Source organism: Centroberyx gerrardi, chromosome 19 (assembly GCF_048128805.1).
Source record: "Centroberyx gerrardi isolate f3 chromosome 19, fCenGer3.hap1.cur.20231027, whole genome shotgun sequence".
NCBI classification, from domain to species: Eukaryota; Metazoa; Chordata; class Actinopteri; order Beryciformes; family Berycidae; genus Centroberyx; species Centroberyx gerrardi.
The window spans coordinates 10263470-10335558 of record NC_136015.1 but is presented as its reverse complement, the minus strand read 5'-3'; the positions used below and the strand labels follow the sequence as shown (position 1 = coordinate 10335558).

The window sequence follows — 72089 nt, the reverse complement described above, 5'->3', positions numbered from 1 at the left end:
GCTGCATCACCCGAGATCCGGAAAAAACACACTAAAGCTGAAATACCAAGGAGGGGAAGTGATGGACAGATAGACTGAGAGTCAGACGGAGAGATAGGCTGACAGACAGACAGGTTAGAAGTACAGAGCAGCGAGACTGAGATAGGCAGCAGCAGTCGAGGCAGCGGGGCTCTTTAAGAGATAGCCATCTCTCTTTATCTATTTCTCTCTCTCGCTCTCTGCCCCCACACCTTATCTTCCTCAGCATCTGGACTTCCTGTCTAGATTTTGGACCACACGCTTACTCACTCTCACACGCCAAGGTAAGCGTGCACACACACACACACACACACACACACACACATGCATAGGACTTGGAAGGACAAGCACGTTATCTACACACTCTAAACTTCAGGCCTATTTCTGTTCATCTTGGCTGCATGCATGCTCTGTGCAGCACAGCCCTGTGTGTGTGTGTGTGTGTGTGTGTGTGTGTGCTGTACCTGGGACAGAGGGCACTCCTTGGCCAGGGAGCTCTGGTTCATGTCCTTGAGGAGCTCCTTCAGAGCGTTCCTCACTGTGGAGTGACTCCACTGTTCTGCTGGCAAGTCCTCCAGCTTGGGACAGCTAGGCAGAGAGCAGGTGGCTTTAAAAATGACACTAAAAACACACTTTGGATCGTAGCATTTTCATTTCTTTCAGATCAGGAGGTGGATATCCTTCTAAATTTATTCATTCATTCATTTTCTTTGTCTGCTTGTTCCTATTCAGGGTCACGGTGGGACTGGAGCCTATCCCAGCATGCATTGGGCGAAAGGCAGGGAAACACCCTGGACAGGTCGCAAGTCCATCACAGGGCAAACACAGATAGACAGACAATCACTCACAATCACATTCACACCTATGGGTAATTTAGAGTCTCCAATCCACCTGACTTGCATGTCTTTGGACTGGAGGAACCAGAACATCCAGAGGAAACACAAACAAACATTTGTATTACTTACAATAAAAAAACACTGTGTTATCATTTGATTTTTGTTGATGGGAATGATTGAACCATAAACCAGAGAGACTATAGCCTATAAGGAATGCCCCAGCTTTTAAAAACAGATGCCCAACTCTTAAAATGTGACAGACCTTGTGGGCCACAGGCCAAAAAATGTAGCAAGTAGAAAATGGCTTTTATGGTCTAATGGTTAAATCTAATCAGCATCAAAATAGTCCAAATAGAAGATTTTATCACTCTCTGGAGACTGCTGGAAGACCAAAAAATAATTTGTATAGATCAAATTTGGCCCATGAGCCCAACTGAAACTTTCCTCACATACTTTGGGTGAACAGCAGGGAAACACCCCGGACAGATCGCCAGTCACACTGACACCTTTGGGCAATTTAAAGTCCACAATCCACCTCAATTGCATGTGTTTGGGATGTGGGAGGAAACTGGAGCACCCTTATGAAACCAGGATCTTTTTACTGTGAGGCGACAGTGCTACTGTGCCACCATGGCATCCCTCTGCAATTTAGACAGATACATTTATAGATGTAAGGTCTGCCCCCTACCTCTGCAGCTGTATCTTCAGGGTGGTAACATGGTGGACGTCCTGCAGCATGTCAGCCACTGTGGCATCAGGGGCATCTGTGACACAGGACAGAGGGACGGGGTTCCACCTGCCCACCTGGATCAGACCTGAACACAACACACACACACACACACACACACACACACACACACACACACACAAACACACCCACACAAACACACACGGATGTGAGAGCGCGTAAGTACGAATTTCCTTGTGTCCTCAGCTCTCTCTGTGATGTAAATGTGTGTGTGTGTGTGTGTGTGTGTGTGTGTGTGTCATACCTTTGGCCTGTGCGGCGGAGCTGTGTGAGTAGCCCAGTGTCAGCAGGGCCATCTCGATCAGCTGGTTGAACAGCAGGTCTCTCCTGACCAGCACAAACTCAGCGTGCTCCTCCCTCCTCTCCCCCTCCACCAGGCTCTCCCTGTGCTCCACCACGCAGAACACTGGCAGCAGGCTCCCTGGGGTGACGGACACACAGCACCATCAAGCACAAGCACACAACACCGTCCAAATGGTGTCGTAGGGCGTCGCACACACAGTAAGAGTGTAGTGGGAAAGCAGAGTCAATGTGACACAATAGAATTATTCAGTTGCAGTAGGGTTGTCCCAGACAAAAGCAAGTCTTAGCTGAGCAATAGCCAGGTATTTGGTCAACTTATAACATAATGGTCAATGTCATTACCAAATCAATAAAATTGTTTTCTTTCACATACACACGTTGTTTTCTCAATGCAAATGAATGCAATTCAAGTTTCTGCTTTTGATTTGCTTTTGATACTAGAAACAACAAAAAAACAAGAGGCACTGAGCTTCCTAATGTCCCACCATAATCACCATATATATATGTAACAAAACCAGTTATGCTGATGAGGTCATTAATTAAGCTAATTAATGCAATAATTAGCAAATATTTCTATGTCAACATACTGTAGTTGTCTTTGCGTAAAACATGGGTGATATAAATATGAACTCTGTATCTTAAAGCATGACGGAGTTATAGTAGTTTTGAGAAAATCAGTTTTTCCTCATTAATATGTAAATGTATGCAGCAAGATGCTCCAAAATTGAATCAGATCATCCAGTCTATAGGGGAAACCTGTGGTGTAAACCTGTGGTGTATGAAGTTCTATCATGTATTGCCCCTGAGTTATTGTGTTCACAAGAATGTGTCTACACCCCCCCCACACACATACACCCCCCCGCACACACACACACACACACACACACACACACACAGTCCAACAAACAAAAAACAATCTTTTACAAACAAGAACCTACTGCCTCCTCTTTGTGCATCTGTCCCCCAACGCCCCTCTTACCTCTCTTGTGCCAGCTCTTGCCCTGTGGCCTCAGTGCAGTGGGTTTGAGGGCCAGGCCGGGGGGTTTGGCCCCCGGACTCCCCTGCCTGCTCCTGTCCTGGGCTGAGGGTCCCGCTCCGTTCTGCTCTAGCCGGGCCAGCTTGGTAGGAGGGGGCCAGGCGTCCGCCGTGGGATCACTGCCCTCCGGCAGCTTGGCTCCGTTGCACAGGGCGTCCATCTGGGGGTCTCACACCAACACCTCAGGTCACACACACCTGAGCATGAAAGAGAAATAAATGGGACAGAGTGACGCTGGGGAAAAGACTGTGCACCCTAATGAAAAATCACTGTAATCTTCCTACAACTTACAGAGTGTCTATGGTAGTCAGTAGTGAGTTTAAAGTGACATCATCATACTTTCTGGTATTTTTCATCCCCTATTACATTCCTAGGAGATTTTATAGTCCTATAGTTTAAGTATACATTTTACTATGATATTTGTATTATCCCACTAGAATTTATTACAGAATTACTATAGTTATTTTTCATAATAGCATCCATACTTCTAAAATTTGTTGACAGAAATTAAAATATTGATACTGAGTGTCAAGAGAGTGTGAAAGAAAAATGAAAGTTAACATCACTTAAGTAGGGTTCTGTGCCTAACAAGAAAATGGAAGAAAAAAAAGCAAATTTGTGACACACACACACACACACACACACACACACAGAGTGCTCAGTGTTTGTGTGCGACTCCAATCTGCAGGATATCCGGGTCAGAATTAGGAGATGACCTTCACAAAGATGCGTCGATTAGGAAAAACGTACAGGAGAAGTCCAGTGAATGCTGCAGCGCTGTTTCCCATAATAAACCTGCTGTCCTTTCCAGGCGCGCCGTTAACAGACAGCGATTCAGTTCCTCTTCAGGACTTAAATGCGCGCAGATCGTCCCACGTCCGTTTTTGGCGAAGTTTGATCAAGGCGAAACCAACCTGTTTCAGGCGGCACAGCGTGCATGTCGGTGCTGTTATCATCAACTACCCCATTCCAGCAGACATCGGGTGCATCCACATGTTATGGTTGCTGTTTAGCCTTTCATTTATCTCCAGTTGAGGATCAGACCGGTTTCTCTCGCCGTCGCGATGTGTCCAACTGTATCAGTAAGCTAAGATGCGCCCTTTCACTTACGACTGTCGTCTATTCAACATCGACGTTATCTCGTATTCACCTTCGTAGTAGTTTTGCCCCCATCCTCTCTTGTTGCCCCATTCACCGGCTGCGCCGCGCTCTCCGTTGTAACGATAAATTGGCCTTAGCGCAAGTTCAGAGCGACCTCCCATCCAGAGCACCGGGACATGCTGCTACTGTGGATCAAGCTGGAGGGAGAACAATACACGGCTGGAGCCTCCATACTGTAGATTTCCTATCATATATTAGGCTACATCACTGACTCCGGGACAGCAGTTGTTGGTAACACTTAAAAGCCCTATGCGCACGCGAGAGAGAGAGAGAGAGAGAGAAAGAGAAAGAGAGAGACACACACAGAGAGACTCATAAATACACGGACCCAGCTGCATTAGCATATGGTGTAATAATGAATTCACTAGCGCGCTCCGTAAATGTATTAAATGTGACAATTGCGCATAAATGTATTTATTATTTTCTGCCGCATGCTGTGCACGCACTTATTATTGTCTTTAGGGTATTCCAGCTCTCCATGGAAACAAAGTGGAGCAGGACAAGGTGGAACTGGCTGGCTGTTATTAACTTTTCAACACTGATGTTTTATTGTCACAAGATTATCCTTGGCTCATGTTTAATAGAAGACAGATGAAAGCAGTTTTTTACTGTTTGGGCTTGGGATTTTGCTTTATATCACATTAGTAATGATAGTAGGCTATTATACAGTATATAGTATACTAAAGTGTACATTGTAGGATAGAAAAGGGGTACTGTAGCATACTATACTATACTATACTATACTATGCTATGCTATACTATATTATGGTATACTATACTATACTATTCTATACTAAACTATACTATGCTATACTATATTATGGTATACTATACTAAACTATACTATACTATACTATACTATACTATACTATACTATACTATAGGATAGGAGGATAGGATAAGATAGGGTACTATATTGTATAAGATAGCATACTATACTACACAAATACTACACTATACTATACTAAAGGCTACTATAGGATAGGATAAGATAGGGTAGTATAATGTATAAGATAGCGTACACTACACTACACTATATTATACTATACTACACTACACTATATTATACTATACTATACTATACTATACTATACCCTATACCCTACCCAACCATACCACACTATAGGGTATTATAGAGCAGGATAGGATAGTATATATACGTAGTGATAAACAATAATCACTTGACTCCCAGTTGTAGCTCATTGATCCCCTTCAAAGCACAGTGTAAAAGATCTAGTTGTAGAAGTCATAGAAACACCCACTAAAGCAGCCAAAAGAGCAGAAGGGACTCAAAAGAGACATGAACAGACAACTAAAATTAAAAAAATCACTTTACCTTGAAGTTTTGATAGAGCTGAATTATTCTATTTCCATAGACATTAGGTTAGTCGTGGTCCTGTTCAGAGAAGAAGAGAGGTCCCAGCCAAAGTGTTTGCAGACTTCCACCATGCAGCCCGCTGGAGATGGGACGCACTTCACCTCTGGAGCTGTCACCCCCAAATGCTGCCTGAAATCTCTCTGAAGGTATAGAGGATGCCTTCTCCTCAAACACATCACAAAGTAGGGGGAGGAGTGTGTATGTGTGTGTGTGTGTGTGTGTGTGTGTGTGTGTGTGTGTGTGTGTGTGTGAGAGAGAGAGAGAGAGAGAGAGAGAGAGAGAGAGAGAGATCACTCACTCCAGATATATGATTCAAAGGGAACTGTCTTGCCCCATGAAATGTTAGACAGTGCCGCGGTTACAGGTCTATCTTTTCTACAGTGAGAAGGAACATGCAGACGGGTGGATGATGTGCAGTGAAGAGTATATGTTGGGGGAGAGAGAGGATGCTCTACTACTTTTGGCTAATTAAACAAAGTGAATTAGCTATCTCCCCAGCCAGAACGAGTCATGGCTGGTTACACATCATTCATGGTGACTAATTCAGAGAGAGAGAGTTGTCACTCAGCTTGCCGGATAAGTGTGTGTGCGTGGGTGTACATCTGTGCACATGCACGCAGGGCCTAGGTGTGTTTACATCATGTATAAGTGAAAGTCTAAAAATATATCCTTCTGCTTGGTGTGTGTGTGTGCATGTGCCTTTAAGTGTTTATATGTTTGCATCTCCCTCTCTCTCTCTCTCTCTTTCTCTCTCTCTCTCTCTCTCTCTCACCCCCTCCTCTCCTGTTTTATCACTGGCTTGATACCTCGTCAATGAGGCTGGCATGCTAAATGATAATTAAGACCATTACACGCTCACAGAGCATGCTACCAGCGCAGCACACAGCTCTCTCAATCGGAGCCTCATCTCTGGGGACTCCCTACTACTCACACAGTCGTGTATCTCTCCAAATTAGGTTAGATTTTCATTCCACCTCATTCGCCATGGATGTGATGTGGTTATTATAAAGTCATGATATGGTTACTGGAGCCTGCTGCCGTCAGATGGAGCGAGGCATCATGTTGGTGTGTGAGAGGGGAAAAGGGATTGCCGACACACATGGGCTTGCATTCCACATCTCTGTTTCTCTGGCGGATGTGTACCCATGTTCTAAAGTGTGTTTGCACACACACATACACACACAAACACACACAAGCACACAACCTAGTGTACACATACATGCACATAAACACACACACACTCACACCTGATGCACACAAAGTTACGCAAATCCACACACATACCCACAAACACACACAAATGCATGAGCGTTCGTGCACACTGACAAACAGGCATACACACTGAGTGCGTGATACACACACACACATACACAAGCATACACCCTATAGTCCCGTTTTACCTTCGCCCACCAGCCTTCTCCCTCCGCAAACACACACCTCCACCTCCTTGTCATGGCTCTAATCTGAACCATCTTAACCCAGAAACCTTTCTCTGCAGACGTATTAGATATCCATACAATAAGCTTATCGCTGACATTGTGCCAGAGCCAGGCTGGGAGGCAGCTCTCCCTCCTCAGGTTTCCCCTGATCTGGGGTGTGTACGGGCTCCTTGGCCTTATAATGTCCCAGCACAGGTATCAGGTATTAGCTGGGACACCCATACCCCGAGGTTAAGGTGGATTATCTATTGAACTCCTCAATAGAATTTGATTCATGCAAGCATATAAGTCTGTGGTCTCTTTGAAAAAAAGGAGGTTCAAGTTTGAATTCAAGGAACTCCAGATTCCAGATGAGATTGTGCGCTCCGGATCAGACGTGAGAATCTACATGCAGGCTGTCCTCCTAACCCGCTATCATGAAAAACTGATGGGTTTGGTTTTGTGGGGAGAAGGAAAGTAATTTTCCTGAGCTTATCTGTTTGAGAGGGATGAGGAGCGAGAATAAAGAACAAAAGAATAAATAAAGAAGCAGCGAGCGAGAGGAGAGAATATGGCATACAGTAACAGTCGTGAAGCCTTATGCATCGTTTCTGTCTGCTTGTAATACTGCAGGGCCTGGATGGTGTTTTTTTTATGAGTGAGTACTATATGATTGTGTGTAGGTGTGGGTGTGTACATGCTGCACGCATTTGATGTGTGCGCGTGTACCATTCCTATTAACAGCCTTCATCAAAGTATGTGGGTAAAATGATCTTATATCTTTATCACTGGAGAGCCATGCCCACATCCTGTATAGCACCAGAGGGCATCATAAAAACCATTATGTTAAAATGCTGGCACAGTGTTGCCTTTCTAACGCAGCAAGGGAGACTTAAAGCATAAATGCATGACTCTGTGCTATATAGGCATGAGGCCAGATCAGATTAGAGTTTAACCAGGACTGTTTCGAGTGAAACCAAAGACCACAGAGCGTCAGAGGAGTGGTGTTGCATTTACAGTACAGTAGGACATCAGTCACCCAACACCGCATACACATAATCTGTAGGTAAATTACATAACGAATGTGATCAGAAATCCTAATAATTGCGCACTACTGTTTGAATTTATTTGTTGAAAATTAAAGCAGGTGCAAATGGTGTTTTGGAAGTGGTGGTCATGCATGTTTCTGTGATAGTTGTATGTGAACTGGATAGAATGTATTTCAGTTATCCAAACATTTAACTAGTTCGACCGTCATTAGATTGGTTCTAATCTACCTTTCTGAACACAGGAGAGGTTTCAATCTTACCTCCAAATCTTAGTTAGTTTCCCATACTGCTTCCAAAGCCTAGTTAGTGTCCTATAACTCCCCCAACCCTAGTTCATTTCCTATGCTGCCTCTATATTCAGTTAGTGTCCTAGACCAGTGATTCTCAACCTTTTTCATATCAAGGACCCCTAATTTAGTACACATTAGGGCCACGGACCCCCATTTGATTATGTTTTTCCTCGCGGACCCAAATCTGAGAATATTTATATTGTTAGATATGATTTTGTCCAGAATTCCTTGACTATCTGTATTCTAGGCAGAGAGATAACAGTGAATCTATGACCAAAACAGTAATTCTTCTACATTCTATAATTGTGTCTTCTTGCAAATGAAATAATGGTAAAGTTTAACAATTCATCAATTTGCTGAGGACCCCCTGGAACCCCCTCATGGACCCCTGGTGGTCCCTGGACCCCACGTTGAGAACCACTGTCCTAGACTACCTCCTAATCCTACTTAGTTTCTTTCACTGGCTCCTAACCCTAGTTAGTTTCTTATACTGCTTCCAAGTCCTATAGTTTCCTATATGCCTTCCAAACCCAGGTTAGTTTTGTAATCCTGCCTCCAAACTCTAGCTGATTTCATATGCTGCCTCTAAACCTTTAGTAGATTTCCTATTCTGGCTTTAAACCTTAGTTAGTTTCCTATACTGCCTCCCAACCCTGGTTCCCTATACAGTCTGCCTGTTCTTATATCTTACACTAGGATCCTGGGTTGGGTCGGCCTTTCTTCAAATACTCTTTGTTTGGCTTTTTCAGATTAGGTCTCAAATGACTCCTCGACTCCTGTTCCGCTGCTTTGCACCAAACACGTTTATAGCCTTTGATTGAGTGTGTTGAATAATTGATTGATGACTGAATGACTGCTGAACATTAAAAGGAGTGGTGTAGGTAAAAACACCAAGGCTGATTTGTGCAGGTTTAATAAGGCTTTTGGTGAGGTAACGCTGAGGGCCAGAATGAGTCACTACTACTCAACTGTCTCTTCACTCAGAGCTATGACACACACACACACACACACACACACACACAGGGTTTATGTTTTGGAACAGTGATCAGGCTTAAATGATGCGTTAAGCGCTTAATTACTCAGGTGAAGCATCACTGTGCGTTGGCTGTCTGTTTTAATTTTATTAGCTGACACGTTTATGGAAGTATCTCTCTATACTTAACTACTCCACAGTGCCTCACCTCAGGGGGATGACTCCCATATCTGTATGTGTTTGTGTGTGTGGGTGTGTGTATGTATTTGTTTTTGTATGAGGCCAATGAGGCGACATATGATTCATCATGGTCAGCCTTAGAGCACCTGATGACTTCACTTTGTCAAAATGACATAACAGCTGTAACAGCTGCTTGACTCCTGTTGAGGATCTGAGTAGGAGGCAGAGCGCTTGACTTTTGGTGTTTGCTGCCATGCTGTAGCACTGGTAGTAATGGGATTGACCTAGATTTCAGTTTGTTTCTGTCTGTTGTGTTTTGCTTGTCTCGGTGCATGTATACACGTTCCAGGTATGTTGTTGCTTGCCAGAGAATTTAAGGTGCAAATGGTGATTTGTAGTTTTAACATGAGGATTGTACTTGGAAAACTTTGGTTACAGTCCCACTTCGGAGAGTTTGGGTTTGCAAATGCTGATTTTACAATGGAGAAATTTCAAAATTCACATATGATTTCTTTAGACAGAAATGTATCTCCATACCAGTGAAAGGGTGACCCTCAAATTACAATTGAAGAGTTCATTTTCAAAATACTATCCATCATTACCTGACGTTCACCATTCAATATCTCTAGAGTACAGAGGATCCAGACTGTAAAGGTGTTATCATTTTATCAACTAAGGATGTTTGTTACCATGGATCCTTTAAAAGATACCATCATTATTTAGGTTTTGGTTATGAATCATTTTGTAAAAGTAACTGTCTGCTGTCTGTTTTTTTTCAGATTGTGATATCTAATTTTGGAATGAAACTCCTCTATTTTACTTTTGTTTATTCATTTGACTAGTTCACCTTCACCTACCCCAGTTTAACAATTTCCCTGTAGATCTCATTTTTAGAAGCAGCAGGTGCTGTTCTGTATTCTCTAAAAGCTGTTGAGCCTCTTCTGAAAACTGGAACATGGTGAACCAATCTGCAACAGTCTACTGTGCTGCATGTCCTGAACTGCCCTGTTGCACTGAATGTGTGGCCCCGTTGTCCCTGTACAATGTGTGTCGATAGGTATGCATTTATGTATTTTGAATTGATGATATGTCCCGGCATCAATGTCACCAAGACAAAATCCTGAACTTTCCCAACTCCTGTACTTGAGGAAATAAGTGATTCTGACTCAATGGAGGGTGAAACAGCATCTCTTTACTGTCCACATGAGGGCGCTACCGTGCAGCTGATAGGCCTGTTGAACATCTCCATTTGGTCCATGGTGTGTGACTCCAGCCTGTGGTGACAAGCACAGCATCCGTGAGTCTAGGCCTTCATTTTACCAGCGGGTGGCGCTAAAAACTCGCGACATCTCCCTCCCTCTCTTTGTGGTCAGCTGTGCGCCAGACAGCCAGGTGTGGGCTTGGAGAGAGCAGCCCGGACAGGTTGATAGTCAGACTACCGAATCAGCAACGTAACAGGCTCGTAAATGACCGATACGTCTCTTTCCGTAAGGATTTACTCAGTAATCTGGTGTGCAACTATTTCACTGTTTTTGTTTGATTTTGTTTTTTGCTCTTTTACTCTCTACATTCTGTGCGTAATTGTCTTTATGGGATTGATCTGAGGAGATGGGAACAAATGCTGTTCTCTCTCTCTCTCTCTCTCTCTCTCTCTCTCTCTCTCTCTCTCTCTCTCTCTATCTCTTTCTCTCCCTCTCTCTCTCTCTCTTGCGTAATGTCTCCAAGACATATCAGTTTATTGCACCGCAAGGAAGCACTGTTGGGCTGGTTGAGGTTCCAGATCCCCAAATTCCATTGTCTCCATTATGCACTGACTAATGTTAATGACTATTTTATATTTAGTAAAGGCCAGTACCATATCATGAAAAAGGGGTTAGAAGGAACAAATATATAGAAAATCCATTCTTTCATTCGCATTCTTTTACTGCGACTTTTATCGATTAAGCGATTAGTTGGCTGCTATTGTTCTATTGTGTAATTGTGTCTCGCACTCGCAGATCGATATTTGTATCTGTGATTGAACAAAGATAAGCGTATGACGAGAAAACAGCTTAGACAATGTGATGATGAGAGTTTGTGAAACAAAGAAAGAAGTTTAAAAGTAGAACAGATAGGTTTTTGGAAAATAGAGAAATAAATAGAGAATAGAGAAATTCGTAGAGAATTAAATAAATAAAAAGTTCTGTCACTGATTTGCGGCAACAGTGTGTCTCCATACTGTGAAACACCCCCATTTGCGCTTTGATCACAGTTGTTGTTGATGAGAGTGATTGATGTCTCCTACCATTGCGCGCCGTGGAGAGATGATCATTGAATCCAGCGGCATAATAATGGCAATGCTGACAGGGAGTCTCACTCTCTCACGGTCGTCCCTGGCTATTACCTGAATTGCACCTGCGGGCATCATCTTCTCTTGTCATTTCCACACGCAACATAGGCTCCAGACGCACGGGTGCGCGCATCACATGCACTCTGCAGTGGATAGGGATCGTACTGTGCTTAGTTTACCGGACAGCTCCCTGTTCCTTTATGGTTCAGCGGCTTTAATGGGCGCACCTCACACGTTTGGACGACTTGCACCTTCTCTTCCGTAACTTTGATGGGGACTTCGACATCAAGGAGGGAAAATGCCTGTGATGAAGGGATTATTAGCGCCGCAGAACACGTTTCTGGACACTATAGCCACACGGTTTGACGGCACTCGTAAGTTTTTTTTAATGGTTATTTTTAAACCTCGTCATCTTTTTGATTTTTTTTTGTTTAAATGCATCTGTAATGAGCTTAGACAAAGCAAATTGTGTTTTCTGGCGCACCTTGAGTAGCCTATAGGTTAATAGCCTGACTATCTGCAAAAATCAAATTGTTAAACTCAAGGGATTCTAACGGCTTCCAGTGTGTCATGAAACATGTAGACACAGTTTTGTACACTTGTAGTTGTTCCAAATTTCTGTGTTTGTTGTTCATGGTGCGCACGGCCTTTTAATTACAGGAAGACCTCAGGGCGCCACCTATCACACGCCAGTCTGTTTGCGAGATATAGAGTTTAACTTCAGGGCAAAACAAAATTGTTTCACATCTCAAGAGGAGACACAGTTACAGAAAGCCACAGCGCTCCCTCAGTAGCCTGTTAGCGCAATTAAGTTGCTGAGGCTTCAGCACCGCGGACAGCGACAGAGGGTTAAATAGGCGCCCACACAGGCTCCCAGCGACACAGCAGACGTTTGGACAACTTGTTCACAAGTTACAGCCGCAATTCCTGTGACACGCATTTGTACTGATTGCACCTGAATAAATGCAGGTTTTGTGAGTCGTTCACACATCATATCTGAGCGAAGTCAACATTTATTATCTCTGCTCCTTGGCCGACAAGTCCCGCGGTGAGTGCGATATTCCTCCCGCCGCTCTGAAAGCAGCAGTCGCATCTATCAAAATTAATTGGTCGGCGGCAGCATTACAGCAGGTCTTTCCCCGGGCTGAGGCACACACGGGCATTTTTTAAACGACAACTTTTGTCTGAACTCTCTCGCCTGTCTTGAGCAGTTCTTTTTTATAATGAGCAACTTCTGTTGCAGAGACTCTTTGAAATCAGCTATGTTTTTACAGTTGACTTTTGCTCCATGTTTAGTCCAACTGAGTTAGTCTACTCCCATTCCCTATCTCTCTTTCAGCCCAGCTGGAAACTTGTATCTGCAGACTGTTTTTGCATAAGCTCACTGAACTCATTTAAAAGCAAAATCAGGCCAAAATCAACTTCAGGATATCAACAATTACATCTTAGCCCCTTTTGTTGTTTTGTTTTGTTATATTTGCAATGTGGACATGCTTGGTGTTAGAAACTTCAGCTATGATAAAAATGTCCAGTCTTTTGCTCTTTGACTAACAATTATAGTGTATCACAAACAGCATTTTTGTAGTCATATTGTCCTAAAATTTACAAGATTTCTTGCCATTTTTAAACACGCCTAGTCCATCCATTATTTTGATTGATTTTGTTTCAGACTGAGCCGATACCTGCCACTTTTGGTGTAGCTAACCTTCCTTATCTTAGGCCTAATGGTAATAATGCTAGCCTGCAGCCCCCCCCCCCCAGTGCCCCCCTCTCTGGGACAATCTACATCTGCTCTAGTTTGGTTGAACCACTTGATAAATGACTCAGAGCGTCACCATACTAACAATAGATGCATCTTTATTTCAGTCCCCACAAACAAATCCTCTGCACGTTGAGCATGGCTGTATGCTCAGGTAGACTATATGGCAGCAGACACTCGCTTGCTTGGACAGGAGCTCTGTACTAATAGCCTCATAGGGGAATTAGAGTGGTACTACTGTACCTGGCCCAAATGGTTTGCCAAGCCCCGGTGAATGAACCGCTGTCCTTGAGCTGCAAGGTAGCGGAAATTAACAGAGGGTTTGAACCGCAAGATGGGGCAGACTGGAGGCAGCGAAGCTTGACGGGACAAATTGGGTCTGATGGCCTGGCCAGGAGCAAATAGAAGGGAAGGCCTGGGATCACTGCTAGATGATCCCCTTTGACATCATCCAAAGCCCAGACAGACGGGTCAGACCTGCAAACGGGTCATGATAGGAATGGGGAAAATAAATTCGAGGAGGCCTCAAGTTGATCATGCATGCGCTCAGAGCAAGGTTTCACATTTATTAGTAGCCTTTTAAAAGGGATTCTTAGACTTTTTCAACCCCTGCACTCGAGGGAGATATTTTTGCCTCGCATGCTAAGACGCAGGCTTGTTTAAATATATTTGATGTGGTGACCCATGGGGCGGCCTAGTGGTTACAGAGACTGTCCTGTAACCGGAAAGTCTCAGGTTTAATCCCAGAAACAGCTGTGTGTCCTGTCAAAGTGTCCTTCAGCAAGACACTGAGCCCCTGCCTGCTCACTCTTAACTCTGTAACTCGCTCTGTATGAGTGTTTCAGTTAAATTCTTAAAACATAAATCACCTGCCAAAATTACCCCATATTATATAGCCCCATAGTTTAAGAAACCAACAGCTATGCAATGGTCATTTGTCTCATTTGGAGGGTGAGGAGGAGAGTACACATCTGTTCTACACAATCCTCCAGCATCACATGACTTTGGCTAAGTTGCTGTTCATTTTAAACTAATTGGTAGCCCACTTTATGACATTCTGAAGGGTAACATCAAATTGGGAGGAACAGTGTTGATGTTCTACCATGTGTGCGTTGTAGAATGACAGACACAAACACCTCCTGATCACCGTGTTGAGTTCAGTGTGTCCCTGTTTGCCTGTACTGTATCCAAAATAACAGAATCTGTCTGCAGCAGTGTAGGTCTGCACTGTGACGGCTGCGAGAGAGTGCTGTGACACCCTCTGTCACCACTACTCCAGCGTGACATCCAGGAGACTAGTCTTATCACCTGTCCATCACTGGAGCTGGATTTGGTGCTGCGCTGCTCGTTAAAATCGTGTATTATCACTTATCCCACAGAGTTCATTCCCAGAATACTATATATCCATTTTCAGAAGACAAAAACCCCATTATCATTCAATTTCAATGTGTTATCATTTGTCACCCCCTGACTAAAGTTACCTACTATCCTTTAAGAAGGACAATAATTTGTTTTCATTTTGTGCGACCAATCATTTTACAAGAGTAGATCACTTTTTTAAATGGTGGATATCTAATTTTGGAATGAAACTCTTCATTTCCTCTATAATTGGCAGCGACATTACATGCAAATGATCATGTGGATGAAGTGCCATCTAAATGCAGCCATAGCAAGTTGTTATGTAATACCTATGGACTGAAGTCATTACTGTAATCACTTCACCGGTGCGGACTATTTGCTGACTTGACGTTCTGTCAACGTGTGATGCGGTTCATCGGGGAGATAGAGACAATGTCGCTCTGTCCGGCTGCCAAATGAAGCAGATTGTTTGGCCGTTCAGTCGCAGCAGAGGGCTGTGTGAAGCCTCCCGGAGTGTGCTGTGTGCTCCCCATTCTCCACCATTCTTTGAGATTGCTATTTTCTCGCTCTCAGCACACACTAGTACCACCTCCACTAGGCAGGTAATTACTGTCACACTCACTGACGCCAAGACCTGGAACAGCTGTGTGTGTTGGGTTGGTACAGGGCGACGGTGATAATGTCTAAGTGTGTATGCGTGTGAACGAGAGAGAGGGAGCCTGTGTGTGTGTGTGTGTGTGTGTAAAAGAGAGAGATGAAGAGAGAGAGGAGGAAGTGAGTTAGAGCAACAGAGAGAGGAAAGTATGCAGTACTTTCAGCACTCTGCTAGTTTGTGCCACAGAGCTTTGTGCGTGTGTGTGTGTGTGTGCAGTCGTGCGCATATATCTTAGTTTGAGAGTTTATTAGAATCTGTAAGTGTGCTTGTGTGTGTGTGTGTGTGTGTGTGTGTGTTTGTATATATGCGTCTTATGCCATCTGTGCATATCTGTTTGTTGGTGTGCAGGTATGCTCATATGCATTTGGGTGTGTGCATGTGTGTGTGCGTGTATGTGTGTGTGTGTGTATGCACGCACACGCCCATGTGCTCAGCTACCCCTCTCTTTGAACATAAGGGGAGTAAAGCGGTGGTTTCCCCTCCGCTGATTAACTTTCTTTAAATGCAGTACCTCTAATTAAGCTGTTGAAAAGTGGCTGGGGGATCCCAAGCCGTGATTACCACTTGCTGCCAAACGAATGCTTAAAAACTCACCGGGGTTTCACACACACAATAGAAGAAGCCGTCAATGGCAGATCCCAGAGTCTCGGTGAGGAGAGGAGACAGAGTGTATACGGATGCTAACCCTATATGGCTCCATCTCACCGACAACCTTCTGACCTCCAGGAAGACCTAGGGAGCTAATTACTGAGTTTGAAACCCACAGAAACAACTGCTGTCGCACATACGTTTTCCAATGAGGGCCTTTAAAGTAGAGATAACCTGGATTTACCTGCCTGGATTCACCTGAATTATGTCATACAGTTTCCTTTAATAGCGCTTTAGTGGACGTTCGCCTTACTATCTCATCATGCTTACCTGTGGAAAGGCAGGTCTGGTGTTGTCCTCTGCCAGAGAATGATGGTGAAAGAAGTAATGAGTGCAGTTATGAGACTGTGAGGGTGTAATCAATCATCATTGACTGTAGTGCTGCAGGCAGCTCGCTCAGTGGCAGTGGACTGGCATTGCTGCTCCATTTTCTCCAATGCCCACTTAATATTGGGACTGTCTCCTTTTAGGACAAAAATAAACAAAAAGGATGGTGCTGTGGTGGAGCTCAGTGCACAGATCATGTAGAACATAAATGATGTTCCTTTCATGAAATATGATCTGTATGTAAACTATATATAGAAAGAAATAATAGGTTCTTCGAGAAAGCATGTTTTGACAGGGTGTTATACATAGTTTTGCTCCCTACAACAGCCAATGTGTGTCCATCAGCACCCATGTGTCCTGTCCAAAAAAGTTATGTGAAAACCCATATGCATTCAAAGCACAGGTGCTTTTTGGACATGTTGGTTTTAATATGTGAACATGCAAAATATCCCATTTCTTGAATTGTCTCTTTGCATGTGAATTTAAGTTTTTGAACTGCAATTTCCGACGTGTCCTTTAGCAAGACACTGAACCCCTACCTACTCACTCCTACTCCTACTCACTCATTGTAACCTGAGGTAGACAGGGGGATCAGCTAAGTGTTGAAAATGGAAATTAGTGTTTTTGAATTAACAGCAAACCAGTATTCACTGGCTTTAACAAGCCCTCTCTGCAAAGTTGGGATTGGTTGAAAGAGCGTTTAGTTAAAGGGACAGAGCGCCGTCATCGCTGTGGACTCAGCATGCAGTCGCTGGCCTCCCTCTAAGGTCACCAGGCTTGATTATTACTGTGCACTTAAAGGGGGTGAGTCCCTCGTCTGTTCCAGCCAACTTCAGGGACTTCCTGATGAGAGCGTCTCCCGTCTCCCGTCTCTCCGTCCCCGTCCCCGTTGCCGTGGACATTCTGCCTCGTTAACGAGCCTAATTAGTGAGATTCCTCTCCTAATCACCGTCTCTAATGGACTGTCCAAAACGATCGACAAACGGGATTTCACCGGCGGAAGTCTGGGCCAAGTCGGACATTTTTAGACTCAATTAATTGTTCAAATGGGGAAAGGGGACTGGGAGGGGAGGGGGGGGGGGGTGGTGGTGTGAGAGAGAGAGAGAGAGAGAGAGAGGGGGGGGGGGGGGGGGGGGGCTATGAAAGAAATTTAGAGAAAGCAGAGAGGGAAATAGACAAATGGAGGGTGAAAAAAGATATTGACCGAGAGAGAGAGAGAGAGAGAGAGAGAGAGAGAGAGAAAGAGAGAATGGGAAGGGAGGGAGGCAGGCTCGCAAATTACAGGAATGTAATGACTGGTGTAATGTTTCTGTTGGTGAGAGCCTGGGGGACTGTATGATAAAGAGCCGCACAAGTGATTAAGGCGGTGGATTTGTCTAATGATTTTCTCTCTTCAATTATATGGTTTGAGTGGATTACTATTCCACTTGAGCTCTTTTGTGTGATTTGTGGACGTGTTTTCGATTACATGGATGTGTGGGTGTCTTTGCACATGCATATATGTGTATCTATGTGTGCACATGCTTATGCGTGTGTGTGTGTGTGTGTGTGTTCTTTCACCACCGTTTTCACCACAAAATACAACTGATTGATTAGCAATTTGTTGATACAGCAACTCACCACTTCCATGAATATCGGAGTCACTTGACTGTGTGGCACTAATCGCATAATCCCAAGTGTTGACTGTGACGATACTGTATCCACTGCTAAGACAAACCATAGAGTTGTAACCTTGGTTGCCATGGTGTGTGTCAGTGGTAACCATGGTTACCGGGGAGTGACTTTGTTCAGTAGACAGACACAGCGCTTCTGCGACTTCTCTGTATGAATTCTTGCAGAGAGGTGAGGAGGTCTTTCTAAAAACTCCTGTTCTCTTTTCCATCCATCTCTCCACTTCCTCGCCCATTTTCGCCGCACCCCATCTCCATCTCCCCTCTCTCGTCACTCCGCCTCTCGCAGCTTTATCTCACTTACTTCAACTTTCTCCCTCTCTCTCTCTCTCTCTCTATCAGCCTCGCTCATTCCTCCGCCCTCATCCGTCCGTCTCGGTATATTTCTCACCTTCCCCTTCTCTTCCCCTTCACCTGTCCGACCGTCCCCCTTCATCTCTCACTTTCTCACCTGCCTCTCCATCCATCTCCCGCTGTCCCCGCTGTGCCTCTCTGTCAGTTTCACCTTCCCTCTCTCTCTCTCTCTTTCCATTTCTCCCTGGCTTTCCCCGTGCTCGCTTGCCCATCGCATTGATTGTCGTTCCCTAAATAGCTCAGGGGTTGCAGTTGGTGGCGGCGAGGGGCTGTCGAGGAAATCCATATGGAGTCTTTGTGAGTGTGTGTGTGTGTATTATAAAACCTCAAATCTGGGGCAAAGCAGTGTGTGGACGAAATACCCCCCTCCACACACACACACACACACACACACACACACACACACACACCTCGTTCCCCTCAGCTCCCTTCTCCCACCTCCATATCTCATTTGTTTAAGGAGGGTGTAGTGAGGGAGTGCACCTGATGTTGCAGTTTGAGCTGCCACAGATTTCCCTCTGACCCACCTACAGTAGTTACTGTAGCACTGACCTGCTGAGAAAGTAGATCCTTGGCTTCGGGGAAACACACACACAAACCGCTCCTGGCCTTAAAACTCTCCTCATCCCCAAAAGGGATACAAGCGGAGAGGAAGATATGATTTGATGATATGATTACATTTAAGTTTCATTTATTAATAGGCCGCTCTTGACTGATGCTTGACAAATCGTTCTCTCGCCGACAATTACGCAGCGCTCCGGTCGACTGCGATTACATAAGAAGAAGGTTCCCTCTCTCCTTCTCTTGCTGTTTTTCTTCTTCTTTCTCTCCGTCTCTTTTCCCCCCTCGCACCCTCCCTCCATCATTTACCCCTCTCTCCTTGCCCTCGTTCCTCCCCTCCCTCCTTCTCTCTCTCTGTCTTTCCTCCTCCCCTCTCTCCCCTCTATCCCTGTGGGGTTTCTCCAGCAGCTGTCAGGCAGTAGTGTGAGCACAAGGGGAGATGATCTATGGGCTTCTACACAGGAGCAATTAGCCAAAAGAGATTCAGAGGAGAGAGCGAGAGAGATAGGGAGATAGAGAAAAGGGGAGGGGTGGGGTGGGGGGGTGATGACGAGTATGAGAGGTGGAGAGACAGGAAGAGACAGGGCGAAGAAAGAGAAACAAGACTAGAGAGAAGTAGGGAAGAGAGCTAAGGAGCGGCGGAGAAACAGCGAGGCGGCATATGGAAAGGATTCAGAGAGGAATGGAGACTTTTCTTTCTGTTCCTTTAGCGGAGGTTCAGGGCACAGAGGAGGGAAAGAGGTAAAGACAGACGGATGACGCTCTCCTAGAGGTTATGGGGAAGAAAAGTTTGCAAAGAGTGAAGGAAATAAATAGATCGGGGAACAGAGGGATGGATTGGTGGGATTCCAAGGGTTGAGAGGAGACGAAGAGTAATTAGGCGGAGAGATCCAAAACGGTAGGAGGGATATAAAGAACAGCTGGGAGGGAGGAGGGAGGGGGGCGAGGAGGATTGGGAGGGGCGTGAAGGCTGATAGAGGAAGCGAGCAAGGGAAGGAGGGATTGAGGAAGGGAAGGAGGAAGGCAGCAAGGGAAGGAGGGAGGGAGGAAAGGAGGAACAGAGGGAGGGAGGCAGGGAAAGCAGGACAGAAGAAGGGAGGAAGAGAAGGAGGTGTAGAGGGAAGGAGGGAAGGAAGGAAGGAAGGAAGCAAGGAAGGATCTTGGGAAAAAGGACAGGAATGATAAAGGTGACGGCATTCCCCTTCTTTGTCAATCAGTGACAAATAGCACCTCCTTGTGCCAATCCGAGCATCTGAGATATCATTTGTCACAAACAAACAAATGAACAAACAAGCAAATAAAGACCCATCCACACTCCTCCCCCCTTGCTGAAATCTTTCAAAAACAAGAGGAGGGAGTGGAAAAAAGGGGTTGGATAGAATTGCTATGAATACACACACAAGTGGCAAGTGATAGAAGGATGGGAGTGTACCTTGTCTTATTTTAACTTTTCTTCCCTTTGCTTTATGATTATTCAAACCTGTCTGCAACCCTCCCTGCCCCAAATCAGTCTAGTGCTTGGATCCAATCTGTCCTGTTACAGAGTAAGGAGCTTCCAGATGGGGGACTATGTATTCTTCTTGTGTGTGTGTGTGTGTGTGCGTGCAGTCTGCTGAAATTTGATAAGCAGTCCAAGCTGCACCACAAATCAGGGTTACCTCACATCCCCTCGCCTCCCCTCCTCACACAAACACACACACACACACACACACACACACACACACACACATAATATATATCGATTCAACCCAGCCGAAGTAATCCACTGTCAAATATACTGTGTATTGTACTGTAAACATTAGTTTTCTGTCGGGCCCGCTCAGCACCAGCCTCTCCTGCCACTAGACAGGCTGCAGGCCCTCGCCTCGGGTCCTCGGGTCCCTGGGAGGCCAGCGGTCCTGTCGCTCCGTCTCTGCTTACCCGGAGCCTGGAGGGGCCCCGCGTCTGACAGCCGGTCCCAACGCTCCGACCCGCTCTGACCATCTGTCTGGGCCACGCACAGTAATACTGCTGACAACACATTCTCTGGGTTCTTTCATTTTTTTGTGTCTTTTATGAGCGAGTGCAGCTCACTGTCATTGTGGTTTTATTCGTTTATGGTGACTGTTTTTGGTGGGGGAGGTGGCGGCTGCAGGTTTTTACTCTCCACTACTGCATCATCTGAGGGTATCTGCACTTCCGTCCCGTCAAGCCGCTCAAAACCGAAGCCTCTGACTCGAATCTCGAATTCTCAGCGAGTGCCAGCGAGCGTGGCGATGCGATTGTGGCTCGGTGAATGGGATTATGAAAAGGAGCGTGTCGCTAATTCCTCTTGAGGGACACATACAAGGGTTTTGTTCTGAGCGGCTGTATTCCCAGTTCAAATCTGCGGCGGTTTCCTCTGACAAAGCCTGACATACAACATAAAACAATTAAACATCGGTGGCTGGTGGAAAAAGGAATTATCGATGCAGAAAATTGATTTTTGTAATGAAATGTAATTGAAACAAGTCATTTTGTGGGGTGTCTCAAGCAATGATTATACTCCGGCTCTTGTCGCTTTGTGCGTTTGTGTTTGTTAGCGTGTGATTGAGGGTGTGTGTGTGCGTGCGTGTGCCTGTGTGTGTGTGTGTGTGTGTGTGGGTGGGGACTTGGAGGATGTTATGTAATTTAGGTGTTGTGCTGAGCAGCAGGTTTGACTCCTTATCAAATTACAGCTGTCCACACACACACACACACACACAATACAGATTTTACCAAGCCAAAGTAGTCCACTGTCGGATGTACTGTGTGTTGTACTGTAAACATTAGCTTTCTATCAGCACAGCTCAGCACCATCCTCCCCCTCTGTAAGCTGGCACTGTGTGTATGCGTGGGTGTGTGTGTGTGTGGGGGTGGTTGTTTGTGTGTGTGTTTGTGCGGTTGTGGGTGTGTGTTTGTGTGTTAATAGATGGATCCAGGTGTAAACAGCTGGTCCACTTCAACAGGGTACTCATTTAGAAGTAGACACAAATAGGCCAATTAATTGTGATAGACTTCAGTGCTAATGCGATTCTTTTCTCACTGTCATCACTCTCTTACTCCAGCACATTCCACATTGATCTCACTCTTCACTTCACGCTTTACCAAACTTTCTCCTTAACACGTAACCTCTCCTTACTGTAACTCTCGCAGTGGAGGCACCGTGAATTCAGTGTCACTTTCTTTGATACAGACAGTGAGTAATGTTTTTCAAAGGAAGGCAGTTTAACTTGCAGATAAAACCACCATTTATGGAGGCAAATGACCTTCGTGCTGCAGCCCACACAGGCCTTCATCAGCTGAGGATCCCATCAGCCGCGGTGTCCTTCTGCTGAAAGGTCATTTCTTAGCCCTGATGGCAAACAAGCGCCGATTCAGTGTAACAAGCAGGGAGGCGCTCCTTGAGCTGTTGAATTTGTTTACATTCTTATTATCTGAAGGTGTATAAAGCAGTTGGCGGTAGCCCAGAGGTTACAGAAGTGGGCTAGTGACCAGAAGGTACAGCTTTCCCTGCTAGCTGGGTGAAAATCTGGGTGAGGAATGTGAATGAGAAACACTCTTTCCTCCTTCAACAGCTACCACTGAAGTGCCCTTGAGCAAGGTACTTCACCACAATTGCTCCAATAGAGCTGCTCAGTGGCAAAATGTGCTCAACCAATCACTGGATAAAGACATTTTTAAAAAACATAACTTCCCTTAGTAATCTTAATCTATGGCATTTATACTGTGCTTTGCCAGATGAGTGACATGCCATAGAGCAACGGTTCTCAAAATGGGGTCCGGGGACCTTCAGGGGTCCTTGAAGGAGTTCCAGGGGGTCCCCGGAAAAATGAGGAATAATTTAATATCCCTGTAGTTGAATTCACTAGAAATTATCCCAATCAGAGACTGACTATTCTAGTCAAAGGTTTCACTCTGACCACTTTCATCTCCTTGTGTACAGTGTGAACAGCCTTGCAATTCAATACTAAATCAACAAAAATCTTCCCATGTGAGTCCCTGGGGCAAAATCCTATCAAATGGGTCATCCATGTCCCTAATGTGTTTCTATCTATGGATTCATGACATGAAAACATTTGAGAACTCCTGCCATAGAGAATAAAATCATCTCTACCTCTACTTCATTCTGTATGTTGATTCCTTTCCTCCTTATTTAGTTCAGTCAACTTATTGCCTTTGACTTTTTTTACTATGCCTCCTCCTCCTCCTGCAGACAGCAACTTCATCCTGGCCAATGCTCAGGTGTCCCAGGGCTTCCCCATCGTCTACTGCTCCGATGGCTTCTGCGAGCTCACAGGCTTCTCGCGGGCCGAGGTCATGCAGAAGAGCTGCGCCTGTAAGTTCCTGTACGGGCCCGAGACCAGCGACAGCATCATCCTCAGCATCGACGACGCGCTGGAGGAGCGCAAGGAGTTCAAGGACGAGATCATGTTCTACAAGAAGACGGGTGAGCTGCGGAAAGTCAACGGGATTCACAAAGTTCACAGAGTCTCAGTTGTTACCTCAGTTCCCTTAATTTTACTTCCTTGCTCTGCTTTGCGCTACTCTGTCCCTTTCTTTTGCTTTCCTTGGCTTTCCTTTCCTTTCCTTTCCTTTCCTTTCCTTCAATATCAATATGCCTAGTCACAATACCTTGACCACTTAGCAGTAAAGGGTTGGAGACAAGGAAAGTAGACAAGTACAGAAAGCCATTACAGTGCACAGCCAGAGTTTAAGAGTCATTACCATGTGGGTCTTTGCCTATGTATTTCTTTAAATGGATGGTGATTTTCTCTGTGGCTATTTCTGAAGAGGCCCCATTTAAATTGGCATAGATGGAGCCATGGATGGATGGAGCAACGGGTGGAAGGGATGAATGGATAGGTCTTTTCAGCGGCCCGCTCTCATTAAAAGGCGATTAAACAAAGCCATCAGTCAGGAACGTACCCCAATCATTATTTAACACTGAGACACATTAAACTTTCATAGCAGTCATCTCAGTGACTCTCTCACCCCGTCTCCTTCAACTCCACTGAGCCCAGCAGCGAGCTGCGGTGTGGTATAGTTTGGGTTGTGTCTCTGCTGATTAGCCAGCTGGCCAATGATCAAAACGGATTTGAAAATAATGAGCGCGTCTCACACACGCCCACACATAGATTTCCAGAAAACCATAACATGGACATCAATGGACATGTGCTTTCTGTGATGTGTGATTGTGCCATGCCTCCATGCATGGCAATGGCAGGGTTCACTTTACTCAGTTTCTCAGATTTACAAAAAATATGTTATGGTATTTGTTTTACTGCACTAAATACCATTCATGTTGTAGGACTTAAGTGTTGATTTTGTTTTTATTTTGTGAATTAAGTCTTGCAACAAATGCATCTATTTGTTAGTGAAATTCTCAGCTGTTGCTCTGTCACAAGTCATAGTTTCACTTGATATATCAATTGCTTTCTAATTTGTGCACAAGTCAAACAAGCACCAGGATAGTTTATGATATATTCTTCTGAAATGATTCGGTGCAGACAGATTGGTACAGACAGTGTGCAGGTTGTGTCAGATATTGTGCTCCTTTCCTATAATTCTTCACCCAAGTGCTGGTTCTGTAATGCAGATTTAACAAGAGCTTTGAACGGGTAATTATTGAAATAGAAAAAGCTTTTTTTTTTCTTCCACGGGAGACAGGAAACGTTTTAAATAGAATTCACAAGCGTTTATCCTCTCTGTCACAGCGTGCAGCGAGCTGTGGGCCGGTCTGACCAGGTTATGAAACACGGCTGGCTGGCTCAGCCCAGTTCAGAACGTCAGTGTAGACACAGCCGGGCTAAAACCTGGCCATCAGAAACGACACTTTTCTATCGCTGTCTCCTCCTTTTCTTCTCATTCTCCGCTGCTTTCTATCCTTTACTTTTCTCTCTCTCTGTCTGCCACACCTTTTTCCTCACTCTGCTCTCCCTTTTCTCCCACCTCTCCTTGCTCCTCTCTCAGTATTTCGAGATCATACAGTGTTCTGTCGGTTTCTCTGTCTGTCTGCCATGCCCGTCTCTCTCTCTCTCTCTCTCTCTCTTTCTCCCTCCCTCTGTCTTTTCATGCTGTCTCATCCCTTCCTCTCCGTCTGTCACAGCAGAGTCCTGAAAATAGACACCGCTGATTGACTCAGTTCATCCTCCGTCTGTCTGCCTGAGAAAAGAGAAAGCTGCGTGCTCGCAATCAGGAGCACTCTTTCTCTCACTGTGTGTTTGATGTTGTTGCCCTGTCTCGCAGGCATGCACATATGCACGCGCGCTCACACACACACACACACACACACACACACACACACACACACACACAGTGATTGAGTCATCACCAGGCAGATTTAGTGAGTGGGAGTGACGGGAGGGAACTCCGTGGGAATTCCCTCTTCATCAGCAATTCAACTCTGCTGAAGCTCATTCATACGCGCTCTACTCATTCAGCTGCTGAAATGAAGGGTGGAACATACTCTGTACATTAGAAACCTTCATCTTGACATAGTTTGCATGCTGCAAAACAATTAGAGACCCAGAGAGAGAGAAAGGGAAAGGGAGAAGAAATTAAGTTTGGGAGAGGTTGAAGAAAATTCCTCCTACCTTTGAAGAAATCATCAGATAATACGATTTTAACACTTAATCTGATCACTGGTGGGATAATTTGGCTGATTATTTTGACATTAAAACAAAAGAGGTACATTTGCTGACATTGACATCAGTTTTGAGTTATTTGGATAACAGAGACAGAGAAAAGATAGAATTATTTTCACATGCTTGCACAGGTATGTATGCCCAGGTATGATATGAAAGTGTAATAAAGCATGATAAATGGTAGAAGTGGTAAGTGGTATTGCCATTCCAGGTGCTTTTTTTAACCAAAAAATCTTATGACCACAACATAAGTCAATAAATCAAGAGCTTATCCAGCTGATAAAATAATGAGCACAAGCACACAAACACTGATGCAAGCACACACACACATACACACACATACTGACCTGGAGACCTTCTGAAAGGCAATCTATTTCTTTGTATACATTTACACCAGGAGATTTGGCCCGGGTTCATCTCTTGCTGTGCCTGGGGAATAGTGACTTGGTCTATTTAAAGGCTCCGCTCCTCCCAAGGGATTTCCTACTGTAGATACTAATAACACTCCTTCTGGGATTTCTGTTGAACTGTTGCCCCATGCATGCACACACACTCACACACACACACACACACACACACACACACACACACACACACACACACATTGTAAATCCATTCTGAGTAGAGTTAGCGTATAATCTAAATGTAGGAAACAGTACATTTATGTGATTTGTATATATAAATATGGGATTTTGTGGGCATGTGTCTGTGTGTGTGTCTGTGTGTGTGTGTGTGTGTGTGTGTGTGCTCCCTTCCAGCGGCATTGTTCTGGTGCCTGTTGGACATCGTGCCCATTAAGAACGAGAAGGGAGATGTGGTGCTCTTTCTGGCTTCCTTTAAGGACATCACCGACACTAAAGCCAAAGCCATCCACGAGGACAAGCGAGATGGTCAGTATATGCATGCATGTGTGTGTGTGCCTGTGTGTTGTTGTTGCTGAATGGATTGCTCACGGTTTACAGCTTTTTCTCTGTGTAACTGACCATAAAGAAAGAATGTGAGAAGGAAGGATTTTGTGCTAAATGAGGGAAATGGTGAAGTATGTTGACTTAACTACAACAAACCAGCAAAAGTGTCTCCAAAATCAACCCTCAATATACGTGGTAAAAAACAAAAGCTGTACCATTGCCATTTTGTTTAAGCTGGTTGTAGCTTCTGTAGCTCTGACAAAAGGCTAATAGGACAGATAGTGAGGACAGATTACCTTACCATTGTTTCATTCTTCCTTTAACTTAAGTGCTTAAAGTCACAATGAAACTGCATTTGAGGGCATCTTGCTTCCTTAATGTAATGTATTTTCTGTTGAAACAGGATTTTGGGGCAGGATCATTCAAAAGTGTCATCAGTTAGGGAGAAAAGGGCAGTTTTAGTTGATGGGAGGGGCGGAGGGGCGGAGGGGCGGGATTGTTCAAAAACCTGTGATGGTTTTATTGGTTGGAATTGTAATGTACGCCTCCTTGTGCACGATGAAGTCACCACTAAATAGATTTTCTGTTTTCCATGAAATGAAAGTAATGAGATTCATACCATACAAATTGATAGTTAGGATGGGCTAAAAAGGCAAAAAAAAAAGTCCTTTTTCATTTCAGTGTGACTTTAAGTTATTTTCACACCCACTCAAACAGCTGCTCAGTACTGTAGGTATCTGGTATTTGTGCTGAATAGATGGCTGACAGGTTTGTTTATGGTGATTCAGTTCAGTGATGTAGTTCTCAAAATGTACAGTAGACTTAGTCAGTATAGGGAGGCTGAAGCAGGATTGTGATATCAATTCATGATGACACAACTTCATAATATTCATGATCATAGTTCATTTATCTCATTAGAAATCTCATACTGATTGCAAGGGTTAAAGGAGCTGCAGCCCAACACTAGTGCTGTAGCACTGACTGTGTTTACTTGCAGGTAGAGAGTGTGTGAGTGCGGGGAACTGTGGAGTCATCAGCTTGTTTTCTCCTCCCTAATCTTTGTTAGAACTTCACCTCACGTCTGCCCCTCCAGAATTTTAATTATGTTCATTACTGTAAATACAGAGAACAACTAAAGGGAGACAAAGTAGCTAATTTTGCTCTCGAAATCAATTTCTTCAAAGGCTGCCTTTAAGGACATCGCCTAAGCTAAAACCAAAGGCAGCAAAGAAAGCAAGAGGGAAGGTCAGTGTGTTTGTGTGTGTGTGTTTGTGTGTGTATGTATGTGTGTGTGTGTCTGTCTGTGTGAAGTCAGCAGACTGACTGTTCTCATCTCACGTCTGCCCCTCCTGGATTTGCCTAATTACTCTCATTATTGTAAATAACGGAGAACAGGAAACAGAAAGCATTGTTATTTTTGCCCACATAATGAAGTGCTTTCCATAGCAAAGGAAAGGCTGATGCAGCGTGCTTTTAGACAGAGATGAACGCCTCGCCGTAATGGCTTTGGGTCTGACAAGCTCTTTTAAATGGGAGTATGCATGGTAATTCTCACAAACATTTGCATTTTGATGCCGTTTTCGGTGCGGAGGCACAAGGTGTGTCGGTGTGTGTTTGCGTGTTTGAGCCGGCGCAGCAGTGGCACAATGGGGCATTTCACTCCATGGAGGGGGAAGCCTTTCAAGGACGGACAGGCACACAGTGACACACACCTCAGATGCAACCCAGTTAGCTCTCTCTCTGCATGCACCCCACACTGACTGGACAATGTGCACAGAAGAGGGAAGCCCAGTTTTTGTCAGCAGCTCTTCTCCTCTCCTCTCCTCTCCTCTCCTCTCCTCTCCTCTCCTCTCCTCTCCTCTCCTCTCCTCTCCTCTCCTCTCTTCTCCTCTCCTCTCCTCTCCTCTCCCCTCCTCTCCTCTCAATCCATTGGTTTTAATCTATCTAATTACTCTGGCCTTTCTCTGTTCTGTCTTACTTACTCTGTCACAAATGTTCTCTTCTCTCTCTGCATAATCTGTTTCACCCCCCTCCTCTCTCTTTCTCTCTTGCTCTCCACTTCTTTTTAGGCTTTCTGTCCTTCCCCGTCTTTTTGCCAAACATTTCCTGATTTGTCTGTCCTTTCCTCCCCCCCCTCTCTCTCTCTCTCTCTCTCTCTTTCAGCTCTATTTCCAATTGTTTCCCTTCATCTACCCCAGCTGCTTTTATCTGTCCGTTCCCACCTCCTCAATTTGCCCTACCTATGCACCCCCCCCCCCCCCCCCCCACACACACACACACACACACACACACACACACACACGATCTCCCACCATGGCTATAAAAGCGAAGGGAAATTCATTAGATCTAAAAATAAGCGTGTCTCTGTCTCTGTGCTCCTGCCGTGTCGCGTCCCCCAAGGCTGCGCTGCGTTATGGATGGGCCCTGTCTGTTCGCCTCATCTGGGGTCCGTACGCACGCACACACACGCACGCCCATGCACGTACACGCACACATCCCACCAAACACACACACACACACACACACACTTTCCGAGGACACTCAGAAGCAGTTATCGCTTCTATTCTCTGGTCCTGTTATTGGCGTTATCCCCCCCGAGCCAATCTGGCTTTAGTCCTTTGCTGTGCGTTTGCAACAGTGAGAATGGGGCTCCGAACCCAGCAGCAATAAAGTGCCTTCTTCCATTACCCAGCTCCTCAATCTGAACACATCACTCCTGCGCTTTTTACTTTATCTACTGCACTGCACTGGGAAGAAACACACTCACACACACAAACCTACCTCAGCAGCAATCTACCATAACAAATACTTAACCACCTATCTGCCCCAGTCGCGACTTATCAAAGCCGAAAATTGTCCTGTTTTGCTGGAGATAGTGTTTACGCGGTAAGACATCATCAACCAATACGTACGGCTGAATAATATGAATCAAAACAGGTAACAAATGTTCTTTGACATTTACAAAAGCAAAATGACAATAAATACCCAGGTATTTTTTTTTTACTTCACTCAGAAATTGTGCAATTTACTGGGAAATGACAAAGTCTTGCTGTTACATATTCATTTTTTCCTTTCCAGGATAGAATATTAAGTATTTCATCAAGCATAATGACAGATTTAGTCATCAGGAGTTAACCTAGGGGGGTAAAGTATTGTAGGGGGAGGTTGCACAATAACTGCATGTGCGTGTGTGTGTGTGCGTGTGTGTGTGTGTGTGCGTGTTTTCAGAGCGCCGGCGGGGCAGGGTGAAGGCAGGCTCTCCATTCAGCTCAGCTCGCCTGCGGAGCAGCACCGTCCTCTACCACATCTCTGGTCACCTCCACAGCAGGGAGAAGAAGAGCAAGATTAAACTCAACAAGGTACCACCAGACACTACAGCCCGTCCCTGAGCGCAGAACAGGCAGAGTTAACATCATTATCGTTTAAAGACAACATGAAATGGCAGGTCTTCCATAACTCAACGTATTTCTGGTAAACAAAAACAAAAGAGAAGAACTCTTTCAAACGTGGGTGGGGGTGGACCATAGCAAACATGGAAAGTGACTGAGAAGAACTGGAGAGCGCTGGCCTCCTCTTGAGTTGGAGCAGGCAGAAGTGCAGGACGCCATGGCAGAATAGTTTGTCCCCAGTATTACCATTTGTGTCACTTTGAAAGTTGCAGGTTTTATACGACAGGGGATTGTTGAAATTATTTATATTATTGGCTGGAATTTCTATGTACACATTTTTTTTTTTTTAACATTTTTTGGCATTCCTTGTTGTATATGTTAGGGCATGGAAAATTAGCAAACAAGATGAAAAAGTAATTTTTCACTTGATTTTGTCCATCAAAATTAGACAAAATGAAGTGGAGAGGCTGAAGACTCTTGAACAATCTGGGTCTAGTGGCACCACAGGTGCTGTCTATCAAAGAGCACTTTACATGGGCAAGAATATGCTGTATGCTTTAGTAACTGATAAATGAATGTACATGCAAGTTTGTGTAGCATAGGTTTCATCCCAGCTGTTTGATAAAGCGGCATTCTGCTGTCTCTGAGGCCACGGCCACACTGATCCGTTGTGTCTGTCCGTCTCCGTTCATTTCAATTCATTTTCAATGAGAGCTGTCCGTTGTCTTGTCAGATTTCCGTCCGTTTTGACGGACAGAAAGTTCAACCCAGTTGGACTTTTTCTGGACGGACGGATTCATCACAGTCCGTTTAGCAAATATGAGACGTTCCTACTGTTTTTTTTTTAAATCGGCGAACACGTTGACGTTCCAAAACAAAACAGCCCAACGGACAGAAATGTATCCGTCAGTAATTCTGTCCGTTTTCTGATGGATCAGTGTGGCTAACGTTAGAGCAGAGTGTGTTACCATGGCGACGTAACAAACCTTGTTGTTTTTTAGTTTTTGTTAATACTTTGCAAAAGCTATCATACATTATTTAGCTAGGTTAGCTAGGTTATCAGTTCTACACTAGCAAAGATTTATTTTGGTTGAAAACAGCAAGATGGTAAGTATGAATTTCTAAGAAAAACATTTTCATGTTCTAACCCTTTCAAATGTTTAGTATAAGGACTGAGGACAGCAAAGGGAATAGTTATTTTTTATGATATCTCCATATTATCATGTCTAACGTTACTGCTAATACTGCTAGCACTCACCAGGAAACCTAAGTAGTTAATGCTAAACTGGAAGTGAGTTTTCTGTGCTTTTCCTTGAGCTTGAGTTAGCATTATTTGTTTGCTAGCACAGCGCAGTGGCTAACCATCTAAGCTAACAGAACAATTTGTGTAACGTTAGTCTTTGTGAATGGACTGCTAAACAATGAACATGTGTGAAAGGTTAGTGATTGCTTACTGATGAGATACTTCCAGGGCTGATACTTCACCTTTCAGATACCAATGTGTTCAACTTTGCAAACTTAACATTTGTTATTAGTACAGAATTAAAATGTGTTGTTCTTATTTAACCATGCCCAAAACCTTACTGTGACCGTAACAACATGGTTTTAGTCTCCTAACCTTAACAAAACTTGTAGTTGCCTAAACTTAACCCCAACTATAACCCTATAACCTTAGCTGAAGTTGTTTTAGTTGCCTAAATGTAGACTTTAGCTAACCGTTTTACATTACAAATAGGTGAAAATTGTCAGTCTAATTCATGCTATTGTCACATAATCCAATTCGTGGTGCAGTAAAATTCGCATACTGTTTCAGAGTGATTTTATGTGACTGTGTTTTACAGTTAGTCTACTACACAAACAATAACACTGACTTTGAGACAGCAATATTTATCTCTCTCTAAACCAAGCCAAAGCCAAGTGCAAAGGTCAGCTAGTGTTACTATGCGTCTTGGTCAGAAAACAAAGCATGGGTACTGTAACAAACCAAGAAGCTTATTTTCGTGGCTCTTGTTGTATTTTTTAAATCAGGCAGAGCAAATTGTTGCATCAGGTGTTTGATTGACATTTTAATTTGTTTATTTCCTAGTAACTTATGTAGACCATTAACTGTTGACACAACTTCCATGCTTTCCGCCATATTATTCTGATGACATGCCCTCAAAATATTGTGGGCAACTCAGGTATCATGGAAAATTAATAGTCTAGAAGCTAGTAACAGTCTGGCGTTCCCATTCATAATTACTATTTTATTGGGTCTTGACATTTAAAAAAAATATTTTGCTGTTTATAAAACAATAAATAGTCATTAAATGACTAAAATGATTACATTTCATAATTCTATCTGTAATCAATGAATAAATTAGGTTACTGATTTTATAAATTGATTTGCAAAAGTCAGTCCACAACTTCTGTCCTGTTTTCTCATCCTTTCCCATCCAGAATGTGTTTGGGGACCCCCCTGCTCTGCCGGAGTACAAGGTAGCAGACGCCAAGAAGTCCAAGTTCATCTTGCTTCACTACAGCACGTTCAAGGCCGGCTGGGACTGGCTGATTCTGCTGGCTACATTTTATGTTGCTGTGACAGTGCCCTACAATGTGTGTTTCATCGGCGATGATGACCTGACCCGCAGCACTACTGTCAGTGATATCGCCGTGGAGATACTGTTTATCATAGGTTGGTTGCACAGTTGCAGGAGGGGGGACTGTATTGTGGGACTGAACATGTATATAGATATTAACAGGGTTAAGGCTTGCAGCATGACAAATTAAATTGTCATACTGTGTGTGTTTTGGGGTTGGAGGGGTGTCTTGTAGGTGCGCAGTGTGAATTGTCAAGCCTTAACCCTAACATTTACATAAACCCATCTTCTAACTCTGGTTGTCTGTCTATCTTTCTCTTCATCTACCAGACATTGTATTCAATTTTCGCACCACTTACGTCAGCAAGTCGGGCCAGGTGATCTTTGACGCTCGGCTGATCTGCATCCACTACCTGACCACGTGGTTCATCATCGACCTGGTGGCCGCATTGCCCTTTGACCTGCTCTATGCCTTCAAAGTCAGCGTGGTGAGTAGCTATCAGCAAGTTGCTTAACCCAGTGGGTTCAATATAGAACTTAATCGATGAGCTAAGTCTGCGCAAAAAAGGAATAGAAAGACAGAAAGAAAGAAAGAAAGAACATATGCAACTGTTTGTGCTATAGAATGTGTCTTTGAATATGACTGTAAAATGCAGTGTCTCATATTTGATGGATTGGCCAATACAGGAGATCCAATATGTAATCCTGTCAACACAGCGGGGCAGCGTGCAGCGCAGCACCTCCAACACATTTGACATTTCATAAGAATGGATCGCATGGATTGTTTGCAGCGCCGCTCAAGCGCCTCTTTGATTCTCTGTGTATTGATTTCATATACTGTACAAGGGCTGAGGAAACAATCAAAGTGGTATCATTAGAACCTTTTTCTGTTCTGCTAAAGTCAAATACATGGTCCCCTTAAGAATAGTTGCATGAGGGAAGAAACAGAGATCTAGAGCAATTAGGTAGACCTCCCTGTCTTGTCCCCGGCTGAATGATATTACCCAACGGAAGCGCTGCACTGTTGGGAGGTTTTGATTGGTTGCTCAACGTTTTTAGATTTTGCTTCTCTGGCCTCTAATTGGGAGAAAGAGATTGTCTGACTGTGCTTTGCGCTGCTGTTTACTTTGGGTCAACCAATGTAACTCAAATCAAATGGGTCCATTATACTGGATGGATACACACAAACATCTAATCTAGCAATGCATGAATGAGAGTGCGCGTGCGCACATGCACACACACACACACACACACACACACACACACACACACACACACACGATCCTTGTATAGGTAGAACAACAGGAAATCAAACTGCTCCACTGGGGCTAATTTAAACCAGGCTGTGATAGATTATAGAAAGAGAAGAGAAATAAAGGACACAGGTGAAAAACGAGGCAAGATAGAAGATTGAAAAGAGTAACCAGAATTGTAGAGAAAGCTATGAAGGATGAAAAGAACGAGCGAAAGACTGAGAGAGAGGTGAGAGATAGGGAGACAGAGAGCAGGAGGGATGGCGAACTGGAAGAAAGAAAAAAAAAAGTCCTGTGAAAGAAAGTGTGAGCGAAAAAAGGAATAGATGGTGTGTGATACGGCGGAGGGGAGGGCTGGGTGTCGGCGCAGTGACAGGGCGCTCCAGGCGAAGGGGCCTGTTTGGTTCCAGACTCTATTAATGGAAATACCAAGCGCTCCCAGCGGATCGGGGGTTTGGGTGCACGGCCACTGGGCCACAAGTTCCCCCACCGCCGGGGGAGAGCAGGAATGGCCGGTAATTGCTGAGTGTTCAGCGCGATGTCCCCTCTAAGGACGAAGCATTCAGACTGACGTCCCCTTTGAGGACGCAAGCCATCTTTCACCAAAATGAGCCAAGGGGCCCCGGCAATATCCCCTGCCCGCCTCTCTCTTTCTCTCTTTCTCTTTGTTATATATTTCTGTCTGTATTTTTGCCTCGTTTTGCAGTCTGTAAAATGTTCCCACTTCCCAATATATCGCCCGACCATCTTTTCCTTTTCTTTTCTTTTCTTCCTCCCTACCCTCAAACTCGACCATGCTTTCCTTTTACTTTACACCTGTCTTACCGTTCCTGTTTCCTCCATTCATCCCCTCCGCTTCTCCACTTTCTTTTCCACTTCTATTCTTCACTTGATTCATTTTGGTTCTTTTTTGTTGCTCTTGTGTTTATTTGTTTCTTTTATTTGTTTTAAGGTGAGATGTAAGCCCCTTGGGTTTTCACCTGCAAATATTAGTAATTCCCTTCTTCCTGTTTTTTTCATCATTATCACTGTATTTTTTATCACTACACTTTTATGTTTTATAATATTATAAGTATAATATTAATAATAGTATATATAAGTAAAGTAAACTAAACTGGCTGACCTTTCCCCTATACTTAATACTGTACCCGTCAATTCCATCTATCATATTTTCAAGAGCTTGTTGCGTAAGATCATCTACCTAAAAAGGTCAGCAGTAAGATGATGATGAAAGCAGCAATCTCCGCTGGTGATAGCGGCATTACACCAGGGCCAAAGGCAGTTCATATTGTTATTAATACTTTACTGCTACAATGGTTATTAAGGCTCCTGTGAATATGTCTCTCGGGCCCAGAGGCCTAGTTGATATCTGGGTACCGCAGAGCACAGCGTGACTCGTGCTTATTGGTCTGATCCTACTGCATCGATAGAAAAAAAAGCCAAACACAGCACAAGCCAATCAGCTCTTGTGATTGGCTCGCAGGGCTAAAGGTGTGGCCGCGGGGCGAGAGATAATGAACACCTCTGCACACACGCGCGGTCTCATGTGTACACATACTGCCTTAAAAGCCGAAGGAAAGCCAGGTAGCAAAATGTAAATTTCACACCTGATGAGCTGAGAAAATGGAAATGTGAATGGCAACTGCAAGGAGGGGTGAGACGAGCGTGGCAGAGGGAGAAGTTGAGGGGGAGAAAGTGGCGGGCGGTTTGTGTGAGTTATTGCTTGTATTGCTTACTGCTTACGCTGCCGGTGGAGAATGGGATGTGACGAGGCTCGCTCGCCCGCTCCATAGGTGGGATGTGGGGTGGTGATAGATGGAGGAGAGGAGACGGAGCTTCTCCCCAGGGCCTGGCGGGAGGTTTCATCATACCTCATGCTGTACCACTTCTCTATTTCTCACAGTGCAGAGTGTAAAAAAAACAACATAAAGCATACATAACTGGAGACGCATGCAGGGGCCGCTCTGATAGGGGGTTGTCCACACATCTCTTCCTCTTTCAAGCGCTCTTTTCTTCTCTATCATGTGATTGTGTGATTCATCTCTCTCTCTCTTCCTTTCTCACTCACACACACTCTCTCCCTCTCTGCTTTCTTCAGCATCCTTTTGTTGCCTGTGTCCCACACCCTCCCTGTTTTTATTCCAGTTATAGGATGTATACCTTTTCTGTCCCACTTTCTGCCCCTCCCCCTCCTCCTCACACACACACGCACACGCACGCACGCACACACACGACACAGACACTCTCAACACACAGACTTGTGGAAAGGTTACAAATATCCTCTGTGTCCTACATGGTTCTAAATAATAGTCTGGCCTGGTGTGTGTTTGTGTGTGTGTGTCTGTGTGTGTGTGTGTGTGCGTGTGTGTGTGTGTGTGTGTGTGTGTGTATCTCCGATGGGGATACGTGGCGGCAAGCCCCATATGATAGACTGCTGTTGGAGATTGCCTGAGGAGCAGGTGCACAATAGATGACATTCACAGCACCTCCACAGCACAGGAATCTGGGAAAGGTGCAAAAGGGAACTTTACATTGTATGTGTTTGTGTGTGTGTGTGTGTGTGTGTGTGTGTGTGGGTGAGTCGAGGGAAGCGGACGGCTCTGGGTGAAGGCAGTTGAGTGCGTGAGGGATAGAGGGAGCGAAAGAAAAAAGGACAGAGAGAATGAGTGAAAGAAAGCTGGAAGAGAGAAATAGAGGGTGAGGATGGGAGGTCAAAAAAACAAAAACAAAAACACACCTGTGAGGAAGCATGTGATTGCTCTAATGGGCATGTTTGTACATTCGAGGATCCTTCATCAGGAAATCTGCATATAGATCAGATTGTAGAAATTTTTACAAGCGTTTTCCAGGCTCTAATTATAGAATCTGAGAGCAGTTGAACAGCTTGTGGTGTTTTACATGGGAAAGTGGGGTGGGGGGTAGATAGGACATGAATCCTGGGGAAGGGCTTTTTGTTACCTTAGGCAGTGCTGCGTATGCATATGTGCGTGTGTGTGTGTGTTTGTGTGTGTTAAACAGTCTCGCGTTTATCACTCCTCCCCTGAGCTTCCCTGTCTGTAAAAAGGAGACAACAGCAGACTGTTCCTCACTTTCATAGCATTGTTAAATACATGCCTGCCTGTTCAGACGTTCCTCTCTGAGAATGACTGCTATCTCTCTCTCTCTCTGTCTCTCTCTCCCTCTATCTATCTCTATCTGTCTGACATTGCCCTCAGCGGAACACCCTCAAATGTCAGGAAATAAAAGGGAGATTATGTAGCGGTGGTATTTGATCACCGCTTGGCAAGGAATGAAACACATCTTGCCTTCAGCGGCTATAGTTGTGGCGATGATGATGGTGATGATGATGATGGTGACGACGGTGGTGTGTGTCTCGGTCGTGATGGTGGCGATTCTGATTTGGGGTTAACATCAGGATAAACATGACATCCGCCGCCATCGGGAAGTGCCGTTGATCGCAGAAACTGTGCCAAGCTGCTAAAACCGACCCGTGTGTCCCAGTAAAAACAAAGTGACTACTGTAAAACAATATCTTGGGTCATTGTGCCCCATCCCCAGGTGTCCGTGGTCCACCTGCTGAAAACGGTGCGCCTGCTCCGTCTGCTGCGGCTGCTCCAGAAGATGGACCGCTACTCGCAGCACAGTACGGTGGTTCTGACCCTGCTCATGTCCATGTTCGCCCTGCTGGCCCACTGGATGGCCTGCATCTGGTACGTCATCGGCAAGAAGGAGATGGAGGCCAACGCCTACTCCTGGGACATCGGTGAGTAATGGAAGGTGGCTTAAGCACTAAGTGAGGTAGATTAGTGTTACTGGGGGAGGTTGTGTAATGTAATGCGCTATGTGTGTAATTCCAGAGGCCTATTCTTGTGGGATAAAGGGTCGCTGTGATTTCCCTCAAATTACTTGCTCGTACCATGGATGTAAAATGTCCTATTCTACATTTCCAGGCATGTGTTATGATAATCTGCTGGACCGCATTATGATATTATGGAAATTCAAATTCATTTGAAAATGGATTGCTATTATCAGATGACCTCCGAGTTTCCCAAGAAAAATTAATTTGCTCCAGATGTTTTCTTCCCAGACTTTCTTTATACTGGATTAAAATGATGGAATACAAAAAAAAAAAGGGAAAGGAATAGAATGTCTATTTACACAAAAATTGAAACAAAACCTCACAACAGTGTGAAAAGCTACTCTTTGTGACAAGAGCTGCACAAGATGCCAGCACACTGTTGAATGAGGGAACATGCCATTGAATCAGGAAAGATGAGAGAGAGATGGAGTAGGAGAGGAGGTTCGGGAGGGATCTGATCTTAGGCCAGCAGTGGTACATGTGGTTACAGAGGTGGACACTGTCAGCATAAGTTGCACGTTCTGCAGTTGTGCAGTTAGTCAATGGTAAAGAATTTATGTTGTAACAAAAGGCCACAGTCTTGACCAGTGATTCATGTATAGTTTTCTGTAGACGTGGACAATGGGGCCAATTTTGGTTCTGAGATCCAGGTTTGGTCCTGGGTCCATTCCAAGATCTATTCAGTAGGTGTTGCACTTTCAGAATGGCTCTTATTTGGATATTTATAGTATGACATATGGACAATTGTGCTGTAATTGTAATGGTTATGTTCTTATTTTTTTTGCATGTTTTTTTTTTGGATGGGCTGAGCAATAAGGCCAGATGATGAATTTTCATTTTCATATTTGTAGCTGTGGGAGCCATTTTCCAGCTGTGACGGGCCACATACCTAAATGAATGTAAAGGCAAAACTGGGCTTATGGGTAGATGAAAAGTTCTGGCCACAATTAGAATTGATGGGGGTTATGGCTATAGAGGTAAATTGTGAGATTTTGCATTGATCAGCTGGTGTAAGTAGAAGAAGTGATTTTTCAGACTGACGTGTTCCTTCTTTTCCCCTGCTTTTTTGTGTTCCTTATTGCATCTCTAGTTGTGTGTTCAGATTTTATTTCAGCCTTATTTCATCATATTATGATGAAATATGTTTAATGATTGACTGGCTTCTGCAGGCCAGATACAGTACTGTGTAGTGCTGTGTTGGCCTGAATCTCTCAGTTCACAGTAAACACTGGATTTCAGTAGTTAAATTGCAGTGGTGATTTCTTTATTGATTCCATCAATCCTTAATGGAAGCCTGTTGTAAAATATGAATGGAGTGGAAAACATGAGAGCAACAGCTAGACCAGTTTTCATGTGTGTGTGTGCGTGTGTGTGCGCGTGTACGTTAGGGCTGTCAACGAATATTCTAAATTCAATTATATAATCGAATTGTAAAAAAAAAACAGACATTCGATTGTGAAAATTAATATTCGATTGTGAAAAAAAAAAAAAAAGCAGCACTACCGCGGCTGACTGCCTCGCGAGTTCTCGCGTGGGCCTGGGCCCCTGCACTGAATGCACTGCATGACGGACAGAAGTCACACAACGTCACTTTCATTGATTGAAAATGAAATGTAGGTCAAGCTGAATAATTCAACAACAACCGTGTGGTAATGATGGCAGAGAGTTCACAACCCCCTCCGAGCAATCTAAAAAGCCCTGTTTGGAAATACTTTGGATTTTGGTCAGACGGCAAAATTGTGGAACCTCGAGATAAAGTTGTATCAAATTGTTTATTTAAACCAGTATGAATATTACCTAACCTGTATAAAAATTAGGCTATCGAATAACATATCAATTACGAATCATTCATTTGATCTCGCTCCGAGAGACAGCGCGTTCTCAGTTCTCACTCTAGCACCAACCACGGCGCAGAGAGAGAGAGAGAGAGAGAGAGAGAGAGAGAGATCTCACGGTCTTTAAATGAAGTTTTACAGTATAGGACATTATTTTATTTGTTTATTTTGTAATGTGTAGGTATGTAGCTCTTTTAAAAGACATGTTTATGTTGAAATAAATATACCTATACAAGTAGTTATGTCTCTCGTATTGGTTTGCCCTCTTATGGACATAATGCGCAAAAATAGATATTCGAATGGTTCGAACCTATGTGTTATTTTAGAAGGAATAATCGAACGTCATTTTTGGCCAATTTTAACAGCCCTAGTGTACGTGTGAAATTGACTGAGAGAATGGAGTGATTCTCGTCGTAATTAATGATGGAGCCCCCAGGCTTCCCCCGCAGCCTCCAGGTCCCACAAATAATGAGGCCCCCAGGGCTGATCCCTGGTCAGTATTGATGAGCCGCACTCGACTTGCAATTACCTCACCCTGGCATCTCCAAACTGGTTCTGGGTCAGCATTGACTGGGTCATGAGAAGGATGCAGATTTCTTTTCACCAATTACTGCATTTCAGTGTCATAAAATGATCACGGGTCAGTATATCAGGCACGATTAATGTGTTGTATCCCAATTATGCTGTTCTGACGCTGATCTTGCGTCAGTGTCAGGTGGCTATGAGGGGCTTCTATCCAATTACCATTCTTCAATGTCTGCTGGAGACTCTCCTGGGATCAGCTGCGTGTCTCCGCACTGAACTGACGGGGATGAGTTCTGGTTCCCAAGCATCTGATCTGCTTCCACTATGGAGCCTACTGTTCTGGATCCAGCAGGGAGGAGACCACAGCTCACCAGTTTATAGAACCTAGTGCTGTTGCCTCAGTCTGTAACTAGATGCTATACTGGCTGGAGCTTTGAGGTTAGAGCTGCAGCTCCTTGTAATTAAATAGATAAGAAGTACAGATTCTATACAGTCCCACAGCGCATTCATGGTGAGGATGTATAGTTCTTTATGAATATGGGAAAAGGATTGTGGGAGTTGTGTGAAAATTTGCATCGAGAGATTCATGGTTCACATTAAAGTTTCACAACATTACAGCTTTTACTACCTTTTATTAATTAGATAATGCTCAATAAAGAACAGACATGATTTGTAGAACAGGATTCTCTTAAGTGCCGTACACTGTAATGAAGAGGACTGAAGTGTCTCATTACTGACTGACTGACCTGAATGTGCTTCTTGATGACCACAGCGTCATGGCAGACAGAATGCAGAAAGGTTATTAACCTGGAAAATGTAAATTTGTATAAGATGAATGTTAACACATGTCTCTATCCGTCCGTCCATCCATCACACTCCCTCTCCCTCTGTCACCCACCCCCAGGATGGCTCCATGAGCTGGGGAAGCGCCTGGAGTCGCCCTACGAGGGCATAGGTGTGAACGGGACGAGCGGTGGTCCCTCCATCCGCAGCGTCTACATCGCCTCGCTCTACTTCACCCTCAGCAGCCTGACCAGCGTGGGCTTCGGCAACGTGTCGGCCAACACCGACGCCGAGAAGATCTTCTCTATCTGCACCATGCTCATAGGAGGTACACAGAACACATACACATACTGCACCACATACATGTATGGCAATGGTTACACTTGAGATCTGATTGTAAAAAGTTTTATGAGATCACACCATAGGTCCACACTTGTCCACACAAATGTCTGCTTTTGAGGGTGCACACAGACACATTTAAACAGGCATACACACACACATAGGCATGTGTGGGTGTACACACACACACACACACACACACACACACACACAGTTTAACCGTAGTTTCATCATAATCCGTTGAGCAGTAGATGCATTAAGCAGGGTCTAGCAGGTTGTTCTCATCCAGTTCAAACTGGATCAGTAAACAGGGTTTGGTTTTTGGAGATGAAGGGAGGTCACAGTGGCAGGGTTTTCCCTGTGGACACTCCCCACTCTGGCTTGGCTAAATGTTAAATGTCCCTGGCTGCCTGGGGGCAATAACAGTTCCTGACACACACACACACACACACACACACACACGCGCACACACACACACACACACACACACACACACACAAACACACACACACAAATGCACAGACACATTCACACTGCCCGCTATGTGTTAACGTGAAATGAAAACAAACACACAAAGCGCCTGTTCAGATTTATAGCAGAGCATAGGTCAAACGTTGTGCGCTGGGGGAAAGAATTGGATTATTGTGTCATTAGAGTGAATTAGAGAGTAAATATTCCTTCCCTTCTTCCTCCACCCTACTATACAATTTGAAATATGACATGTGCCTCCAGAGGAAAAATGAGATTGGAAAAGAGCAGGAGTTACTCTTAGCTTAGCATAACACAACATGATAAACTATTTTCAATGCTAAGACAGTGATGCAAAATAATCATTTAATTCAGGCATGTTCTCCCTCATCCCCTTCCCTTCCCTTCCCTTCTCCGCTCCTCTCCTCTCCTCTCCTCTCCTCCCCTCCCCTCCCCTCTTCTCTCCTCTCCTCTCCTCTCCTCCTTTGCAGCGTTGATGCATGCACTGGTCTTTGGTAACGTGACGGCCATCATCCAGAGGATGTACTCGCGCTGGTCCCAGTACCACACCAGAACCAAAGACCTCAAGGACTTCATACGTGTCCATCATCTGCCACAGAGCCTCAAGCAGCGCATGCTGGAGTACTTCCAGACAACCTGGTCGGTCAACAACGGCATTGACTCCAATGAGGTATGATAGAACGATACAGTTTGAAGCATCATTGTGTCGTAACTAACTCACAAATACACACACAGACACATACAATACATATACACACTCAGGCATGCACACATACACACAAAACACACCAATGCACCTGCATGCACACAGAAATACGCGCACATACATACACTCGGGCAACCTGGCGTAACCTTTTACCCTTTCTTTTGTTCCAGTCAACTTCTATTTTTGACACGCAACATCACAGCATATAAGGATCAATAATTCATTTCAAATATCACATACCCCCTCACTCCTCATATATCACTCACATTTAATCTCATCATCAGATGGGACTAGTGCTAATATGATCAATATAATGTGATCCCCCACAATGGAAGAGCATGTTATCTTCTTCGGCGCTGGCCGATAAGGAGGGGACAGAAAACAAGAAGGAGAGATTAAGAAGAGATAGAGAGACGTAGGGAGATAGCGATTCTCTGTCATACATGATCATTTGAAGGTGACAGACATCTTTTGTTATGTCGATTGTCAGGGTGTCATGGTTCATCCCCTTGCAGTCCTTGCTTGTAGTTAGAATCAGATTCATGTTATTTGCCAAGTACAATAAATGTACAGAAATGTCTTGGTGACATTGGTGCAGGACTGTTTCAACAACTCTCATAGTGATAAACAGTAGTGTAGCTAAATGCCTAAAATGCAAAAATGTAAACAATATCAACCGAGAGAAAAACTGAAAAATGGAGACAGGCAGAGGCAGAGTGAGGCTTGAGTATGTGGAATGAGAATGAGCCTACAGGAAACAGAAAGAGAAAAGGAGGTGGGACGTCACCTTTCTCGACGAGCGCAGGCAAACGGAGGCAGCCAGTCAGTGGTCTAACAGCAGCTCGTCCCTCCAGGCTGTGAATGCCTGCGAGACAGCTGTCAGAGCCCAGCGTTTAGATGGAGTGATGATGATGAATCCCAGACATATGAATTATAGATGGGTCCGTTGATTAAAGTCAGCCTGGCTCTGATGACTCATTGATCGACTCTACATGACGGTGAGCTCCAGATCTTTGTCCTGACAAGGAGGCTGACTGACAGACAGACAGACAGACAGACAGACAGACAGATGATATGCGATCTGCGATGCCGAGTGTTTGGGGTTTATGTATGTCTCGGTGTGTATGTGTGTATGAGAGAGAGAGAGACAGTGTGTGTGTGTGTGTGTATGTTTGAGTGATTGTGTGTATATGTACACTATATATACAGTATGCATGTATATGCAGTACAATAACATCAAGTGTGTTCCTTCTATGGTCCGTCAGTGAGTTTACTGGATTAGTTAACTGTCGTAATAGCAATGCCCTAGACTCCTGCGCTAATGGCTTGGTTGTTGGTTTTAATGTACCATAGCACATATGAAACCATATTATTATGATATGTTTTGTCTATTGGCTGATTTACACTAAAATCAGATCTGACTTTAAATCTGGACATGTTACTTATAAGACAAATCCAGCATTCATGTTTTGGTACTTTTTACTCTTGCAGGACCAAGTGGAACTTAAAGTTTAAATATGGAAAAGCCAATTGTGCTATTGTGGACATGAGTTATATGGTATAACATGGCCTACAGTAGTAGTATCAAATGAGTTGGTGGAGGTTGGGAATTTAATCAATCAATTGCAACGTGGTATTTTCACAGCTGACATGCTCTCCTCAATCCTCATTGCTTGCTCTCTCTCTCTCTCTCTCTTTCCTCACTCTCTTTCTTCCTCCCTCCTTCTCTCCTTCCCTCCATCCTCCATCCCCCTCCTCCTCCTCCTCACAGCTGCTGAAGGCCTTCCCGGATGAGCTGCGCTCCGACATCACCATGCACCTCAACAAGGAGATCCTGGAGCTGTCGCTGTTCGCCTCTGCCAGCCGCGGCTGCCTGCGCTCCCTGTCGCTGCACATCAAGACCTCCTTCTGCGCCCCCGGCGAGTACCTCCTCCGGCAGGGGGACGCGCTCCAGGCCATCTTCTTCGTCTGCTCGGGGTCCATGGAGGTGCTGAAAGACAGCATGGTGCTGGCCATACTGGGTAAGATGGAGGGGTGGAGGGGAGGGTGGGGAGAGGATGGGGGGGCAGGGAAGAGGGAGCAAAAATCCCTCTGTTCCATCATTATAGTTTTACAACGAACCTCCCTGCAGCAGGCTCGGTAATAAAGCTCTGTGCGGCTCATTGTGATAAAGCCGAGTCCTGTAATGGAGCCCATTGTTCAGAACTAGGAGCATGATAATGTCCTAAAGGCCACCGCTCATTGTCGGAGCCTATTGTTATAAAACTCCCATAAAGTCAACTCTAGTTATGTGCCATTGTTTCAACAATATTCTCCTACTGTAGGAGCCGAAGAAAGGCTTATCTATAGTCGCACATGCCAGTGAGAGAGTTGGATTCCTATTGACAAGTGCAAGTCTTACTTTGAGAAGCCTTGCTTGGTGTTAGGCAACATAAGTTTCAATTTCATCTTGAAAATGATTGGCCATTGTGGGAGAGCCGTGCCCATAGGCAGATGTGGAACTATTGAGACAGACATGAGAATTCAGGTGCTACAGTTTGTTTCACTTTATACACTGGTTAACAGTTCAGTTCAGTTCAGTTCAGTTCAGTCAGGTCAAAATGCAGTCCAGGCCAAATTAGTCCAGTCCAGTGTAGTCCAGTCTAATCCAATCTAGTCCAGCCTAATCCAACCTGTTCTAATTCAGTCCAGTCCCGTCCAGTCTAATCAGTTCCAGTCCAGTGTAGTCCAGTTCTGTTCAGTCCAGTCCAATTTCGTCCAGTCTAATCCAAGTCTGTCCAGTCCTTTTCAGTCCACTTCAATTCAGTTTAATCCAGTCTAATTCAGTCCAGTATAGTCCAGTCTAATCCAGTCCGTTCTACTGTAATTCAGTGCAGTCCAGTCTAATCCATTCCATTTTATTCCAGTCCAGGCCAGTTTAGTCCAGTTCAGCCCAGTCTAATTCAGTCCAGTTCAGTTCCATCAGATCCAGTCCAGTCCAGTCTATTCCAGTCCGGTGTGTGTAGGAGGTAGAGGTCAGTCTTTTCACTCTCAGTCTATCAGCGTTCTGTTCTAGACAAGTCCCAGACATCTGCTATAGCATAACCTCTTGTGCTGACCTTAATGGGAGCTGCTCTATCTGACCTTGATGACACAGAGTTATAGACCAATCTGCCATGAGTGTGTGTAGTGTATGTGTGTGTGTGTGTGTGTGTGTGTGTGTGTGTGTGTGAGTGAGTGAGTGAGAGAGAGAAAGTTAAAGAACTGAAGGAACACCCCCACCTCTCCATTCATCACTTTCTTTTGAATTTGACACTTGATTGGCGTGGTACTTATAATCTGTCCCTCAACCTCTTTTATTGTGTGTGTGTGTGTGTGTGTGTGTGTGAATCTGCACCATGTGGGTCTATCTATTGTTTGTCTCAGCAACAGTTTGCAAGTACTCCTTTTCATTACAAAAACCTTTGTGTGTGTGTGTGTGTGTGTGTGTGGAGTGGATGGCATGGTTGTTTATTAGTGTGTAGGTTCCTGCGGCCTTGTAGAGAATGATTTGCATGTCTACGCTCTGTGTTTGTGTGCGTTCCCCTCACTGTGTTGCTCTTCTCCCAGTGTGCGGTGGCAGTGTGTGTGTGTGTGTGTGTGTTTGTGTGCATAGGTTTGACAGGCGGAGAGCATCGTCTCTTTGCTTGCCTGCTGACTGTGCAGAAGGTCAGGCTGACATTGAGTGTCTGACTGGAGGAGAAAGAAGCTTCTCTCTCTCTCTCTCTCTCTCTCTCTCTCTCTCTCTCTCTCTCTCTCTCTCTCTTATTTTTCTCTCTCTCTCTTCCAAAGCCTTGTCAGACCGCAAGTCCTCAGCCACAGATAGGCCCCTGTTGAGAGTGTGTGCCACATAATAGAAAGAGAGAGGAAGAGGTGGGGAGAGATGGAGAGAGGCTGAGGAAAGAGGGAGAGGTAGTGTCGTGAGTGTGTAGTGAGAAAAAAAAAGAGAGAGACAGTAGGTGGAAGGGGGTGTGATGGAGAGAATTTGTGTAGTAATGTTAAACAAAAGCAGAGCGGGAGTCAGGCTGGGCTGAGGGAAGGCAGAGTGGAAGGGAGGGAGAGACAGCGAGAGAGAAAGAGGAGGAAAGTAGAGGTAGAGAGAGTGAGATAGAAAAGTGAAATGGGGAGGGAGAGAAGCAGCACGGTTGATGGAATGAGGAGAGGAAGGGGGGAGAGGGAGAGAGAGAGGAGGAAGGAGGGAGATTTGACAGAGGAGAGAAAGTGAGTGAGATTGAGAGGCGAGAAGGAGAGGGAGAGGGAGCGAGGTGGAGGCAAGGCAGGGAAAGAGAAAGAAAGGAGGAGGGGGTTTGACAGGGGAGAAAAGATGCGGAGAGAGGGAGAGGCGGTTACGAGAGAGGAAAGGACGAGGAGGAAGCGAGGAGTTTGATAGAGAGGGAGGGAAAGTGAGGAGTGCGAAATCTAGAAAACGAGAGAGACACAGAGGGAGGGAGAGAAATAATGACTGGAGGAGTAGAGGGAGGGGGAGGCGAGGGGGAGGAGTGGACAGAGAGACAGCGAGAAAAAGTGAGAGAGAGAGAGAGAGAGGGAATGAGCAGTCACGACTGCCGGTCTATCAGCCTCAGTGTAATTGAGCAGCGTTCACAGTTCACAATGACCGTTATGAATATTTTATCACTGCTTAAGGGGCATTATCACTAACAAGATATTTTGCTTACACATTCCTGTACTGTATGTGTCGAGAGAACAGGAAGCCGTCGTTTGCAGCCACTTCACAGTAAACACTGCCAAAAACCAATGGAAAGGATAAGGTGATAAATATCTTCTATGAATAATATAGGAATCCCAGGCTGTAAACTATGGCGTTCCTTCAGTCGTCTGAACTTGCTTTAATTTTGAGGTATTGCATGGAGATTGAATGGCTATTCAACAATCCTGTCATAATAAGCCCTTACGACTGAGTTACACCTCTTTTGCATAATAACATTGCAATCAAAACGGAAGATGCATGCATAGGTGATCAATTATGCATCTTCATATCTTGATCTAATAAATAAGTTGGTGACAGTTAATTAGCAAGAGACAATAATGTGAATGTAAAAACGGAATGTAAAAACTGGCAGTTCCAGCTCCATCTGTATTCTTTGTGGTGATGTATTGTGGAACCCTAACCCTAAACCGAACCCATAATGAATAGGTATCAGCAATACACAACTACATGTACTTTATAGTAGCATACTGCAATCCTAGTCCACCCTGCTGCCCCAAAGCCCCTAACACAGTGACCCAGCCTGCCTACCTCCTATAGTAATGGAAGATCTCATTACTCTCGCTCAGTCTACATTAGAAACTCCCAGCACGACACACAGAGTCTGAATCCTCAACCCCCATTATGTCATTTCCTAGCATAATCAAGAATACACGATGACCGTGATTCTGACCTGCCCCACCCATGGCTCTCTCTGCCCAGGTAAAGGTGACCTGATCGGGGCTAACATGTCCATCGACGACCGGGTGATCAAGACCAACGCGGACGTGAAGGCCCTGACCTACTGCGACCTGCAGTGTATCAACCTGAAGGGGCTGTACGAGGTGCTGGACCTCTACCCCGAATACTCCCACCGCTTCGTCCAGGACATCCAGCAGGACCTCACATACAACCTGAGGGAGGGACACGAGACGCACGTGAGTCCAGCCCGCCGCTCTACGATAGACTGATGGTTTTAACGGCCATTTGAGACATTCTCCCGGTTATTGCCGTCAGTGCTGGTTTCATTAGAGTGGAACCCGCCGCGGTGTAACGCGAGATAAATACAGCTTGCCAATTTCTGGGTGGAATAAATCAAGGTACTGTAATAGTGTGTGAAAATGACTGATGGGCTGGGAGAGGGGAAAGAGGAAGGCAAGGAGGGCCTGGGGTGGAGGGGGGGTCAAGAGACACAGAGGTAGGGGGCAGCAAGGGAGAGCGAGGGAAGCATTCCATAAAAAAAAAATGAGAAAGAGAGACAGACAGAAACGGAGATGGAGAGAAACAGAGAGAGAGAGAGAGAAATGGTGGAGTGCAGAAATAGCTGGGCCTCCTGGAGGAGCTCTGCTGGTGTAATTACAGTCAGGTGTGTCTCTCACTCCTGCCCAAACACCACTGGCCCACTTAAACACACACACACACGCACACGGATACACACACACACACACACACACACACACACACACACACACGCAGCTACCCTGCCGCAGGGCTTTTAGGTGAAACTAATGTTCATACGGGCAGCCCAAAACTCAGGACTGAACGGAGGAAGATAGGAGGGAGGAGGGAGGAAGGAGGAAAGAGGCAGCTCAGGATGGAAAGTGTATATGTGTGTGCTGAGATGTTGAGATTGCTGTTTGGGTATGAACAACAGAGCATTATCAGTGTATTGAGGTGAATTATTATCCACCCTGGGATCACCGTAAGCCACACAGTCATATATTTTATACTTGTGTCCACTTCAGGAGATAATCTACTGCCGAGCCTTGTGAAATAGCTCCTCTGTGAATTGAAACTGAGAAAAAGGAAGGCTCTTTCCAATGGTCATTTACATTTCTTCTCTGGCTCTCCTCCAGGTCAAATCCAGAATGTCCGTAACACCGCTAGATACTCAGGTACTGGACCACAGGCACACACACACACACACACACATACACACACACACACACACACACACAATTCAAAGCCGAATTCACAGTTACAGTGCAGTACAAACACTGACTGATGATTTACAATCTAAAGACAATGTGCCCCGCTTTGAGTCAGATGCTATTAACTCAAAGACTTTCTGATGTCAGCGACCTTACCCTGTTTGTTAATGGCGATCCAGAGCATTTTAATCAGCCCGTAAATAATGACACTCAAACCAACGTTCAACCCCGGATCATTTTCTTTGTCTTATGATTAAGTCGGCGGGGCAGCGCAGCCCGACCTCCCTCACTGGTAATGGACCCAATCACTCTTTTAGACTTAATGAATCTGATGGAGGGATTAGAGGTGGGCTTATTTTTTTTAAATAGGGAGGGAGAAATCAATTGAGTTAGCTGAAGCAGTCGTTAAATCAAGGCTGCGTCAGAAGAGAGAGCGATGAAATGCTGTACATGCTCTCACACCGTTAGAACCTACACAAATAATGCAAATATTATAATCTGTAGTCAGATATTTTACAGCAAAAATCAATTCAGCTGTCGGTGCCATTAACCTCACACTGGTGTAGTTTTCCTCTGAGAGGGTTGGGGCATGGGCTGTTGATCGATAGGTAACTATGGACATTATTTCTGTTTATTACCTGATCATATCCTCGTCTTACAGTTGATCAGCATTCTAGCAGTCCAGTAGAATTGCTGACCCTTGACCTCAGTAATGGAGGTTGCAGGTCTCTGTGTTCATTAAGACCAGTGTCAGAGTTCACCAGCGTCGCCTTTATTATTCCACAGGTCACACTTCCAGCTAAAGTGTTGCGCTGCAGCTTTTTGTTCGACCTTGTCACTCACAAAAACCCGCTGAGTGTTCTGCTCCCTGCACTTAGAAGTCATTAGTGCATCTCTGTATTGAATAGACCTCTGTTTCTTTCAGGGTCATGGTATTCACTGTCTTTTTTTTAAAGGGTTCCAATTCAATTAAATACAACTGAGTGAATTCAGCATTTTCAGAGACGGCGACAAAAAGGGGAGGATGGCAGCTTTTGCTGTGACAGAATACAGAGAATGGTTGTTTAGGCAAATTCCACAGCACCAAAGTTGATGCTTTAGCTGACTTGGGTCCAAATGAATAGATTTTAATGGATATGTCAGCTTTTTCTATAGTTATGTAACCATCCTAATGTTCTCTTAGTACTCACGCTCCAAGGCTGTATTTGAAAATGTCCACAGAATGGCCTATTGTTACCCACAGTACAGACGATTGATTTTTGTTGCTGCTTTCAACATTTCCTTTCGCACTTTTTATTTCCTTTTCATCTCCAGGCAGGGGTGAGGGGGAACGGACGAGTGATCCAGGGCTATCCGTCCATCATCGAGAGGAGGGCACAGGAGGAAGAGGAGGAAGATGAGGAGGAGGAGGAAGACAAGGCAGGGTTTGCATCTCCGTCATCGGAGCGGAACCGTGCGGCGTACTTCAGGGACGGCACCGATGGGAAGTCTCTGCCGGGCCCGCCCAGCCAGAAGAGCAGAACGACGGGCCAGAGTTCCAGGACGTCCCGGAGGAAGATGAAGATCCAGCAGATGACTCTCACCACCCTGGACCCTTCCAACCTCAGCCCCAGGTGTGTGAGACCCTGTTGAGGCTGTAGCCATTGATCTGTCTGTCTGACTTTTTCCTGTTTGTACCCGGCCTGTGTCTCTACGCAGTTTTATCTGGCTCTCTGTCTGTCTGTATGTCTGTTATTATCTGTGTCTGTGTGTGTTTCCCTGTCTGTGTTGCTTTCAGTCAGTGTATCATTACAGAGCAAACATCTGGATTAAAGGGATTACAATTTCAGCATGTTTTCTATTTATTTCTTAGTCATGTCACACGCTGTCGACAGCTATTTTTGCTATTCTGTAGTCCTGTGCATACAGTACACGCTGTACTGACGTGTCATAAATTATCCAGACTCTCTCATCAGTCTGCTCATATTCATATCTGTGTTCTTAGTGAATAACAGGCTGTACACACTTTTAGTTTACTACCTTTGTCATTCTGACATTCTTAGGTAGTCAGCATTAGTCTGAACCACTATACTGTATATATATATACAGTATATGGTAGGCAGAAGCACTGCAAATTGTCTTTCACTTGGGGACCCATATACACTGAATGTACAAAATATTAGGGACATCTTCCTTTTTTCACAATCCACATCATTTCAAAATCCTTCTCTAATTCGTCTGCTTCTCCCTACATCTTTTTTGTAATTGGTTGGATTTAATAGGGGAAATCAATATGGGATAATGGCTTTTTCCTTGTTTCACCTCATCAGTGCACTTCATGAAAGTGTCCCTAATATTTTGTACATTCAGTGCATGTGTGGCTACTTTAATTAAAGCTGAGCCATTGACCCGCTATCTGTTTCTCTGTCTCATCTTGACTAAGGTCTCTAATAGCATCACATTATTACATTAACCACAGATCATTACTTCTTAAGGGGTGTAACATATTTTTAACTGATGAGGTAATAATATTATAGTGTAGCAACTCAAGTTATTAGGCTACATTTTTCTTCTTTATATGAGTTATTACATTTTTAGCCATTGTTACATAAGTTAGAAATATTAAATTGAATTAATAAACGTTTTGACAAGCTATTGCAATTATTACAATATCAGTTGCTATATCTGCATCGAGAGTATCTATCATTACCTCCCCACACACACACACACGCGCACTCTTTTCTCTCTCTGCAGGATAGTGGACGGTACTGAGGACAGTGAGGGGACAGAGAGTTCCCTGGCCTTCTCTTTTTCTCCCAACCGAGGGTGTCCAGTCAGCGGGCCAACCAGTGCCTCAGCCTCTGCCACAGGTCTTCACATCATATACAGCCATTAAACACTGTCATATTTGGAATTATTTCTACTTCCTAAGTCCTGGGTAGTGAATATTATTCACGTTCATTAACCTGCGGTACTGTTGGCTTATGTTTGATGAGGATGATTAATGTGAATTTGGAGTATCTGTCAAAGGCTATACTGTATGTCAACAGCCTTGAGGCAATATCTGCTGAATGCAACTTTGCAGTTCTTCTGCGGCGCTCGCGGTGATTTGTAACTTCCTAATTTGTGTCACAGATATGCTGCAGATCAGCACAGCAGAGTTAGCAGCTAAAGCAGAGGAGACCAGGGGACAACTACGACACCTCGATCTGCAGGTACAGTAGGGCTTTGTGTGTGTGTGTGCGTGTGTGTGTGTGTGTCTCTGTGTGTGCGTGACAGGTTGGCTAAAAGCAGTGACATTACTCAGGTGAGCTCCCGGCGTTCAGGTACACACCAGCCATATGGCTAACTCAGGCGGTGGATGGGTGAAAGAGTGGAGGGAAGGAAGGGGCAAGAAAGAAAAAAAATAAAAATAGGGATTGAGAGTGTGGCACAGTAGAACCGGAAGGACGAGGACAACCAGCTCCAGAGGACATGAGTTCATGGGCAGTGAGAAACGAGGTCTTGCCAAACGACGTCAGCAAGAACAATCAAGAATATTTTCCAACCATCTACAGACCCTACTTTCATAGGCTCTTGACATGAGTGTGTCATGGACCCTAGCACTGATGGATCCCCAATTTACAAAACAGGCAATGTGATTGCATGAACCTGACAATAAATTTGTCATTAGGGTTTGTAAAAGCTGAAGAAACCCTGATGTAGAGTGTCTCTGTTGTATTTTAGCACCCCAGGCCTTGGCAGATCCTCCTGGAAAATCACTTTCTAGGCCAATGTTAGAGTAGTAGTATATTTAGAGGCTCCGTGGTCTTTACTAGCCCATTCTCCAGCTTGAATTAATCTGCTCTCGCCCGCAGAGTGCACACACACACACACTCATACGTACACGGTTTCTCGTGCAGTATCCCATGGTTTTGATTGGCGGGTGGCTAAATTGACATTAGACTTTTGGCAGGTGAGGAGGAGTGTTTGCGTCCCCCTGCCGAGCCTCGCTCTGTCACCTGGGCTGAGCTGATAGAGAGACAGAGAGAGAGAGAGAGAGAGAGAGGGAAAGGTAGAAAAACCCTAACCCTAACTCTTTGATAAGGAGAAAGCAGAAGAAAACACAGAGGGAGATAGATGAAAGATAATGACACAACACCCTCACTTGCAAATAGACACACACACACACGCACACACACACACACATCCTCTCTCACTCTCACTCTCTCTCCGTCTCTCTGAGTTGCCAGTGTTTGACAGGATGTCTCTCAGCATGGTCTTGCAGATTGTTAATCCTCACCTGGACCAGTCCACACCGATCACCATGGGAGATGAAAAGGGGGTGTTGGTATAACCCCAAACCACTCTCTCCACACACACACACACACACACACACACACACATGCACAGACACACAATCACATGTATTGTGGCAAGATGACTAATAAGAGACATACTCAATATTGGAAACAGAGCAAATGACAAATACAAATGTAAAGTAAACAGAAAAAATAAATGTATTATCCAAAAAAAGCATTTATTATCAAAGAAAATGCAAAATGGAATTTATTAAAATGTGTGCGGGGAAGAGGACATGGGTTTCAAAATAAAACGTGGGTTCTTCCTGAACCAGGGTGACACACAGAGCAAGCCATTAGTCCATTCATCCAATGTTCAGTCTAACATACAATCCACCAGTCGATCCTCCCAAGCTATTCAAAGTGGCCAACTAAGTCAGTTTCATGTCCAGTAAATGAACAATTATCCAATATTCCCAAATTCTTGTTTTTTCTGTGTAGGTAGAGACCGCTTACCATCTCCGACTAAGGGAAAAATATGCCCTAAAACACTTAAATACTGTGATGTTTTTGGTGGTGTATTTGTCTTATTCCTGCTGATAACTGGTCAAACAGCACAGCAACCATGGAGTGTTATAGCACAATTGTTTTCAGCTATCTACAACATCAATAGTAAGCGCCAGGTTTTGGTGTCAGTCCCTCATAATCAAAGAGCAAGGGCTTCTTCTGAGACCCACCATTTTGCACCGATGTTCGTCATACAGGGAGAAATCTATTGTAGAAGTAGCCTCACAGTAGCCTCAATAGTCCATAATGCAATGCTATCACAAGACATGTTGTGTTTTGAGTAAGGGGTGCGACTCTCGCTTTTCCCAAATGGAAAACTATCGCTATCGCTCTCTCCACCTACACGTATAACCCACAGCTGAATGCAACAAGTTCCCGCCCGTTCTCTGGGGGTTGTTGAAAGTCAAATCACTAGCTGAAGTAGAAGCAGATGAAGCAGGTTGAGTGGAAGTGGGCACACCAAAAAAAGTCAATTACAACACTTAATCACAAAATAACTCCTGGAATACACTGAACATCATAAATTGATGATATCCAACAGTGTAATAGTATCTGAGGTGGATTTTTCCCTTAACTGCCTTACAGAGGAGAGTTGCCAGCTCTGAGGGCAGAAACGCACTGGAACCATCAAACGTGCTAAATGTTTTCAATGGCCCAATATGCACTAAAAGTGTCAAGTGGTGTGTCTACTCCATTTGCTTCGATTTTGGAGCAAAACGGATGATTTTCATGAGGTTTCTGGAAATGCAATGACCGTCGACCTATTTCGAGGCACAATGATCACAAGTGGGACACAATTACATAAGGTAATATGACTGCAAGCAAAGCGGGTAATTTAGCTAGCACCATAAAATTGTTCAGATGTATAAACAAAATATGAGCACTATTCTCCAGTTGTTCTCTAAATAGAAGAAGCAGACTGTAAAACAGCCTATGGAACATATTTTAAGTCACTCAAACAAAAATATGATATAGTCATGTTAGCCATTGCAGTGGTGAGCAGGCAAGTGGGTAACATGGCAAACCTGAGGCAGCAGCGATTGATAACAATGGCTACCAGTCACACACACACACACACACACACACACACACACACATATTTACAACCACGCAAAGAGATTTCCTAGATGTAATGATTCCTTGGGGTAAGACTGCCATAGCCATAAACCTGTTTTCAGGGATAAAGTGGTTGGGGATAATCACATTTTTTACTGCTCTACAACAGCATGGGGCATTTGAGACCCATTGAATCCATTGAATTTGTCAAGCGTAACATGCTTAAATCTGATACTGGAAAGCGGGTTGTGTCATATGTATTACCCTACAGTCAGACTAAAAAATAATATGGGTTTTTATGCTGTGAAAAAAAAAAATATATATATATAACTGCACAAAATTGGCAAAATTTTAATGAACTACAAATCGCGTGACCATTGCAATAACCCGCTTTGCCTTGCTCTGTGAACTCTAATCTTTGCCCTTGTGACCTTGAAGGCTTTGCCTCTGGAATATGAATCAGGCCTTAGTATTGCTGAACAAAGGCTAACATGGTGACCTCTGCTCTTGATGAAAATCATAATGAACACCGACACAGAAGAGCTGGAACAATGACCGCTTTCCCTGAATATCCTGAGTAATTGCACTCATCACAGTGGACAACAGGCTACAAACACAGAGACACTCACACACACATGGATACACACACTGGTGAGTACACACACCAGTAGTGAACCAGTTTAGTAAATGAACAATGAGCATCATAACCAAGGACGGAAAGCCCCAATTCAGAAGTTTATGTATAGAATGATTTGTATATACCCATGAGTTAAGACAAGGTTAGGACTTGCTGATGGAAAATAATTGTAGCAGCCTTCAGATTGAATTCAAAATGCAGGCCCATTTGCTCCAAGAAATACAAATGTAAATTAACCAAAAACACATTAAAAATGCACTAAATACTCCTTGTATCAGCATCTCATCTTAAAATACATAAACAGAGCCAGTAGTGTGGCGTATTAATGTCATCTCTAGGCTGCCATGGCTGTCTTGAATTGCTGAGTAGGGGTAACTGAGTAACGTAATGGGCAATCAGGATTTCAGTGCATTCCGATGTAACAGTATTTGCTATATAGCATATTATTAAGAGCATATTATGTGCTATTAGCGTAATATACTTAGTATGTGCTGAAGTTCCCCCAAAACATAGAGTATCAGACTTTATTTTATACCCGTCATAGTTAAAGGAAGCATTAGCGCTAGATGATCCGGTGATGTGATTACAGACTTTTGAGCCTAACTTGTACCTGTAGCTGCAGCGGGTGCTGATCGTCCACGGCTGCTGTTTGTCTGCCATCCCCACGGACGGGGTTTGTCTCTGAGGTGGAAGCACTGGAATCATGTTGACGGCGTGTCAGATTGGACTGTCCTGTCGCTCTCAGCTTTTCTATTTTTATCAGAGCCAGAGTTTAGACCCAGACTTTTATCAGCCTCTCCAGAGAGACACAGAGAGGAAGAGTGTTTTCGCTATCTTAAAATTACTTGGGGCCTCAGTATGTTTGATGAAAGTTAATCGATTTCCATGGGGAAAGATATAAAAGAGACTGAAAACAATACAAATTGAACACAATGAAGATGATAGCTAGGTGAATAAACAAACATACAGGGTCCTCATACTTAAACATCACTTGAGGATTCTCGCTACGCTGACCATTAACAAATTTTCGGGTTTAGCAGATGAATTAACAAAACATGCGTTGTGTGCTAATGTGCATTTTTGGCTCTCCACATTATTAGATTTACAGAATAAGCTGTTAGGTGTTGTTAGCATATCTGTCTCTACATGTATGTATGCCTTACAGTGTGTGTGTGTGTGTGTGTGAGAGAGAGAGAGAGAAAGAGGAAGAGACTTGTTCCTAGCTTGATTTGTCGTGATCACAGCATACCTCACTGGCTTACGTGCACAGCCTGATCACCTCTTGACCTATTCACACAGCGATCGGTGCGATTCCCCACTGCATAGAGAAGTGTATCCCGCTGAAGGCTGATGTGCATCCAGTGGCACTGATGTGCATGATCGGCCTGATGAACGGCCATGAATGCTTTGACTGGCAGAAGCAGATGGCACGTTGGCAGGACTCCATGGTTATGCCCTCTGTGGACACGCCACTTGCAGAGCACAACTAATCACCCGCCCCACTCATCAGTCTAATGACCAATTATAGCAGCAGGATGTTACATGCAAAATGGCATTCAGGAGACAGAAATATTTTGACCTAAAATGTCCAAAATGTATACCCTAGGGCATTTATTTCTTGGTAATGATGGATAATTCCCAGGAAATTTGATGATATCACTTTATTTTACAGGTCTTTTGCTAGACAGTTTAATGTTGACAGTTAGAAACTAGACTGTTACACAGTTACATTTCAAGATAAATATGCTTGGAGTCACCAAGTCATTACCTAGAAAACAGTGACCCATAAAATAACAAATTACCAAAATTGTCAGGCCATTTCATCCAGATTGGCTGAAATGAACTGAGATGACTTTAAAACTCTTGAAAGGATTACCCAAAAAGGCCATTTCATATTTCATAACTCAGAGTTTGTTTGGTTTGCGTTTGTGTCTGCAGGTGAGCACCATGGGAACGGAAGTGGCCGAACTTGGACGGGCCATGAAGAGAATGGTCCAGCTCATGGAGACCCTCAACCCTCTGCCCCAGCCTTCAGTGGTCTTCCCCGCACACTGCTCTCTAGGACAGGCCGCATACCTGTCCCATCCTAACCCCCCTCAGTCCTACCCCTCCCCCTCCTCCTCTCAGACCGCCCCCATCTGGACGGACACGCCCCTCTCGTCACCCTCCCCCAGCAGCGCCCCACCCCCTCCCCTCACGCTCCCCCAGCAGCATGCTGGGATGCTCCACGTGGACCCTGCCTCCCTCAAACACAGACCCCAGGACCTCCAGCTGGAGTACCCCACTGGCCCCTACCCCTTACCCCTCCAGCTTCAGCTGGCCTCGCCCTCCTGCTCCCTCATCACGGACACCTCCGCAGAGCCCTCCTCGCCTCTCACCTCGCCCCTCACCTCGCCGGGGATGTCCCACTGCGAAGCGGGGAGTGCTGGCTCCATCAGGTCCAGGGCGCACAGTCTGGAGAACTCCCCACCACTTCTGCAGGACGGGACAGAGCAGGACATCCTCAGCGCTGATCACAGCTCTGGGAGTCTGCCCCGACCCGGCCCAGGAGGGACCCACCACCACCAAACCAGGGGTTTGTAGCAGACACCCATCTGAACTTACCTGGACTCTACAGAACCTGTTTTTTTTGGATCTGCTCTAGGACTAAAGATCAAACAGACAGACCGGGGTCCCCCATATCAGCGGAGTACACTCACAGGGACACAAATCAGATATAATATGATTTTCCTTTTGTTTCAAAAGCACGTGTTTAATAATCCAATCGCATGAAAACAAGTACAGAGGGATTAGGTATGTTAGCTTTACTTTGTAGAGACATAGTGTTGTTAGCAGGGTCTAGAGGTTTGGGGGGGGTTGGTGGGCTGCTGTGGAGTTGTATGATGGTGACTCTGTGTGCTGCCCTCTGGGTTCGACCCACCCCACACCCCCCACCCCGAGGCTCCATAAGAGAGGGACAGCAGGACTGTGCCATAATGGAAGACAAGAGGGGTGGGGGTAGATGAGGTGGAGGAAGAGAGTTCTTTCTGTCCTCCTTTTTTTTTCTTTTTCTTTTTTTTTTGCTCCTGGCTAGCAGCGGTTTCAGGTTGGCTGGGTTAGTTGGAGGAAAAGAAAGTGTAGTGAGTAGTGGAGGCGGGGGTAGAATGGGAGAGGGGGTGTGTTAAGGTCCCCCCCCCACCCTCCCACACACACACATACACACACATACACACACACCTCTGCCATTACCCCCCAACCCCCCCCAGCACACACACACGCACACACACACCTGCTAACCTTTCATCCCTTGCTCACTCAGCCCATGCCCTGGTGGATTGTGGGGGCTGGTGAGCGGTCGGTTGGGGCTGGTTGGACTGGGAGCACAGGATGGTGTGAGGAAAGAGAAGGGATGCATTGTTGGATTGTGCTCTTTAGCGCTGGTCCTCGGGGAATGGGGGGGTGGGACTAAGAGGAGGGGTGGGGTGGGGGGGGTATGTTATGCCTGGGGCGACACAGCCCCTGCTGTCGTCTGTCACACTGAGCACAGGGACTCTCTCTCTCTCTCTCTCTTTTTCTTTCTCTTCACCACTGTTTCTCTTCATACACCTACCACTCTCTCTCTCTCTCTCTCTCTCTCGCTTGCTCTCTCTCTTGCTTGCTCTCTCTCTTGCTCTCTCCCTTGCTCTCTGCATGCCTTTCCAAGCCTTTTGAGTAGTGCCTGTAGACACACATTAACACGCTGCATGTCACCCTATGGAAATCCAGCTTGCCATTTATCTATTTAAAGGAAACATGGTTCGTTCTTTTAGTAACTGAACCTGGCATTTACTGATGCATATTTATTGGATGTGGGCTCTGTTTAAACAACTGGGTAATTTTAGGTGCAAGGTAGTCGGAGACACCCCTGTTGTGAGTTGGCCTGAGGCAAACTACCAATACTAAATTGGTTCATGATCCACGATGTAGACCATTTCCCTGACCGTCGCCCGTGGTTACCAACTCCGAGATCCATATCCTCAACTATTGAGACTGAAGGCAATATCCACAATTTCAAAGCACAAGAGGAAATAAAGACACTTTTATATTTCTATGAATGTATCGATACTAAAGATGTATTTTTTTACCTCAAAGAATGCAAGTGTGGGATAGCAGTAAATGATGCTACTGTATATGAGGTTGTGGCAGTGGTGTTTGCCGGTACCAACCAATGCAATCTTACCCAGGAAAAGGTCATACCCTCGTCCCAACAGATCTACTGTTCCCTTTTGAATTCACATAGGTTTGACTCTCAGCTTCTCTGCAAATGGAATGTACTGTAATCAAAATTCTTTTTTTCCCCTCACCATTTTGATATCTATTAGATAAAAAAAAACCTGTTATGCTAATAAACGACAAATATGACTGTTATGTCCTGGCCTTTTGTTTGTGACAGAGTGAATGGATGCTAGTTCAATGGGATGAGGTTATATTATTACTTTCAGGAAATCAAACCTTTTCTGTTTTCTAAAGCATACATGTGCCTCATTATCCACACATACATTGAATGGTGGCTGTTGAAGGCCCTTACTTAGTTCAGTCATTGACTTTTAGAAGTCAATAGGTTTAATGACTGCATGACAGACTTTTTGTGCTCAGCTCATTAGCCAACTAGAAGGCACGTGGAGAGCGAAAGCCTCCGTCAATGCTAAACAATTCTCCAGCTTGCTGTTACTCCCGAAAACATCATTCCTATATCACTTAAATTTCATGTTAAATTGATTTCTTGACTGTGCAAACATGCCCTTCAAGTCTCATCAAATCTGTTAGTTTCATAGCAATGGCAAAAAAATGATGAAGATACTCAACATACTGTACATGTGGGACAACCTGCACATGTCCTTGATATGCATCTGGCATGTTACTGAATTGTTCCTGGACTCTTTTCATGCACCAACACGTATTCATATACCCACAGATGTATAAACACACACACACACTACCAGAACAGACACGCAAGACTGTTATTTGTCCATCCTCTGTTTATAATAGTAGTGTATATTTGTTTTGTGTATGTGTGTGTGTGTGCGTGTCCGTTCTTTGTTAGCTGCAGCTACGGTTCATCTCAGGTGAAAGCGAGGTGTCGTCACATCCCATTGGTGACGTAGGCAGGGTGAAGGCTGACTAAGTATGCGTGGTGTGGATAGCATTGGCACCTGTCATAGGTTCAGCTGCTCTCACCTGCCGAGCTGCTGTGTGTGTGTGTGTGTGTGTGTGTTTGCGTTGGGGAGGGGAGCGAGAGGAGAATATCTGTCTGAAATAGTTATATCTGTTCAGCGGGGATGTAGGTGAGGCGCATGGTGGGAGATGGTAGTGTAAGAAACAGTTTGTGATGGCGATGACAACGTGTACCCAAGTCTAGGTGTGTGTGTGTGTGTGCGTTTGTGTGCACATGTGTAAGTGTGTTAGGAGAGGTGCAAGGAAGTCAGTGACAATGAAGATATGTGTGCTTGAGGGACTGAAGGAGGGTTTGGGGGCGTGGGCTTCAAAATATTCCCCAACAGGACAATTGCTTGTATGTGGAGGGAGAAGGGAGTCGCAGGTGGGGCGGTGTGTTTGCGATGAGGATGATTTGTGTGTTTAGCGGTGGCTCCAGCACATCTGTGTGGATCTTGTTATTTTGCCTGGGCTCGTGAAGACCCATCCATATTTAATGGTGTACAGACAATCCCATCCTGCCTGTTTATGCACCATTTTATCCACCTGCTCGCTAGCTCATTTTTTATTCAGCGCTTTCCCACTTCCCTTTATCTGTCATTAGGAAACCGAGGCCTGTCTGCCTACCTTCCTTCTTTCCATCCTTCCTTCCTTCCTTCCTTCCCTCCACTAACAATCCTCTATTAAAGTTGAGAGGAGAGTACAACAGTGGGGATGGAGAAAGGGAAAGGGGAAAATGGGAGACACACAAAAGAGAAGAGGAGAAAAGGTTGATGAAGGAGGTGGGATGTGGAGTGATGAGGCACATGAACATTCATCTTTCTCCCCAAATACTTAACATACACTTTACTCTCTCTGTTACATATTCATTGGTTCTTTATTGCTGTGTGTGTGTATGTGTGTGTGTGTGTGTGTGTGTGTGTGTGTGTGTGTGCATTTATCCCACTCTATTCACCATGTTTAATGATGGCCCTGACCCAAATACAGCAACTATTCATCCCTGTCCACTCTTTTCATCTAAACGCAAAGGGAAATACTGTGCGCGTACACGCACACACACACACAGGCGCGCGCACACATACACTCATTCTTCCATTCAAATGAGCACTTTATCCTAGTGAAAAGAGCCACTTCACTTGTCCCTCGCCCCAGATTTCAGCACTAAAAAACACCCTCCCTGTGCGGGAGGTGGAAAATTCTCTCTCACTCAGGTAATAAAATCTGCCCATTTCTCTCCTTTTATCTCCACCGCCGTAGTGCTGGTAATGCTGTATAGGTTGGTAGGGTCTGGGAGCACCTTGTTGAAGTCTGTCAGCTGTGGTGTTTCCATTCTACCCTTACAGAGGGCTGACAGGCTGCCTGCCCAAGAAAAGAGGCCTAGATGTACGCTGAACCATGGAGAGATTAACCACGGACAAGCTGTGTGTGTGTGTGTGTGTGTGTATATGTGTGCGGTCCTGCATGTGTGTGGCTGCGTGTGTGTGGTTCTGGTTAATGTATGTGTAGCTGTATGCATGTTCAAGTGTGTTCATTTATACTGTGCGTGTCTGCCGGCATGCATACATGAGAGCACACGTGCATATGTAAGATAGGGAGAGCCTCTCCATACATGCGTGGCTTTACATTTATCTGTTCCACTCTGGGTGAGATGGCGGCTGCTGTTGCACATCCAGACGTTTGTATTTGCATTGGTGTAAAGCTGGAGGGTGGGGGGGTGGGGGTGGGTGCGAGGGGAGAAACGCTTGCAGGACAACTTGTGTGTTTGATAAATGAGTCTGAGATAGCGGCTCCCCCGGGTGCTACGCTACAAGCGGTGGAGGGGGGAGAGAGCAGAACAATGCGCATGTCAGAAGTAGAGATTAATGGTGGTTTCCAGTCTGGAAGGTGTAGGCCTGGCCCTGCTCGTCGAGCGCAGATACTGTAGCGGCCGCTAAATTGCCTCTTTTGTTGCTCACCTGTCAGGGAGTGGTCTGGCATTTTCAACCGGCAGATTGGAGGATGTTATCACCATGCGGAGCCCTCGGTGAAATGGTTGTCTTCCATTGTGTCGGTGAGGGTACGTACTGCCCCTGCTGAGAGGCCCGGACTATAATGCTTAGAGATACCGTACATAGACACAGACATTAGGCTTTTCGCAAAATTGTGATACACCTGGCAACATTGTAGCCAGTTAAAATCCACTCTAAAAATAACTGTTGGCGATGTACCTTGCATTTCTGGAACCAACGTAGATGATGTGACGTCATGTTGAGATATTTCCAGCACAACAAGAGTTGGATAGCAGAAAATGTTTCAACTATCTAAAAGAGTGGTCTTCACCCCTCATCCTCAGGATTGAGAACCACTGATCTAAAACATTAATGGTAAACGTCAGGTTTAGGTGTCAGTCCCAGAATCAAAGAGTAAGAGCTTCTTTCTAGATTCAGCATTTTGCACCGACGTTCAACAATCATACAGGGAGAATCCATCGTAGAAGAGGCAGAGAGACCAATTTCTCCACTGTAGCCTTACTAGACCAGAATGCAATGCAGCCACAAGACATGTTGTGCTTTGATTAAGGGGTGCGACTTTTTCAACTGGAAAAACTCTACTTTTCTCAACTGGAAAGCTCTGTTGCTTTTACTATGCTATTGCTATTACTGTCACTATTGCTCTCTCCACCTACACATACTGAACGCGACAAGTTGAAGCACGTTCTCTCATGGGAAATGTAGTAGAACTAGACAAGGCAGGTTGTGTTTAAATTGCAAGTAAATTGCAAAACTTTGTCTCAAAATAACTCCTGGAATGCATTGAATGCTTCAGATTGATGATATAGAGCAGTGTAAGATTATCCGATGGTGGACTTTTCCTTTAATGTAATTAGTTAACACTCTTAACAACTGGAAACAAAGCAGTGTTGAAACAAAAGGTGACAAACTAACATTTTCCCTGACAGAAATGTTTCTGTGCAAAAGCACTAAAGCACCTTTTGCCTAGAAACATGGCAAATAATGGCCCATTTCTTGTTTATAGCTTTAATCAAAATCCTGTGTCTCTGTGTATTCAGAACCATTGATTGAACTATTATTTTAATTCCTAAAGTTACAGTAAAACAGTTGTTGGGATGATAGTTGGGTTAATAAATCCCCTTTATCCCAAGGATAATGAATTACTGAACTTAGTTTTTCTTTGGACTCTAGCAGGAAGAACACTCCGGTGCACCAACAGACTGTTATATTTCTTTTTAAGCTGCTTCATGTTGGTTCTCTTTTTTACCTTTGACTATGGAGTCCATGTCGTTGCTTTTGATTAGAACAGGCCTGCGTGGTAGAGGAGCCCTGTCCTAAAGAAGGCTGTATGGGTGATGAAGTGGTGATAAAGTGAGACTTTCCACTCCCGGTCCCTCGCCAGACTCCAAGCTTATGTAACTCCTCTCTGTGAGGGACCGATAAGCAAAATCTCCCAATGCGGAAATTGCTTTGTGCACATATTGCATGCTTGTTATACATGACGCGACCGTGGCTTACATCGTCTATCACCGGTGTGATGGTGGTGGAGGGCCGCTAAACTGGCTGGAGTGCCGCGCTTGGAGGGAAATCTGCCCGCCGTGCAGAACTTAAGGTCTCGCAAATTCTGTCATACCCCTCACGGTTTCTTTCATGCTTTGAAACCGACAGCAAAACCCCAGGCTTTACAAGCGGGATACTAAAGAGACACATTAACAACATTAACTGGTTTTAAATTGACTGTGGAAAAGTTTATGCTGCTCTGTTCATTTTCCTTGGAAGGAGCGAGAGAGTCTATGAAAGGCTTGCCTTGAGAAAAAATGGTTAAAGGGAAAAATAGGGCCTTTGATGACTAAGCTGAGAGATGCATCAATAAATTCTGACACCACAACATCACCTCAGGTGAGAGTTGTTCTCTGTGAGGAGAGGAGTCACTTGGATCATCTTCCTAACTCAGCTGATCTGACCTTAGATGATGGCTTACACATCCCATTCTAGGCTATCAATACAAAAGCAGAATAACTTCAAGTGATTTCTGGTTACATTTTTCCCATTTAGACCAATCCCAAACAACTTTTTTAATCTGAAAGGGCTGCTTTAAAGTATTTAAGGTGATACAGAAGTAAGGGTGCTAGGGAGACATTGCCTCAGAATTTTAAGGGTGGCCTTGTAAAGCGTTTGTGTCACCAGAAACATTCTAAATGAGACATTTAAACGGCTTTTTTTGGTCTCTGACCTTAATTGCTGCTGCAAGCCAAGTTTTTGTCACATTTTAATACACTTAATCCTTGCTCAATGTCAGCCCCAGCTCCTGAGGCCCATCCACATAGCCTAATTGCACAACAACCACATTACACATCACTGTGAACAACTGTGTCTGTGTAAAGAAGACCCAAGGCTCTTTGAGCCGCGCGCTATAAGTACAACCACCTTAGTCCTGGGTGAAATAGCCCCATGGATCTTCATAAAGGGGCCACTGCTTCCTGCACCACAGCAGCTGACATCCATCTGAGTCACCCAGGTTCCTAGGAAGATGGGGGGGGGTCTCATCTAAGAGAGAGACAGAGCAAGAGAGAGACAGAGACAAAGAGAGAGAGGAGGGCAAGGAACGGCAACAGAGAGTCTGTGGCTGGTGAGTGTGCAACATCCCCAGCAGCCATCAGCGCTTGATGTGGGTGTTCACCCTGGCCCTGATGGTCTGTCAATATTCATCACACTCACCTCAGCGTGGAGAAGAGCTAGAGGCAGGGATGGATGAAACAGAGGGGAGGACAGTGGAGGCAAACAGGTCACATACAGTAACAGAGGAGGAGGACAGTTTCAGGAGAGAGGAGGGAGTACAGTAGAAAAAGAGTCCCAAGAGGAGAAGAGTGTGATTGCAGAAAAAGTAGGAGGAGAGGAAGACTTTACAATAGAATGGAGAGGAGAGAGAGAAAATTGGAAAAATGAGGCTGCCTAATCCCCCTGTGTAAACGTGAGGCTTGGTCAAGGAAACACTAAAGCCACAGCGTGTGCCAAACACCGTGCAATTTACAGCAGTCTTGCAAAGCAGATATAGGTGAGTCAACACAGTCTCAGAAAATTTTGTGAAATGAGCACAAACTCTGAAACACAGATTACGTGTTGTGGACACGAGTTATGTAAACATTACATTCCTCCATCACAAATTGGGTTATGTGACAAGAAATTGGACATGCCATTTCCACCTGTTTGTCATGTGAAATTATGTAGTAGTAAAATGTAAGCAGTCTGGTGGAGTCGATAACATACTGTACATGTCTAAAAGAATTTCCTGGAAAGAACTGCAAAACTATAAACTATTTAGCTATTGGAAAAATAATAGGCAGAGGTCATAACCCAAATCATTATTCATATAATTATATAAGTTTCTATCTTGGAAACTCCAGAAGAAATTGGAGATACTTACCAACTACCATTGAACTCTTTCTCTATTACTACATAATTTCATGGTTCTTTCCAGGAAACTTCCTAAGAAATTGCGGACCCGGAAAATAAAGCGTTACCCTATTTTTAATTACTAGTAAAATTACATTAGTGACTAGTAACTGGAAGAATAGTGACTAGTCACTAAAAAATAAGCAGTCTGCAGGTTTTCATTCCAACCAAACACTACACCAGGTGATTTCACTGATCAGCACACCTTCAACCAGAGAGGAGGAACTAATCAGTGAAATCACCAGATCGCCAGATGTATAAATGATGCGTAGGCCTACACACAGAAAGAATCCATATGGCATTTTCCACACAGACACTGGTATTTAGAAAAAAGAATGTGTTGTGAGAATGTGCGTATCTCCACGCTTTACACCATGCGTTCACAGTGAGTCAGCTGAGCTGAGTGTGATATAACAAGGTGGCAAACAGAATGATAATGTCAAAGAGGGAATTTGGGCAACACTTTATTTGGCTAGCTACTATCTAGGTCTAGTCAATCTTCCAGGTAGAGTTTCCCTACCCTAAGTGTTCAAAATGACCGCTGTGGGAATAAGGTCACTGTACTGTGGTCTTTGCTTGATGACAGCATTTTGGTAATTTATCATACGTTATAACCAACAAAGATGTTGAATTCCCACTTGAAATAGCATGCTGGAAAGGATGCTACCATACCAGTATGCTCGAGTCGGCTGCTTATTGCTGAGAGATTCCACAGAGACTGCAGTGAATGATCTTGACAAATAATATATTGCATCATATCCTCTTCAGGGAAATTTTTCATACATCTTATATTCTGCTATAAACTGACAACAGAGATCTCACGCGGGGCATCATATAGGCTGTAGGTTTAGAAATGTGTCAGGCAGTAATAGGCTTGAGAAATGGTGTTTCCAGTATGGGATCGTTCAGATCCACCTTCCTCTGTGGTTTTCTCCCACACCTTGAGATAGTACAACCAAGAAGTAACATGGAATACTATGCTTTCTTTATATTCACAGCACAAGACATGCCCATGATTCCCCTCACAGTGTTGTCTCTGTGCTGTGACGGAGTTGCACCAGTGTTGTCCCCATGCCGCACTATCACAACTGTCATGGTGTAAATCCATTACCTTGTCAAGATATGAATATTGTATGGCCAATGCAAGTTAAAACATGTGACTGTGCTACTTTCCAAGGGCAACTTCATACAGGATTGCTGGGGGAATAAAACTAACACTTTGTTCCAAATTTAAATAGAAATTTCCATTATGAGTTGTGGTATATTTTTCAAGTAAATTATTCATTGTCTCACCTGAGGAACCGTAGCAGCCATGGGGAAGAGCAGGTGTATGTGTGTGTGTGTGTGTGTGTGTGTGTGGTGGCTATGTTATCCATTTCCTCAGTTTGACATGTTAGAATGAAGCTGGATTTCAAGGAAACATGGAGTATCTGAGGTTGTAAACGGTGTTCTCCACTGACACACAGATCACATTACTCGCCTAATGGATGTCTTTGCCTTCATTCAGAGCCTCTCAGCTCCAACATGTCTCACAGGCCAATTCCCTGCGATTCTACAAGCCAGATCCACATTGACATACACCTACATAACACCATTGACACAATCGATTGGTGTGTTAACCCAAAAGACCTTTTTGTTCTCAAGAAAGACAAAACAAATGCTGAAAACAAACGATTCTCTATAAATCGATGTCTTCCTAGAGCGCACTGGCTTCACTCGACATAATAAAACTGTTGTTACTTAAACTGTGAGGTTTGTTTTGTATAAATGGCGCTCACTAGTTAGATCTGTCAGTGGCATTTCCCGAAGAGGAAGGTTTTATTACTTTATATTTATGTCCTTCCATCCATGACGCTTTTTTAGCAAACAAAGACATTCACAGCTGTCACATTGTTGTCGCTCAGCCACAAGCAAAATCTGGGCGAACGTGAATTGCATTTCACAATGAAATCAGCCAAGCAATTAGTTTGTGAACTCCGGCCCTCCTGTGAAGAAACGTTTCCCACAACAGAGGGATGTAGCGCTTCTTTTACACCAGTTTAAAACCAGTCAAAAGCTTGTAGTTATGTAACTGGGAGAAGACATATTAATCACCACCATGTTGTTTGTCCATCTCTTTGACTTGTGCCCAGAGGGTGCAGACATACTGTATGACTGGTTTTCATTGAATAGGTGGTGTGACCCTTCACAATGGCATACTTGACTGGGCTAAGTGCACCGTGGGCTAAGAATAGCATTGCTGTGCCAGAGTATCGGAGGTTATTAGCACACAACGCCAGAGGGCAAGGAGATGGATGCTGAGCATGAGTCCGGGGCCTTCCCCACTCGCCATCTAACCTTGGGCTCTGTGGCTCATATGAAACCTTCAATTATGAGTTGTTTACATCCAGATGAGAATACAACTTGACCAGTAGAGCAATGGTTCACTGATTAGCTATTGGTGCTACGTTGACGCTTAGATTTTTCACCTAATCATTGACACAAAAACAGATGATAGTGTGCATTGATTGATCTGAGAATGTCTCTCTATTGAATCTCTTTTCTGGCTGTGATCTGGCTCTGATCACATGTTTGCCTTGTGTGTCTGGATTATTGTGAACATCATCCACTCCTCTCAGTCTGACACATCCCTTACAAAAAAGTCACAGGTGAAAACCCACATGTGAATTCAAAGTCACATGTGCTTTTTAGACACATGTTGGTTGTCATACGTGAACATGTGAAATTTGACATTTGGCATTTTCAGCTGTAAATTGTCTCTTTGCATGAAGTTTTTTTCACGTGAAACAAATACTGACTTATCTAATGGCAGGTAAAAATGTGAAAAAAAGTTCACATGTGGGGGGGAAAATAAAGAAGACTTCATCTAGAAATTGAGATTTTTTACATCTGAAGTAAAAACTGTCACATGACATCAGAGTGAGTGAGAAAAACTGTTCATATGTGAAAACCAACATGTGTCCAGAAAGCACATGTGCTTTGAATTCACATGTGGGTTTTCAGGTGACTTTTTTTGTAAGGGATCGGACCATCACTATCACATAGTAGGCTTACATATGGTAGTTCTAGTCACAGAAAGTCTATAACAGCACATCTAATGAAAGGTAATGAAAATGAGGAAATGCTATGAGTTCATGCCTATAAGAAAGAAGAACACAATAATGAAGAGATCAGGAGGGGAATCAATAGGGACCAGCATGCTGTCATTATGAAGACAGACGGCTCCCCCTGCTGTTCACTGTTGATGAGGTGAGAAAATACTGTCCTAACCACAGACTGTTAGCTCAGTTTAGTTGAATGCAATGATAAAAATGCAGTTATTTAAAAAAAAAAAAAAGAAGAGAAAATGTTATTTTGTGTAGGTGGAAAGGAATGGGAAATATAATTTGTGTAGGTGAGGTCTTATAAAAAGATCCCACATCAAAAACAAAAAACAGAAAGAAACATCAAGAAGGATGACAAGTAAAGAAAAATCTGAATTGGATAACAGAATCCAAATGTTATAAGAACATCTTACTATGTTGAGATGTTATAATTTAGGTTTGTGTTTACAATGTAACAAAAGAGATTTTAAGTTTAAATGTGACGTTGAACAAAAGAGACATTTATGCTTACAAACCAGATTTTTTCAGGTTTTTAAAATGCTGAAATGTGAAATGTTTAAAGTTTAACTTTCATTTATTTGTTATTTCATTATTCAAACATTCTTCATTAAATTTCTTGTATAATGTCACTGTGTGGGCCTCATTTCAGCAAATGTTCTTATTGTTATATCCATCCCCAGTTATTGTTACAACTCACCCCAGTAGCGGGGCAGGTTGTAACTGTGGAACTGTTTGTATTGACATTACCTCACATTATCTGTGTTTGTGGAGTAGATGTCTAAATGACTCCAACTATTTTACAACTATCCCCTGTCTCCTCTATCTAATATCTCCTGTTCAACCTGAACCATAATTTGAACCACAGTACCCTCTAGTGGACAAAAAAAATTAAACAACAATGCAATAATCATATAATAATTATGTAATTCAACACTTAATAGTCTGTGAATAGCCTAATAAGTGTACCTGGAAAGAGGAAAAATACTTAATAATACAGTGAGAAGTAATGGTGCATATAAAAATGAATACCTACTTTTGACACACCCATTATATTGTTGATGGTTTTGCTGTGATGGCCTCTATAGGCCATTTTTTTGTTGGGACGATTTCAAATCCACTCATTGAAATATAACAGCTATACAGTATATAACAACTCTGAAGCCAAGTCTTGATAGAGCAGGAGAATGCTGCAGCCAGACCAAAACACACTAATGAAAATCAAATGGCAAAAAACAAAACAAAAAAAAAAAACTAGAAAGTTTGCTAATCACTTCCATGTATCCATGTATTTAATTTTATTGGGAGCTTCATGTTTCTTTGTGTCAATGAATAATCTAATGGCTCGAATTTGACCAGTAGCCTACAATACATGTTACTGTAATAGAGGACATTAGCCTACGCCTGACAGGAGGAGGTGACTACAGGCTTGTGTCTGCAAACTGGGCATTCCCTTCCAGGACCAGACACCTTCCCGTAATTCAACGCATGACCACTAGACAGAGCCAAATTAATATTTGGATCATTTCTTGGATGGTTACTCCTGTTAACCACACTGACACAGCACTGTTAACGGTAACACTTTATTTTACAGCCCCCTAATTACGGTGTAACTAGTTTGTAATTATGGGGTACTAATAAAATAACAATGCTGTAGTTACAGGGTAACAAAACAAGAAGTCCAGCAATTAAGGGGGAACATTTTTGTAATTATAAGAAATTTATAAGGTAGCCTAGTTATGGTGCAATTGTTTTCGTAATTACTGCATACTTAAAAAATAATTACAGGGTACAATAACACAATTAGGGGGGGCTAAACAATTGTTATTGGTGCTTAAAGGTTCATGGACTGGAAAAAGGCCATTGTAAAGTGCTACCCATGTTTCTATTAACTACATGGGTTGATGCACAGGTTGTTCTGGAAAAAAAAATTCTACACCTGAAAAGCTGAATTGAAGATTAATAACTTTTCCTACTATTTTCCTAAAGTATCCCCTCAGATATGATAGTAGGTAGATGTAATAGGTAATAGTAATATATAGTAGTAATAGTAGGTAGTGGTAAGATTAGAGTGAGCTAACTTGTGGCTTAAAACAGTGAAAGTGCAATAGGAATTAACAATTAAATAGATGTTTTCCACATTAAAAATATGGTATCTTAATACAAATTCCAAATATTCCGTTATGTGTTTTTAATCATGTGTAGTTTATAAACCATGTATGAAGTGAGACATCTCCGTCGTCAAAGTTTACTGGAGCCTGAGCTTGATGAATCATAATGCTGCTGGACGTATGGCAGATTGACCTGAACACAGACTCAGACTCACAGTTGCCTTTTCTGATCGGTGTTCACCTGCACATTGAGAGAGAAAACTCACGTTGCATTCATTTGGAGAAACACCAACAACAATATCTGCCTTTTAGAAAGGAAAATATGGAGAGTGATTATTATTTAACAGGAAAAGATTAGTACAGAGGATTTTGCTGAACAGACAAACAAGAGACAGACAGTCAGGATAGAATAGTTGTTTGTGTTGAAGGATTTGCATTTGTGTCCATTTGTGTCCTTAGTTTGATTTGCATTGTAAATTAGATTCACAATGTAAATGAAAAGCATAAGATAAAGCTATGATGAAGCATGTTGACCTTGAATGAAGCTACATCAGGTGGCCTTATGGTTATTTGATTATTAAGATGTTGCCATTACATTTCTTTCAGCATCCATGCAAATGGTCGCTTGACTCAATGCCCTTAATGACGATCGCCATGAAAACATCAACTGCATGTTTGCGGAGGAGCAATACCTTTATGCTGAAGCCTCTAGTTTCTCTGGAGTGAC

General features: G+C 44.2%; 2 protein-coding genes across 2 annotated transcripts in view; one reads left to right on the top strand and one right to left on the bottom strand.

Moving 5' to 3' along the window:
* The window catches only part of satb1a (SATB homeobox 1a), a 14083-nt gene extending 10466 nt beyond the window's left edge, over nucleotides 1–3617 (bottom strand). Inside the window, exons 1-5 of the mRNA XM_078290343.1 lie at nucleotides 3567–3617; nucleotides 2885–3138; nucleotides 1847–2023; nucleotides 1543–1669; nucleotides 483–606 (exon numbers count right to left, since the gene is read on the bottom strand). Of these exons, the coding sequence (XP_078146469.1) occupies nucleotides 483–606; nucleotides 1543–1669; nucleotides 1847–2023; nucleotides 2885–3101 (645 nt within the window). The 5' untranslated portion in view covers nucleotides 3102–3138; nucleotides 3567–3617. The remainder of the gene's footprint in view (nucleotides 1–482; nucleotides 607–1542; nucleotides 1670–1846; nucleotides 2024–2884; nucleotides 3139–3566) is intronic.
* An 8400-nt stretch (nucleotides 3618–12017) lies between these two features.
* Nucleotides 12018–58117, top strand: kcnh8 (potassium voltage-gated channel, subfamily H (eag-related), member 8). Its single transcript, XM_071919291.2, has 16 exons — nucleotides 12018–12093; nucleotides 23266–23499; nucleotides 26455–26586; nucleotides 29833–29963; nucleotides 32433–32667; nucleotides 32903–33060; nucleotides 37384–37588; nucleotides 40949–41155; nucleotides 42126–42325; nucleotides 44133–44382; nucleotides 47808–48022; nucleotides 48941–48979; nucleotides 50330–50628; nucleotides 51749–51864; nucleotides 52130–52209; nucleotides 57473–58117. Exons 1-16 carry the CDS (start codon nucleotides 12018–12020, stop codon nucleotides 58115–58117), a joined length of 3222 nt encoding a protein of 1073 aa, XP_071775392.2.
* The last annotated feature ends 13972 nt before the right edge of the window (nucleotides 58118–72089 follow it).

Coding starts and splice junctions, on each gene's coding strand:
- kcnh8 (XM_071919291.2), top strand. CDS start 12,018: ATGCCTGTGATGAAGGGATTATTAGCGCCGCAGAACACGTTTCTGGAC. Junction 12,094..23,265: donor CACACGGTTTGACGGCACTC/GTAAGTTTTTTT, acceptor CTCCTCCTGCAG/ACAGCAACTTCATCCTGGCC. Junction 33,061..37,383: donor ATGCCTTCAAAGTCAGCGTG/GTGAGTAGCTAT, acceptor CCCCATCCCCAG/GTGTCCGTGGTCCACCTGCT.